We start from the raw sequence: 68,809 nt of genomic DNA on the forward strand, positions 1-68,809 counted from the left end.
AGTAAGACAAGAGCAAGCCTGGGTGGTCTCTAGTGTGCAGATCAATGCAGAAGTGCAGGAAGGTAGTTTAAAATAAAGAAGAGAAGAACACATTTTCTCCATAGGTTCTTGAGTCAAGTCTAACACGGAGTCACGAGAAGAAACACAGCGTTACATAAGGACTTTTCCAGACACAACGCTTTCTTATTGCACATTCCTTCACACTGGGACAGCCATGCTGCATTTTCAGTTGCAATCACAGGACAAAACTCATCCCTGCCATGGCACCGTGAAGTCACGGAGACCTCTCGCTCACGCCAAGGAGGACTTGTGCCCCAGCACAGTACACACTTGGTGCAAAACCACCGTGATTGCATCTTGGCTCCATCCCACGTGAACATCTAGAGACAGCCAAGCGTGTGGTCTTGGGGGGAGCTGAGGCAGGCACTTCATACATTCAGAACTGAAATGAGATAAAAGACACCCCGCCCTCAAAAATACCGTGCTTCAAAAAGCAGCTCTGTGATTCAGCAGAGCGCACCACTTCACCGCTATACATCTGCATCAGCCATACGTTACTGGGCAAAAGCAGCCTTCTCTAGTGAATCACAGCTTCCAGTTCACAGCAGTTTGGCTACTTAAAATAAAAAAATACATTATACACATATATGCTGTGGTACATTTATCAAATTTCCATCACCGCTCTTAAAAACTCAGGCCATAAGACTGTGAAACAAATTCACAGAGTTAAAAGTTAATAAATTAGAAGCAGCTTTAAAAAACCATATGGGGTAGGAAAGGGGGGCTCTTACAGGAGGAGATTTCAAATAAAACTCAGAACAGTTTAAAATACGCTTACAAATTCCAATGTTCCCTGGTAGGAGAGGTCCTCGGTTTTCATTAACTTTATACCGGTGAGGACAACCTCCTTTGTACAAAGAATAAGTAAACCTATTTACAAAATCTACTTGGCCTTGGCTCTGTGACATTTACACGCTCAGAGAACAGCGTTTTGGCTAGACAAAGAGTGGTACGTGGTTCTCTCTTTGCTTTCTTCCTTCACTTTAAAAAACAAACCCAACAAAAAAACAAAACAAAAAAATTTGTTTTTCTGCTTTGAGAAACAAGAAGCCTTGGTTTTAAAATGAGTGGTAGTACTCAAAAGCTTTGGTCCTCTATGGCAAATCGCAGCGTGCCGTGCGGCTCTGTTGCGTGCAGTCACTCCACCCTTGATGAATGGACTGAGTATTTGGTCCCCGACGCGCAGCTGCACTGGCAGATAGGATGGTGGCTCCGCTGAGCATCTTACAGTTAAAAAAATATTGTCATCATCAATAAAGTCATACGCCCATCCATCCATTTCCAATGCTTTTTGGTTTGCTAGAGCTGAAAGTCCCTGTCCAAGGTTGCACTGATTAAAAAACCCCAAGATGCCAAAGCACGCACTGAAGCTGAGCTGTTGCCGTGCCGGGGAAGATCCTGGCTCCCCCACCGCGTTTGGCTCCATGGGTCATTAAATAATGGAAAGATTGCCTCCTTCCCAAGGCACACGTAACGCAGTCCAGGTAGAGAGGGATGAGCTCATCGAGGTGGAACCCATCCTCATCGGCGGAAGGCTGAAGTCTTCCTGACAAAAATCCCCTGGGCTGCGGTACAGCAGTTGTGCTGTCTGTAATGCTGAAGCAGTCTCCTCCACAACGGGTTGCACTCCAGGAGGTACCGGTTCCCTGTTGGCACAGCGGGTTAGTGGCCAGAAGAGGCTGGGGTGATACCATCACAGACCAGTGACGGAAACTTTGGTCTAACATTGCTAGCCTAAGGGTGCTGGATAACTTGCAGGGACATTTCCTTCAGCCAGAGCTCTGTGAAATCCCAGCTCCCTTTTCAGCGCTGTCCTACCTGCGAGCAGCTTCCCTACACATCACAGCCTACGCCTGCGTGGTTAGGGGGAAAATAAGCAGCCAAATTCTGTTAGGAGAGAGCTCTGGCATGCAAGTGACAGAAACAATGTGGTCCGAACCAGAGGGTGAGAAAAACTAATTATACGTGCTGCACACGAGCCATGCACTATCTCTGCTTTGCACATATTGCCCAGATAGCCCAGTTTCAAAACCACAGACAGTCTAAAGGGCAGAAGAATCAAGCAAGACCAACGGTTGTACTAGTTTGCATCTCTACCCCTTTATCCAAGCATCCTGTTCCCCCGCAGGCCTGTGCACACTCCCAGGAGACCCACCTAAAATGCAGAGTCCTTCCTGAGCTCGCGTGATGCCGACGTTGACCTGGTTTGGGTCGGTAACAAACCCCAGGTACTTCTTCTGCCAGCTCTTCGTGGGCTTCTTATCAATCTCTGATCGGGGGCAGGAGCGTACAGTTGACAGGATCACGTATCGCCACTCACTTCCTAGAAAGTGGAATTGAACCAGATTTTTTTTTTTTTTTTTTCAGAGGGAAGCATCTGGCCACCCTTCCGCCCCACAAGACACTCATTTCTCTACAGCAAGACCCCCAAAACTACGGCCACTGTTTGGGTTTCTCCAGCTTTGGAGGCCATTGGACTCCTGGCCGTTGCTCTCCAAAGAGCATGCGTTAGGGCAGTTCTTTAACACCCCCTCCAGACACCCTCCACCTTCCCACCTTCAGCAGTCTCCCCCTGCCTGGGCGCTCCAGAGGTTTTCAAAGGATTTCTTATAATCACAAATCACCCAGAAGTCTGGCCCTGGGATGCTTCCTCCAACGGCTGAAACGACCCTGGTGTAGGATCTGCTCGAAGGCTGTCTCCGCGAGAAGTTGCCTCAGTCCTCAGGAAGGCAGGAGAGAGCAGAGCCCACCCCCCCCTCTCCCCCCAGCCTCACCTTGACTCTTCATGATGGTGCAGACGGTCACCCCGCGGATGCCCTCCTTCAGGAGGCTCTTGCCGATCTCGGAGACCTGGGCGTTGTAGGGGCTCAGGACGGCGATGCTCTCCGGATGGATGGTGCCATCTAGTGTCAGCTGCTTCGCCAGCCTCACCTGGGGACACCAGGGTCCTGCTCACCCGCAGCGGCCACCCGCCAGCACCCTGGCCCCCCACCCAGGGCAGCGACGGGCCTGGCTGTGCCGCTCCCCGCTGGGCTGGGTCCTTCCCTCTGGAGTGCTCCGGACCCGAGAGGACGCCAGGCAGATACCGCACCCCACTGATCTTTATCCTCTAGCGCTACTCATCACCCCTCATCCCTCCCCCAGAGTCCCCCCGCACAACGCCCCCCTTTTGCATCTCCAGAAATTCCCCAGGACCCTCCTCACCGCCTGCTCCGCTTCTTCTAGGTTAGCTTTGGAGTTCTCGTTTCCTTCCTCAGTAGAAATCATGAGGCTCTGCTCCTTCCCCTCCACGTGCCCAAAGATGATAGGGCAGCAGCCGTTATCCTTATGTTGGAAGACGCTGGCTTTCCGAAGAAGCTGGGGGCATGTTTTCAGCCGCATTTCATAAAACTCCCGGGATGGGAACTCGCAAATGCCTTTGTGCTGGCAGAGGAAAGGGGAGAAACTGAGGTGAGCAAAAACCAAGGAACTTCTAAACCTGCAGCATCTTTTTGGGCAGGCTTCACCTGCAATGCCACCGTGCTACAGCTGGCACCGGGCGAGCGCATCATTCATTACTCTAGGAGGGGAAAGCACTAATGGAGAATATCTGTTTCCCGGTGGCTTGAGGCAAGCCCCGACAGCAGCATTTTCTGTGACAGAGAAATGACAATCCACTTGAGGAAGGCCTCACCATGCGGTACTGCGTATCCAGCATCCACGCCTGATGCCGGTAGCGCTCGAAGAGAGACGTCTCCATGCCAAGACTCTTGCAGAAGTCATTGTTGACCACAGGCCGCAGCTGTTTGTGATCCCCGAGCAAAACAACCTGGAACAAAGCGTGGACACCTCAGCTACAAGGGTGGTGGCGCTGGTGAAGGCAATCAGCTCTTTGAAAGGCTATTTGCACACAGACATTTGTTGCTCCTTATTTATGTTATGGTTACAGCAACCTCAATCAAGGACCACATTGGGCATTATATAAAGATCCTGACCCAGATAATGTGAAGCCTAGTTCCCACCTGATAGGAGACAGACATGGCACAGCAAGTCTACTAAGATCTGCTCTGGGCTTCTTGCACGTTAATACTTTGTACCTGGGTCAGCACATTTTTTGGTGGCAGTGATACCCACACTGTAAAGAAGCACCAAAAGTAACAGCCACACGACCACCCTTCTCTTGCAGAAAGCCAAGAGCGAGTTTAGAGGAGACCGTACGGGTGTAACTGTCTGAAGACAGAGAGCTGAGCTGCTACACCCAGCAGAAAGGCTGGGTGTAGATGCAATAGTTCTCCACCACAGCTTTCAGGCCTGCAGCAGGTCTTTACGACTCTGCTTTATGTGATATCAACAGATAACACACAGCTCATGCATCTAGTGAGAATATTCATGTACTGCATGTACCTCTCTGTGCCTCAAGATTTTAATTATAGTTAGTAGAGTTATACCTCAAAGGAAACAACTCCCTGAAGGCTGAAACATTGATACACCATCATAGATATTACCAAGAACAACCTTAAAACCTGGTAAAACTTGGAAGAGCAGCATGGTAAGGGGTGGAAGACATGCAGAGGTTTGAGAGCCCTAAGCAGCCGTCCTAGAGATGCATCTTTGGAAGGGACTTACCTTCTCAGCATGTTGGTGGCTGACCAAAGGGATGAGGGTCTCGGGCTCCGTGGACATAGCACACTCATCAATGATTATCTGCTTGACATTGAGCTGCTCCAGGGAGGTGGCAGATGCAGCGGAGCACGTGCACAGGATGACATCGTGGTCTGCCAGTTCATGAGTGCGAGCAGCTGACAACTGATTTTTGTACCTGGTGGTCAACGCAGAAGAGACCAGGTTATGCATAAGGGAAACACCTCCAGGTTCCTCATACAGGAACCAGGCAGAGGCTATACTTTCCCCAATTATTATGGCTCTGTCTCCCTCCCCAGGATGAGCCGGTGTTCCCAGAAGAGGGCTTTGGATGGACACTGGAGGAAATGTACTTTGTCCCCAACTCAACAGGGCAGGGGCTTGGGACAGAGGATGCAAGTCTCACACATGCATAACATGACTTTTGGTCCAGACGGACAACAGCACCAGAGCAGAAGTGACACTGGGGCTCTGCACTGTATCACTAACCCCAAGCTAATCACTTTTTGTCATCACTCCAAACACACAGCTTATTAATCTGCCTTGATGTTTTCACCTAGTCCCTTGGCTTGCATGAGTCAGGACAAATCCGCTGACTTCCACGCGGTTCTACCAGTTTGTGTCAGCCAAGACCTAGCAAGTAGAGCCCAAACCTCTTCTTGCAGGGGGAGGAGATTGCTGCACTGTGCTCCTCCGAGCAGTGCTTCAGAGGTGGCCCACGGCCAGAGCCAGCCATCCCTCACCAGTGTCTCTTTCTACTCACTTCCTTATTTCTTCTTCTGTTATCTGCTCTCCTCTCTTCACCTGAGCGTCAAAGTTACAGATCTCCTGCCAGAAAGGGTTGGGCGGCCGCCGGATGCGATGATGCAGGATTATTTCGCTGAATAAAGAGTAAATATATAAATATTTTCCCCCAACACAGCCCCGAGTGATCTCTTCTACAGTGAAGCAGACCACACCTGTTTATGTGGAGACCCCCATTAGCCAAAGAAGTCACAGCCAGACTTTTCCAGCTTTATAGACCTAACACTTAGCTCACTATCGAGGACACAAAACACAACGACCTTTCTTCAGCAGTCGCAAGCCAGCATGAAGTCAGAGACTTTCAGAGCTGTTCAAAAGAGAGATGAAAACATCTAGGATGTTTTCAACAACCTGGGATTCCTGACTAGGTGCTACATTAGACTATACACCTTTACTTGAAAAAAAATTAAGCACAAGGCAGGTTAATAGTACTGCTCCACAGTAGCGGTGTGGAAACCGCAGTTGCTCTGGCTTGTTCAGCTTTACCAGCGCAGACGACATCGCTCCCCAGCACGCTCAGAGCCTGCGGGGCCATGCGGGCCTACCTGAGCTCACGCTTTGGTTTTGCATCCCGCAAGGCTTTGCGGTAGAGGTGCCGGTTGCTCCCCGGGTACGGGTATTCCATCGTCTCAATGGCCTCGCCATAAACCCTCAGTGGCTTCAGGTTCTTTATCTTCAGCAGCATCTCTGGGGAAGGAGAACAGGTCTGCTCAGACAGCACCAGGCACCAGTGGTGCTGAGAAAGCTCACGGCCTGCGAGGTGCCCAGTGTTCGCCTCTTCTCCCCACCCCTCACTCATCAACCCCACCTTTACTGGTCCTTTCCCTGCAGTGAGGGGTCTTCTGTAAAGACCAGCCCCACTTTATGCCCCTCCTGCCTCCTGCTCACGGCCACGTGTTCTTCCCTCCCACCGGTACAAGCCGCTTCAGGGGCTTAAAACCAATACTTACCAGCAACAACATCAACAGACTTGTTGGATGGGCCACAGTACAAGATGCACTTTCTCTTCTTGTGCTTTTCTTCAGAGGATGGTGTTTGCTCCTTCTGGATGCTCTCCTCATTCAGCTTATGGAACCAGTAGACAATGTGAGTTCCAACAACAGTTTTCCCTGTGCCTAGAAAAGCAAGGAGGTTGCTGAGAACCTTTAACCATGACACCCATGCTCTAAATCAGCATCTGGATGATCAGCCATGAAATAAAATCAAGAACTGAGGGGGCTGCATTGAACAGCTGTGGGTGATGCCAACCCACGCTACCTTCTCCTGTCTCACCGAGGGTCCTATGGGAAGGCTGCCCAGGGAGGTGGTTGAGCCTGAGCAACGCCCCAGGCTTGGGGACAAGTGGCTGGAAAGCTGCCCGGCGGAAAAGGACCTGGGGCTGTTGATCGACAGCCGGCTGAAGATGAGCCAGCAGTGTGCCCAGGTGGCCAAGAAGGCCAACGGCATCCTGGCCTGTGTCAGAAATGGTGTGGGCAGCAGGAGCAGGGAGGTGATCGTGCCCCTGTACTCGGCGCTGGTGAGGCCACACCTCGAATACTGTGTTCAGTTTTGGGCCCCTCACTCCAAGAAGGACATTGAGGTGCTGGAGCGTGTCCAGAGAAGGGTGACGGAGCTGGTGAGGGGTCTGGAGCACAAGTCTGATGGGGAGCGGCTGAGGGAGCTGGGGGTGTTCAGTCTGGAGAAGAGGAGGCTGAGGGGAGACCTCATCGCTCTCTACAACTACCTGAAAGGGGGTTGTGGTGAGGTGGGTGCTGGTCTCTTCTCCCAAGTGACAAGTGATAAAATGAGAGGAAATGGCCTCAAGTTGCGCCAGGGGAGGTTCAGGATGGACATTAGGAAAAAAAATTCTTTCCTGAGAGAGTGGTGAAGCACTGGAAGAGGCTGCCCAGGGAGGTGGTGGAGTCACCATCCCTGGAGGTGTTCAAGGAACGTGTGGACGAGGCACTGCAGGACATGGGTTAGTGGGCATGGTGGGGTTGGGGTGGTGGTTGGACTTGATGATCTGACAGGTCTTTTCCAACCTTAAGGATTCTGTGATTCAGAGTCACCATCCCTGGAGGTATTTAAAAGACGTGTAGACGTGGCACTTAGGGGCATGGTTTAGTGGTGGACTTGGTAGCGTTAGGTTAATGGTTAGACTCGATGATCTTAAGGGTCTTTTCCAAACAAAATGATTCTATGAAAGCAACAGATTAGCTCTAACCTGCCCTTCAGAACAACGTAGGCACATACTCATGCCGTGCCCCCAGCCTTACCTGGTGGGCCTTGGATGAGCGTGAAGGATTTTTTCAGAGCATTTAGAATAGCCTGGTTCTGACTCTGGTTGAGCTTCCTGTGGCTTCTAGGGAGTTCAAAGGATTTTTGCTGCAGGATTTTGGACATTGTCACTGTTATGGGAAAAGCCAAGAAAACAAGTTTAAAGAAGGTTACTGAAGAGAGCACACAAGCAATGCAACAGGAGGATGCAGCAGGCACCAAGCAACCATGGCCCATTTACAGGACCACCTAAAAGTAATCCTTGTCCCGTGCCGAGACGTTCTGCCCATGACCCTTCTCTGTGAGTCCTGCAGATTAAAGCAACACCTGTGGCACTCCCCAGCAGGGCATCTCATGTTACCTTTACTCTGCCAGGCTAGCAGCTCCTCTCCTCCCCTTGGCAGGGGAACCTCCTGGTCTCGGAGCGTAACCCCTATGGCGAGGGCCCACGGAAGCTGCCAGGGCACCTGCCTGGCCAGAAGCAAGTAGCCACAAAGTAAGAAAGGTGAATATTTGCACCTACCTTTTTTAGGAGGTTCATGGCCGAGGGCGATGCTTTTAGCAAGCTCTGAGGCATGCTTGAGCCTCCAAATTGCCTTTTCTTTCCGTCTGCCAGACAGGGAAAAATAAGAATGAATGGAATGTAGCATAAAATGGCAAAAATTGTAATACAGCTTTGTACACTGTCTTGTTTATTCTTTCTCTCTGCTTTGGTGTTGCATTAAATCCTTCCTCAAAGAACTTAAACCAAACCAACTCTTAGTCTGCTCTTTTGCGTCTGGGACTATTTCTCAACTGTCTGAAGAGCGGAGCCTGCAAAGATGTTGAGAGCAAGAAGCACAACTTCTGTCCCAACTCCATTTTATTACGGCCCACCCCATTTTATTGGATTAGCTTCCATTTTTTTCCTAAAATTCATGATACAAAAGGAAACACGTTCTGCCCTGAAAAAGCTACAGCAGTTGTGGGTGCATAGAAGTCCCTGCTGTGTACAAAGAAGGGCAAACTAGACATCAGCTCTGCTTTAATAAAAGCAGATCTTGCTTCACAGCAACAACAAAGAGGAATGGTTGGGAAATCAGGGAGCACTTCTGCTAAGCAAACCCTGATCCAGTGCTTCACACTGCGTGTTAGGACACATATTGCAGCAATCCAACAACATAAGAAATAGATGCCCAGGGAAATTTCAGCTCAGCACCTTCCCCTATCTCCCCATTCTCAAGGTCAATCAGAAGAGCAAGAAGCCATCTGGAGAATAGATCTGAGAAATGCTGCCACCCCCACCAAACATCAACAGCCCAACAGCATGGCCAGTCGGGGCTGAGTAAAGGCAGACTTGTCAGGGGATCAGCCGCACCAGCGAGCGAAGCCCGTTGGGGTGCAGGGAAGGAGTCCTGTGGGAAGCCGTTGCTCTGCGTGGACAGGTTAACCAGAGCACGACCGCTAAGCGCACTTACATGTCTGGCAGCATCTTTGGTATGAGCTCCACCGTGAACCTGGCAGAGTCCTGTGAGATTTCCACGGGGATGTTCTCCATAGACATATAGTGGATGTAAAAGTTCATAGTCTGCTGGCTAGTCCTGTCTGACTTCTCGTCGTCACTGAACTCTTCAGTGACCCCGTGAGCCACCCAGGTGTAGGTATCTGGATCAACCACAAGTTTGCTTTCTGACCTGCCCTTGTTAAGAAAAGTCAGATTCTGGAGGCCGTGGCTAAGGCATTCCTCATCGCTTTGAAGGCTCCCAAGCTTCAGCCCACATAAGCGAATGCACAAGTAACAGTGGCTGAAGTCCACTTCAATGGAGCACTCCTCCAAAAATTTTTTGTTTAGGACGAAGCTCCCTTGCAGCTGTCCTTTGCTTGTCCTTTGCTTTGCCCAAGTTATTTTGACCTCATGGAGGACAATCGAGTCGTTTTCGGCCACTGCACACGAAGCGGACTCCATGGCGCTCATCGGCATCCATACCTTTTTATACTCCGTTGTGTGCTTGTACTTGTCTTTGGATGGCAGGGTGGCGTAGGCAGAGAAGCAATCAATAGGCTTTTCCGTGTGCTGCAGGCAGACGTCGAAACCCGGTGTCACGCACCACAGCTGCACGAAGGGCACCAGGAAGCCCCGACAGACGTCCGTGGTGAGCTGGAACTGCAGCACATCGCCGGCGCTCAGCTCCAGGGAGAGCTCCATGTAGTGCGAGCACTGGCTCTTCCTTACCCAGCCCATGTGCCGCTGGTACAGGTCCTTGCTCTTCCGAAGGAGGGAGGCCGCGGTCTCAAACTCCTCTCTCCTGACGGCTGCGAGCACATTTTGCCAAGTCTGGGTGCTGAAGAGGGTGACGCTGCGGTCGCGGAGAGGTCCTTCCTGTAGGCTGTGCTCCTTCTTTGTCTCCACAGAGTACACCCTCCTCTTCCACGTCAGCCTGATGCTGCTCCGCTGCTGGATGAACACGGGCTGCTCTATCAGCTGAAGAGACCTGTAGTTAATTAAGTGGGGATCGGGAAGACTCTCTTTGTTCAGTGGAAACAGGGCTTTAAAATACTTGTTCATCCCTTCGATATCCACTACAAAGGCGACCTTCTGCAGGACTTGGCCCTTCAGCTGGGTGGCCATCTGCAGGCAGCGGGCTCTCTTCTCATACATCGCCACCTGGGAATTCTTCCTGTTGAAGTCATGACAGAGAAACTCAATGTCATCCGAAGAATAGACAACGGGCTTCTTGCGTAGCACAGAATGAAGGTGTCGCTGGACCACGACATCCATGTACCGGCGGATGGGAGAGGAAGCCCACGTGTACGAGTCAACACGCAGGGAGTAATGGCCCACTTTCGGCTGGACACTGGAGTTGGAGCGACTGAAATAGGAGCGGCTGAGCAGTCTCCTGAACTCCAGGGCCACGGGGGCCAGCTTCGGGTGGATGTCATCAGTAACGATAAGGTCTAGCATCTTGTGGAAGTCACAGACATTAGCAGCTGACTGCAGCTGCTCCCAGATGGGGGCCAGGAGGCTGAACTCCGCATTTTTAGAGGAGTGGTCAGGAGGCACCTCTCCCAGGTGGTGTGAGAGATGGATGGACAAAGGAAGGATGTGGCTGTACTTATTTTTCATGACTGATAACTGTTGAGGGCTTGGCTCGCACTGGCACCGGAGAGGAGTGACATTTCTGGTGTCCTCCTGGTTGGTGAGGAACTTGGCCACAGAACTGTTGAACATGATCATTAACTCCTCTATCATCTGATGGGACCCCCTGTTACCTGGGGAGCTTTCCTCATCCAGCTGGTCATAGAAACAGTCCTCCTGCAGCCGAAACTTCCGATGGATCCTGGAAAAGTGATAAGCCACAGCTATGCAGTCCTCCAGGGTATCGAAACGAAGGGCCCCTGCCCCTCTCCTGTAGCGGTCCTTAATGCAGAGCTCTGCCTCTTCGTAGGACAGCTGCCTGTCCGAGTGGATCACAGAGATGGTGAAGACTCGCTTTAACATCTCATCAGTCTCCTTTTCTACAGTGACAAACAAGGAGATCACCCGACGGTCTTTCTGTGGCAGAAGGCTGCAGACGTCTTGGCTAATGTGGGGTGGGAACATGCACAGCGGCTCCTGGTTGGGAGCATAGTAGGTGACACCCCGCTTCTTTGCTTCCACGTCCAAGGCACTGCCTTTGGGAATTATGCCAGCCACATCTGCAATGTGGATCCCAATCTCATAGTGACGCCCAAGATCCCTAATGCTGACAGCGTCGTCCAAATCCCTGGCACCTTGGGGGTCGACAGTGAAGGTCGGGTAACTGCGACAGTCCTTCAGATTTTCCTTGGTGAGGTTTAGTTTGCTGCTGGAGGTGTATTTGGCTGACTCCTTAGTGACAGCAGCTGGGTATTTCTTCTCCAAACCGTACTCCAAGTCAAGGATCTTTAAGCCTTCTTCCAAAGTCAATGCCGCACGCAGAATCTCCGTTATTATCCCCAAAGGGTAGTAGAATCCTTCCCGCCAGGAGATAACCCGGACGCAGAAGAACTGGCATCTCCTCGTCTCCTGGCTAATCTTCTCGCAGCTCACCACTCTGTACTTCCCATTGACAAGCCTGCGGATAGGAATGACATTGGGTTTCTCCTTCAGCCCTGGGACGAATATTTTGGTGACAGTGGGATCAATGGGTATCATCACCCGGGGATCAAATTCATCCATCATGCAGATGAAGGTCCGTTCTCTCTCCGCGCGCTTTAATATGCCCACCACCTTCCCCTGAGCGCGGTGGTTGCCGCTGTCAGCTGTGCCGCTCTGCAGGATTTGCACGAGCACCTCGTCCCCAGTGAAGGCCGTCCCACAGTGAACTCTGCCTTTGATCTGAATGGTCATCACAGGGGAGTCGTCGAGGGTGAAGGCAGAAGCTCTGTCGAACCCTTCTTTGACCAGCTCGCACCTCTTGTACATTTTGGGGTTCATATGCAGATACTCCTGCATCATCTGAGAAGAGAAGCTGATGTATTCCTGCCTGTCTTCCCACAGGTTTGAAGACTCGGACTTCACGTTCAGCAGCCCTTCTTCGGACACCGTCACCAGTACGTTCTTGCTCTCATCTAAGAGCTCCTGGAGTATGGGATCATCCGGATTCATGCTCTCAGCCTCAGAGCTCCAGGAATCCGTGTCGCTGTCCTCCTCGTCCCCCTCCGGGCTCCTCCTGTTCCAGCTCTCCTTGTCGCATGCAGCCTGTTTGATCTGGGCCATTGTCAGGTTCTCCGGGAAGATGCTCCCCTTCTCGATGCACTGCTGGATGAAGCGCTTCCAAACCTTGCTGCACTGGCCATGGGAGCACAAGGCCACGGCATCCCCCACCGCAATAACCAGCGACTGAGCCCGGGTCATGATGGTGTTGAGCACTCTGGCTTCGTTGAAGAACTCAAGGTGGTAGGAGGCCGAGACGCGCAGGCTCTCACTGGTGTGGACCGTGCTGATGACGATGACCCGGAACTCCCGCCCTGCACCGGAGGGGACAAGGGAGAAGTCACTCACAGGAACCCCACGGGGAAGACCCTGTCTGGCTGCTGCCCGGCGCTCTGCCCATCTACGCTGTGTTACATGGCCATGGGCTGATGTAACCTTGCTTGGCTGAGTCACAGGAGTCGCCTGACGCGAATAAAGCAGCTCTTGGGGATCGCGAGGGCCTCCAGGCATGAACCAGGATGGACAGACACTACGAGGCCACCACCACCCATGCACCAGGGAGCGAAAAGCAGCGTGGAGATGGGAGAAAGGCAGGGCACCGGACCAGTGCAGCCATGAGCGCCCGTGGAGCAGCCCTGCGTGCTCAGTGCCACCGGCAGCCCCGCCAGCCACTCCTCACAAACATGGATAGTTTCCTGTGAATCCCAAATTCCTCAGGGAACCGAGGGTCTTGCAGGAACAAGAGTAATGACCATTTGCAAGAATCCCTCTCCCTTCGAGGACAGCTCTGCTGGCTGATCGCATGACAAATAACAAACGGCAAGAGGCACCCTGGTGATTTCAGAGCTGGGAAGAGACTGTAAAGAAAGGGTGTGGAGATCAGAAACACACCCCAGGGGTCAGTTATTCTCACCACGAGGAGTCCCAGCTGCACAATAAAAAAAAAATAATGATAAAAACATGGATGAGTCATAAATTAAGTCCTTAAGGACAAAACCAGCCCTATCCCTCTCTTGTCATCCAGAGCAGCAGAATCCTCCTTTAGTGAGCTGTTCTGTGATTTTTTTGCTGTGACTGGTACCCACAGGCCGTCCTGGTTTCAATTCCCTTCTATTACCAGCCTCCTCCGCTGGTACTTGGGGCTTTCACATGATTCACACATGCTCAAGTCCCTGGGATTGCACTTACAGTGTTTTCACCCTCCTACAAAGCAACATCCATGTATTTGAAACGAGTTGACAGTTGGGTGCAGATTTAAGTCAGTGTGAAATCTTATTCACTAAGGAAAGGACAAAAATCAAAGAATTACCAGCCAGAAGGGGATGGAAATCAGCCAAAGGATTTCCAGGCACTCCCTCCTAATCAGCGCTACGTGGGCTGTGGCCGCTCACTGCAGTGGTGGCAGAGCCACGGGGAGGGGCAGGGGAGCTCTGCCAAACAGCACCGCATGCACCCTCCCAGAGAGGTATTTTGCCACGAGATCAGCTGGTGGTTTGCATTTTAGCAAGGAGGACAACGTCAAGATGCTGGAAAGACCTCTGCTAATGACCCAGTGTCTCTTCCCCCTGCCCATTACACAGTGGCTGTAGCTGCTATAGAGTCTCCTGTCCACCAACGTGACTGCAAAAGTTCTCCCTAGCACACAGAAGACCTCAAAACGCAGCCAGGCGTGACCAACTATTGCACAAGACACAAACCTGGCAAGTTTTCATAGTTTTCTACTACCACATCTTGTAGCTGCTTTTTCCTCAGCTCTTGTCTTATTGCAGAAACCTGGTAAGAAAGAAAGAGGCACAACTGAATACAGTTCCAGCTCAGAAACGCCCCTACAGCCCCAAGGTCCCTCACCCTTCTCAGCTGAAGGTTCCCCAAGAAAGTTACTCGACAGCAGCCACACGTCCTGGGCCAACTTCAGCCAGTGCTCCCAGTCTACCCTATAGTTAACCTGCCCAGAAGATGCTGAAAGAACTCTTCAACTAAGCCATCCCACCAGGAGGCATTTCTGCTCCGACCACCCATGACTTACTACCCAAAGGAGAGCGCCTCGAAAAAACACTGATGGCAGACCCCAGATTCCCTTTTTACTAGCACAAGAGACAGGTTTATCATAAATAGAGTCCAGCATTTATTAGGGAGTGTTTAGAGAGCGGTCAGCAGTGCATACACAGCCTCTTCAGGTGGGGAACGTGTGGCTCTCCTACATACCTGCATCCCATGGGACACCACACAGATCCTCTTCAGATCTTGGGCACCCCACTCATCTGGCCACCTCTGATAGATCTCCGTCACTTTCTCAATCACTTGTATTATCTCGGAGGCGTTGTGCCAAGAAATCACGGACATATCCCTTTCAGCCACGCCAGACACGTGGCAGAACATGAGTGGGTAGATTTCCGGATGGGGTGGGATGTTCCCACTGGCTTGGATAGCATTGCCTTTGCCAACGTAGAAGTGCTTGGAGACAAACTCAATTATGCCTGCAGTGGAACGATAATTCTCATTGAAGATGATCCTGCTCTTCATGGCCACTTCATGCCTCTCTTTCTGGTAAAACTGAAAGAGTCGGTTTAACAGGGTGTGATCAGCAGATTGTCCATCCCCAACACAGAACAGCTTTGGGGTTATCTGCATGTGGTCCCCAGCGAGGACAATCCGGGTCTCAAAAGTGGCGTAGGAGAGTGGAACCAAAGCTTCACACTCCAGCATCTGAGCAGCCTCGTCGATCATGATGTGGGTGAAGTAGCCTGGGGCAACCTTCAAGTTCTTGGACAACATGGAGGTGGTAATAATGATGCGGTGCCTGTTGATCTCCGCCTGTGTGGGGTGCCGGAAGGAGCGCTGGTCTGGCGAGAGGCAGCAGTAATTCTGAGTGATGGGGTCCGTCATGTTGATGGGACGGTCAGTGGATATAATCCTCAAGGGAACAGCCCACGGATGCCCGTTGGTCACGTAGTTATGGAAATACTCCCGGATGTAGATGTCAGCAGCACTGGAGGGGGAAAAAGGGGAAATTATCAAGGAATTGTAAGTGCTGTTCCCAATGCTGTGACATCATCCCAGTGTGCTATCTGATCATTCACCAGCATGCACCCAAAACCTCCCCCAGCTTCGGCTGACAATGCACTTGTCACAGGAGATCTTCACATATGCACAAAGAAGCCGGTGTTTACTCAGCCACCAGTTCCAAGCCTATTTTGAGAGTTTGGTTTAAAATAGGAGATGATACTCAAGACTAGGGCATCCCTCGATGCTCGTATGGAAAAACGTAACGTGTCCAACAAACTCTGAGTCCCTGCTTCTCCAGGGCCAAGTCACACAGACCTCTCCTCTGACAGCTAATCATCCCCAGCCCGGGCAGGTGATACAAGATCTGCAGAAGAAGCTTCCGTGCAACCAGACAGCCTGAAACAGGCTAAGATTAGCAGTCACCCATCTATTATACATTAACAACTAAGGCAGTAACAGCCTGCAGGATCGGATGTGGACACTCTTTTCAGCGTAACTGCTCTAATTTTAACAATCTTGGCCTGGTTTCTCTGAAGGCAGATTCAACGGCAGTCAGACCAGATCTGCATTTCCTCTTCCCTGGGAAAAGTCAAAAAATTGGCATGCGCACAGAGCACAATAGTCTTCAAGGGCAAGTAGAGCATGATATTATCCCAACAAGATCAGGCAACGGCTTTCTACTTCTTCCGGTAAGCAGTAAAGGCTAGGAAGAAATAACCATCTCTCCAACCCCATCCCCATTTTATAACGAGGCAGGAATATTCTGCCTCTCCCACAAAGACTTCCACCCATGCCAGGCTTCTTCCTAGCTGGAAGTGCTAGAGTAGTTTAAGACATATTAAATAAAAACTGATTTATTTAAACAAGTAATTGAAATGCATGCTAAGAAGAGGCCAGCTCAGCTCTGTTTCATACACCCTGGCTCCCGCTCATCCCATCAGGCAAGCGATGGACCAGCCCATGACTCTGGTTGCCTCTTCCCTCACCCCCTGCTAACCTGTTAGTGTGAGTGCAGATCAGCACCCGCGCAGTGGGCTGCCTGAGGATCTCTATGGTGGCCATGGCCAAGGTGAATGTCTTCCCTGTGCCGAACGGCCCGTAGATGAGAAGAGGGGGGACCTGCCGGCTGCTGGTTGCCTGGCCTGTGATGAAGGAGATGGCTGATTTCTGCTTGATATTCCCTTTCTGTGGTGACCCAAGAGAGTAGGGGACAGAGCAACTGGCGACATCTGGTAGGACCAGCTTCTCATCCAAGAGGCGGTCCACAGCCTGGTGCCACTGCCGGAACAGCAGCTGGTCGATTTGGAACTGGATCTCCACCTTGTGGGAGGTGTTTGGCTTGAAGTTCAGCTCTGAGCAGCATCTCTTTGGTATCTGTAGCCAGATGGTCTTCTCCGTGGTGGCTTTATGCTCCACAATAACCTCGTAAACTCGATTGTCTACAGGTGGGTCAAGTGCCAGGAAAGCAGTGGGCACAGACCTGCTCAGCAGATACCCCTCGTCTGTGTCCGACGAGAGGTTGTAAGGGGTAGGCACTTCAGCAAACAGCTCACCAGAGAGGGCAAACTTCATCCCCATGGAGAGGCTTTGCAGCATGGGGGTCAGCAAGATGAGGACCCGCAGGTTGAGTCTGAAAGGAGGAAACACCCCAGTGAACAGCAGAGAACTGGCCGGTCGGTTCATCAGCAACCGCCCTCCCCGCTGCAGAGGGGGGATTGGTACCTACACCCAGAGAGGGTCTGCCAGCCCCCAGAGCACACAGAGGCAGAAGCCGTGCTTCTAGCTAATCCAGGGCCGCAGGACAAGCCCAGCCCTTCCCCTCCTATCACCACCCAGCAAGCCATCTTTCTGGGCAGGTTTCCATTTTTCTGGGAAGGCGCTTCAGGACCCAACCCAGAAGAGACGGAGACTTCAATAGCGGCGTGGCCCCAAGGGCAGGGTTAGCAATGGGCCCACGGTCCATAGTGAGCAGGAACCCTCTGGGTCCACGCCTGGCACTTACTTGGCAATCAGAGCCTGTTCAGCTTCTTCCTCGCGGAAGAGGAAGCTGTGCATCCTCTCACGATAGTTGAGACGGGTGATGGGAACGGTCGCACCACCCTCGCGCTGGTAGTCCAGCGCGAGAGCAGGAGGTTTGTACTTGGCCAGCAGATCCACGTCTTCACTAGTCCTTGGCACACTGGGAATGATGATCCGGTTACCTCTATCCCATCGCACAAAGTTGACGGGGCGGCTGCTGTCCCTGCTGCCGGGGACGTGCTGGGGAGTCTCGCGCCGGCCCACCTTCACCTTGATCTTCTGCATGAGGACGGGGCGTCTGCCGAAGTCGAACACCACCCACTGCTCGAAGATGCCCAGCGTGCAGCACTCCATGCAGACCTCCACCAGCGCGGTGGGTGGGGAAGAAGGCAGGGTGGCCACGTGCTCCCCCCGAATGTAGTGGAGGCCCCGGGAAAGCCCATTCCCTGAGAGGTAGAAGTTGACTCCAGGTTCCCGCTTCAGTAGCGCCACGTGCTGCAGAGGCATCTGCCGGTTGAGGAGAAGAGAGGGACATGCTGAGGCAGCCCGCGGGAAGAGTCCAGTGGCTGATGACGTCCTCCCAGCAGCGTTTCGTACCAAAAGCTGCTGCAGGAACCGAACGCCATGCCGGACCTACGGTGCTCTTGAAGTTCTCCTGAAAGGAGCTTATTCCTTGTGCAACCCCACAGCAATTATTTTAAGGTCTTAAAGAACCTCAGGTTTCAGTTTTACAGCAATTGAGCCAGTCTGCTGTAAACGGGAAATCTCCTACTTGGAGAGGAGAATTAGACCCAGGCTCTCGTCCCCAACACCCACAAAATCCTGGGCAGGAAAGTGGCTGAATGTTGTTATTTGTGATGATACGTGGGAGGTGCTGAGAGCAGCCGGGCCCGCCCCAGCCCCATCACACCAGACGAGACAGGAGACACGGTGGCTGCACCCTCCACGCATGGCCCCAGGTCAGGCACCGCCTGAGCCTGAGCTGCTCCCAAATACCTGACATATGTCCTCATTCAGACATCCCAAAATCCCTATCCTTCTGCCCCTTGCAGAAATAATAGCTAGAAAACCAAACAAAAAACCCCAAAGGACAAGGACTGTGCACAGCGGCAGGCGCTGCCAGCGGCTCGCAGGCTCCTGCTGCGCAGAGCTGGGCTTACCTGGGAGTGGACCCTGAACTTCCACTGGTATTTCATCCTCCTGTCCTCTGACTGCACGTCCAGGGGCTGCTCACACACAACTCTGACGCCCTCGACGTGCTCAGCCATCTGTGGAGGAGGCACGAGAGGAACAGGATTGAGGGCAACATCCCAGGGACACACTGCAGAGCCCTCGGTGGGGCCATCTTCATCCTTTGCCTTTATGCTACGTCCTCCTGAGAGGAGACCGACAGTAAATCCTCACGCTCAGTCCTCACCCACACCACTGCTCAGTGTCCCCACGCAGCAGCCTTGGGGAACGAAAGGACCCATGGCAGAGCAGCGCACTCGGATACCCCGAGCAGGCTCTTGGGTTGCCATCTCAAAAGGGGTGAGGGAACGGAGATGCAACATCCCTTTCTGCATCACTGTTAGAAAAGGTGAGCGGTGGCCTCCATTCCCAAGCTCTTACACAAGAGGCTTCTCGTGATGCACCGGGCTCCGGCAGACAAGCACGCTCCCACCCCACCGCCCATGACTCACAATCAACACCTCGTTGGAGCACGTCCGATACTCAGCGATGAGCCGGTCCTGGTAGGATAAAAGCCCTTCCTTCAGTGCTTGCTTCTTTTTCTTCACAGCAACCTTCACCCTCTGGATCCACTCCTGCAGCTCCTCGGCGGAATGAGCCTTGGTGCAGCTGTTCCCCATTTCGCACACCTCCGCTCTGTCGGGAGAGAGGTGTCCCAGGTGGCACAGGGCTCCGTGGGGAGCGGGCAGCTGCCTGCTGCCCCTGCCCTCTTCCCCGCGGCACCGGGTGGATGCCTTACCTGCTGCACAGCGAGAACTTGGTCAGCCCGAGCGGCGGCGCGCGGTGGACCCACTGGACAGAGGTGTCGGCCGAAAGCATCTGCTTGTGCTCAACGGAGGAGCAGTGGCTCTCGAAGCTCTCCTGCGAGCTGAAGGTCACCAGGCAGACCCGGCAGTAGAAGTGCACCGGCGCAGGTGCCGCCAGCTCGCCGTTGGTGCTGCAGGTCCCCGCGGCCGGCAGCAGGTCGGAGCGAACCAAGCCGTGGTGCCTCTCGGCGTCCCAGACGGCCATCTCCACGTCGCTGTGCGCGTACTGGCAGCGCTGCGCGCTATGCTTGCAGGGCTGGCCCCTGGAGACGAACCTGCAGTAGTTGAGGATTGGCACGCTCTTGGGGCAGGGCCGGATGGCGGTGTACTGCTGCTTCCTCCGGCTGTCCGACACCACGTGCACCAGGAGGGGGTCCCAGGTCCGGTGGGACTCACAGAACCACCCCTGGCCGCCCACCGAGATGCGCTGGGGGCAGCCGAAGAAGCAAGGCTTGCAGATCTCCTGGAACTGTCCCCCGAACTCGCTGGCGATCTCGCTGGCGGCACTGGCCGTGGGGTGGGGGGCAGCAGCGGGGCGAACCCCCAGCTGCGCCTGCAGCACCGCCTCCTTCAGCCGGCGCCGGTCCAGCTGCTGCTCCCTCTCAAAGTTCCAGACTATGGCCTCCTCCTGGCTCCAGGCGAAGGTGCACTGGCTCTTGTGCTTGCTGCAGCCCAGCCCCATGACATAGTACCTGCAGACGGCGTAGCGGGCCGGGTTGGGGAAGCCCGGCCGCCTCGACACCTTCCTCCAGGCTGTGCTCCGGCGGCTGCGGCAGCGGGCCAGGAGGATCTCGTACATGCACTTGTGCTCCACCTCTCGCAGCTGGTAGGTGATCTCGTTCTCCTTCACGCTGCACTTGGAGCAGACCAGGCGCAGCTCCAGCTGCTGCTGGAGGCAGCCCAGCGGCACCGCCGGCCTGTTTGCCGTCGGCATCCTCGGCGGTGGCTTGAGTGGAGCAAAATTAACGTCGGGAAGTTCCTACAAGGCGATGCCAGGGAGAGGAGGCGCCATGGAGCGGCCGTGTCCTAGCTCACTACGTACCTGCCAGCCATTGGTGCAAGTTCACAAAGCCTGACAAAGAAACGAGGAACAAGCGACTTAGCAGGAAACATCAGCTGGTCCCTGGCTGGGCACACGCCGAGGCACCGGCACAGCCTGGCTCCACTCACCAGCAAGTGGCCAGGAACCTCACCCAGCGCCCAAACCCACCAGACACCCTCGCCCTTGGCACCCGAGCGCCTGGGGTCTGCCCCCACCCGCTCACCCAGCTCCGTTCACCCGCCAGCCAGGTCCCAGGAGACCACGTCCAGCAGGAACCAGGCTGCCGAGCGGCGAGGGCTCGCGGCAGGGCTCAGCTCGGTCCCCGGCGTGCCACAGCCTGCAGACCGTCGGCATTTACCGCCCAACACAGGAGAGCTGGCTGCAGCGGAGGCTAACCCGGCGGGCCCGGCACAGTCCCCACAGTGGCCACCGATGTCCTCCCAGACTGCGGCCGGACTATCTGACTTCCTCTTCCCGCTGCTGGCGCCTCCCCCGCCTCGGTTCGCTCCTGCCAACTTTCTCTTTCTTTTTCCTGCTCTCTCCCCTGCGTCCGTCACCCCATGACAAGCGGGAGAAACCCAGGTCCAACCCCCCAGCCCATCTCCCCCCGTGGCACAAAAGATTAATTGGGACTAATTAACAAAGCAACCACCCTCTTTGCTCCTCAGATGCAGCACCCGAGGCCGAGAGACGGACATGCTGGAACAGGGACCTGCCGGCATCTCCTCTGGCCAACAGCTCGGTAAACATCCGGCTGGGAGAGCTCCGGCTCCGCGGTGAGGAAGGTGACTCACGGCTCCATGCCCTCCCCGGCCACCGGCCCCGGCATTTGCCAGCAGTTTCCTGGGTAACCAGAGGCCGGGAGCATCCCTGGGAATGATGCTGCAGGGTTTTGGGGAGGCACGACGGCTGGCTGGGCCACGCGCTCGGGGCGAAGGGAGCTCGCCAGGGCGGATCCGCGGGCAGCATGTGCTGCCAAGCAAGGCCGCCAGCCTCATGCCAAGCATCCGCCTCGGGCTCCTGACCCGCAGCCACGAAGGACCGGCTCTCTAGCAATACAGGGGAAACACGGTATTTACGGCTGCGGTCCAGCAGACAACGGAGCAGGGGGGCAAACTTGGCGCTGCTTCTGCAGAAATACTTTTCACTCCTAATTAAGATTCCTTTCCCCGCCTCTGGGATAAACGGGGTGCTTGGTGCTGGGGGAGGTGGGCAGGGGGGTGCTGAAGCTGCTGCTCCGGTTGAAGCTCCAGGCAGCAAACACCGGGCTGGGACCGCAGGGGGGAAGCGGCCGGAGCATCACCCCCCCTCCCAGCTCACCGTTAGCGAGCTCCTCGCATCCCATCCCAGTGCCACAGCACCCACCCGCTGCCCAGCTAGGAAGAAATCACCTAATCCTACTTCTCTGCCGTGCATCAGGTTGGACACGCGCTCGGTGGATAAACACCAGCCCTGTTTATCTCTCAAGGTCTGGCAGCGAGCCTGGCGCTGGGCAGAACTGATACTTTCTGTTTCGATAAGCTGCGAGACTCCGCAGCGGAGTCCCACGGCAGCGCTGGCTCTTCCTCCGCCACGATTCGGGTCACTGTGCCATGCCATCGGCTCTCCACACCAAGAGCTAGATCACCCCGACTCACCTCTGCGCTTCCCTTTCCAAACCTTTACTTGCAGCCCTCCCGTGCAGGCTGGCAGCCCTTACTTAAAGCATGAATTACAGCCGCCTGGGCAGCGTGGCCCTGCCACGGCTCTGCCTGGCCTCTTTATCTCTAAATTGTCCTGCGGGCACCCAAGCCAGAGCTGCTGGACCTGAACGCAGCACAAGTGCTAAGGAAGAGCATCCCCAACCCAGAGCGGGGCTGGGGCCAGCGGAGAGCCAGGGTACCCCCATACTCTTGACTGTAAGAAGGCCACAGTCATTGGAAGAAAACCTTTTCTGCGGCTCAGCTGCTGCACAGTGTTCAAGAGCTCTTTCTTTGCTCTGGTTCTACCACAAAAAAAAATAGGGGCCACAGCAGAGGTTTTGATGCTACCTGACTGCTGACTGATGCAGAGAAAATGCTTTGCACTGAAACGAAATAACCTGGGAAACAATCAAAATACAGGAGAGCACCCACAAACGATTAAAAGGCAGGAGGGGGAGTGGGATGCTGCGGCTCCTGCCCAAGGGCACCAAGGGATGCTCCGCTGATCGCCAGCGAGACAACGAAGGCAACGCAGCGCTGGCATGGGGCTGCAGACCCTGCGCCCGGGGGCTGCTCCCGCCGAACCCCCACAGGGTCATTAACACCTGCAAAACCCCCGGCCGCTGGGAACCGAGGCAGCGGTTTGGGGAGACACGCTCTGCCCCGAGCACGGCTCCGTGGGACCCCGTGCCGGGCTGCAGGAGGGGAAACCCCTGCACCTTTTCGGGGGGCAAATACCCCTCCTGTGTCAGCCTGGGGAGACTGTTTGTCCTCGTCCAAAGCATGATGCTAAGAGGGAGCGTTCCCACTTGGCTTTCCCCGGGAGGTCAGGAATCGGCTGGAGCTAAGCCAGACCCCAGGGCAGAGGCACGGACCCCCGCTGCCGCGGTAACTCTGCACAGGGCCCGGCAAGGCAGGGGCTGGCAGGGCAGGAGGGAGGGCAGGGGGAGGCGCGGCAGCGAGGGGCCGGTGAGGCCAGGCTGCTGCCGGACCGCAGCCCAGGGAGGGACCCGAGGTGACGCTCGGCCTCCAAGAGCCTTTCAGCATCTTCGAAGCTGGCGGGGGTGAGCAGCACGCTCCCGGCGGAACCGGGGCTTATTTTGGGGCTAACATCTGCGGCTTTGGGAACGCTTCAGTTTCCCTCCGATAGCAGCTTCACCTTCCTTCCTCTGGAATTCTCCTCCTCAGGATGAGTCCTCCTGGGAAAGGCACTCATGTTCAGGATTTGTGCAACATCTGTGCAACACTGTCACCGGTGAAAACTCCAGAATATCTCAGTAACACACACGGGAGAGGATGAAATCTGATCGCTGGCACTCAGCTCCATGGAGCGGGAGCCGAGCTTCCCGGTCCCGGCACATCCACAGCCACAGACCCCAGAGGAGACGCGGTCCTGCAGCAGCGACGACACCGAGCTGCTCGGTTAAATGCTTTAAGAACCACCCATAAAGACCGCACAGGACAAGCGGGCTGTTATGGTATTCACGCCTAGGCAGGACATCCCAGTTGGAAAAAGCTAAGAGGGAATATTCCACCTTTAAAGGGTCAATTCCCTTGCTGTTTATTTTTTTTAAGAAAGCGTTTGATTTTGAGCAAGCTGCCAGAACACGCTCTGGGTCTGGAGGTGGGAGGGAAGAGGAAGGGGAAGTGCAAACCCCTCTTAAAGTCTCCCTGCAGCACCAGCGCTGAAGCCAAATTAAAGCCTTTTCTCTCTACAACCATCTTGTACCAGAAAAGAAAGTAAAAAAAGGAGAAAGCCATGGGAGCTTTTGGAATCCAAGGCCGGGCGGAGGAAAGATGCGGGGCTCGAGGAAGCCTAGAGAGGTGCACCATAAGACAGCCATCCTACCGATAATAAAACGCTGGTGTCAACAGGGCAAAATCCGAGTGCCCCGAGGAAGGTAGGAGCTGATCGACAGCAATATTTACAAGCAAGCCACAGACTGTGATTTGCAAGCTGAATTTTGTACATTTTAAGAAAAACAACCGTCTTTATGCTGGTCCTGAAAAGCCCAGCCTGGCGTTGAAAGCCACTTGCATCCCACTGATGGGTGAACCGAGTCACTCTGGCAGACGGAGAGGCTGGTTTATTGTATGCCCAGCTCCGCACCCGCTCACGGAGGCTCACGGCCCCATCGGGACGAGTAGCTGCCTCTCACCCAATTGCACGTACCCTCCCCATGCACTGACACGGACACGCGCCTGCGCTGCCCAGCACCGGTCCCACCTCGCCGCAAACCAAACCAAACCAAACCACGCCACCGCCTCACTAACGGCATTTCCTCTATGCTCGGGAAGACGCTTTGGGTCAGGGCCGGCCACACTATGTCCGAGCATTGTCCCCTGGCAGGCGCCTCGCAGCGCTGCGCTGACGCCAGGGATAATCACATTTCCCTGGAAATGGCGAGCCGAAGCACGGCTGCGGCAGAGAAACGCTCATCGTGCCTCCACGGCCGAGTCCTGCCGCTCTGCACCCCTCTGCCATGCCAGCCCACCATGAGGAAGGTGGCCTTTTTGTCAGGTCTCACCTCGATTAATTATTGACAGGAGATTAGGCAATACCCTACGCTGGAGTGAGCCAAGTGGCCCTCGATCAGAGCCCATGACGTAGGTCAGAGTGCCGGGACAGCCCTCCGCAGGGATGGGGACAGGCCAACAGCACACCCAGGGGACGGCACACCCAGGGGACTGTGCACCTCAGGGGACCATGGCCCTGCACCCCGGTTATCGGTCCCAGCCAAGCACCGGAACCTGGGCACCCAGGGAGTTTTCCCTCTCGGCTGCGAGCACTCGGAGCAGTGGTGCGAGACCAGGGCGGCATCCCTCAGCATCCCGCAAGCGACTGGTGCCGCCGGCGTGGCCGGAGGGGTTTGGCACCGGTGGGAGAGGAGCTGCCCCAGAGATGCTGCCCTGGGGATGCTGCCCGTCGCCGCAGCCCCTCCGGTATTCCCCTCCTGGGCAAAACCAACCCCAGAAGCTCCCAGGGCCCCTCCTTTCCCCAACCTTTTTCAACAAGCCGGTTCACCCCACGTCCCACCCAGAGAGCCAGCGCGGTCCTACCAGCTGCGAAGTGACAGCCGTGACACCGCTGCCCGAAGTCGGGGGGCCAGCGCAGCCTCCCCGGTTCGGGCACAGCCCCCCCGGTCCGGGCACAGCCCCCCCCGGTCCGGGCACAGCCCCCCCGGTCCGGGCACAGCCCCCGCTGCCGCCTTTGCTTGTCCCGCTGCAGAAAGTTCCCCGGGCGCTCCCCCGCAGCTCGGGCGCGGCAGCGGGGAGGGCAGAGCTGTCGGGGCTTGCTCGGCACCGCGCACCCCTGCCAGCCCGGGGCTTTGCACCCCAAAACCTGCACCCTGAGCGTGACACCCCCCCCTCCCGAAGGGGGTCCCGAGCGGGAGGGGATGCTGCGAGCTGGGGCGGGAGCAGACGGGGGCTGAGCACCCCACGCCGTGCAGCACCCCAAAGCACGCTGCAGGGCTACCGGGAGCACCCTGAGCCCTGCAGCACCCCAGGGCGCTCCGCAGCCCCCCCCACCCGCGCAGCCCCCCGCGCCTCTCTCACCGCTGCCGCGGCCGGGGGGGACCTGGGGACTCGCCGCCGCCGCCGGTTTCGTTTCTGGGGCCTCCCCGCATTCAAACCGGGGCCGGACTTCGCGGAAATTGCATCACGGCGGCCCCGCCCCGCCCCGCCCCGCCCGCCGGCACCGGGGGGAGCCGGCACCGGCACCGGCACCGGGGCGGGGGGAGCCGGCAGCGGGGCCCGCCCCGCAGCGACCAGGACGGGGGCACCAGTTTCCCACCCCGGTCCCATCGTCCCCGTCCCCCCCCGGCATCGAGGGCCGAGTTCCCCCCCGCAGGGGATGCTCCCGGGGCCGCCGCTCACCCGCGGAGGGTCGGGGCTCTCCCGCTCCGGTCCGGCGCCCGGGAGCGGCGGTACCGGCTCCGGGGAACGACAAAGCGAGTATTAAGGGCCCGGCCCCCCCCGCCAGCCGAGGAGCCGACGGCTGCTGCTTAAAAAGGGGGTGCGGGAGGGGCAAAGCGCCGGTTTCCTTTCTGTTCATCAGCATCGCTTTCGTTTTCCATTCCCTTCTCTGCCTGAGGAGATGCACCCAGCTCCAGAGTTCAAACTCCAACCCCAAAACCATCAAAACAGACCCCAACTCCACCCCCAGCAGCAGCGACTGCGCTCCGAGGGGAGCAGGGACTCGTTTGCACCCGGCTGTGTGCGGCAGCACCCACATCCTGGGTGGCAAGAGCCCGCGCCCTGGTTTGCAGGGGCATGCCACCCCACGAGGGCCGTCGCCTGACGCTTGGCAGCCGGGGCCTGGGGGGGTCCTCGGCCCCCCAGCGCTGCCCCTTCCCAGCTCGCCAAGCCAAACCCACAGCAGCTCGGCGCAGCCCCAGCGCGGCACAAGGCAGCACCCTTCCCCTGTGTGGGTTGGTGCTGCCGTGCATTTGAGGGTGGCACACACAGAAGACTGGTGAGAGTAGACTCTGCTAACAGTGCAGCCCAAGAACCCCCCCACAAACCACACACATACAAGCAAAAGGCCAAAGGGCCCCCCCGAGGTTCCTCTAACGCCCCCGGCCCCCCAGGACCACACCACAGCAGGGAGGCTGTGCCAGCGCATCGTCCCACCAGCCCGGACACGAGGCTTCAGAAAGCACCGACCTGCAGAGCGGATGCTGTGCTCGACGCAGCGGTGCGGCCGGGCCCCAGCCTTCCCCCCTAATAAAATTATCTTCATGCCAACGGCCAGCTGCAAGCCCTGGAAAGCAACCAGGCAAAACCACCACGCCTCCAACTACGAGCGACTGTAAAAGATGGCAGGCACCGGAGGCAAATTTTCCTGGCCGATAGCAACGTTGTTCAATCCCTCTCTCGAGGGATGAGCACATCGTGCTTGGTGACACTGCGCAGGGGCCCCGACACAAAGCCAACGTCAGCGAGGGAAAGAAAAGCTCACCCTTGAAACAAGCAGGAGGAGGAAACGCCGAGGAGCCGAGAGACAGCCCGTGGGGCACGCCGGCGGCAGGAGCCGGGGAAGAAAGGGGCAGGGACCAGTTTCTGGCATGTTTGTCAACACTGAAGGAAGGAGGAAGGCGAACGATGTTTTTACCTTCCTGCTTTGCACGGCAGCACCCATCGGGTGCCTCGGAGGGAGCCCAACCCCGCTCCCACCCCGCAGCACCCCAGGGTGCCCCAGGGGAAAGGGGCTTTCACACCGGGGAGAGGTGCAGTGCTGCACAGGCCTGCGGGCACTGGATGGACCCCACGGGAGCGGCGGGTGGCCGTGCAAACCAGCCCTCCCTGGGCAGCAGACCCGCCTGGGCCACGCACCAGGACCCCACCACCGGCAGACGCATGGCCGTGATGGCTGCCTGCGGCAGGGCCACGGCTGCAGGGCCGCACTCTGCCCCGCTCAGCGTTCTGTCAGCCAGGAGCAAGCAGGCGGCTGACCCCGCCGAGTCCCCGCGCTCAGCTTTCCTGCCCAGGAAGGAGCCTCCCGGCCTTTTCCTCGCAGCTGCCATGAAAACCGTTATCGGTCGGGGCAGCACAGAGGCCCCATCCCTGCCCAGGAAAGGAGCGGTCCCTTCCCCTGCGAAGACGCAGCCCCAGAGCCGAGCGAGGCCGAAGAACTCAGGAAGGCGTCAGCTCCGGCCCCCAGCCCCGGCACGGAGCGAGTGCAGGCACCGGGACGCGTAACAACGATGGAGCCCGTCCCTGGTTTGTGTTGCCTGCGGGCAGAAACCCTCCTGCCCGCAGCACTCAGACATCACTGACTCTAAACCACAGCAAACGTCTCTGTAAAGGCTCAGGCATCACCAGACAGCAGCGAAAAACCAAAAGAAAATACCCTCGAAGAACCCCCCGCGCGAGGCCAGAGCCAGGACGGACGGTGCCAGGCTCACCCAGGCAGAGCAGCCTTGGCACTCAGGCTTCGCTCCGATTTTCAAGGTGGGATGGATTTTACAGGTGGGATATTTTCCCTAGAGCTCCAGCAGAAAACAGCTTTCACTACCTTATATAAATCTTCTAGCCCTGCTTGGCATGCATAAAAAGGTGACAGAAACAGAGAAGAAACCCAGGGGAGAAGCCGGGCTCTGCTGTTACTTAATCTCCGGCCGGGAGAGGAGGAAGCCTCTTCCCCGGGCCGGGAGCTGCAGCCAGAGCAGGGAGGAGGCAAAGCTGCGTCACCGCATCAACAGCGTCAGGGCGGGGGAGAGCCAAAACCCAGGATCTGCTGCTTTTAGACAAACACACACCCAGCTGAAAGCCCTGAGTTTCGGTTTCCATTCCTGCGCCGACCGGACTGACAGCCACGGAGGGGTTTCCCCACAAAGCTGTTGCTGCTGCCCCGGGGGGGCTCAGCCACAGCCCCCCCAGCCCAGGGCACGCTGCCTTCTGTGTGCTGCACAACCGTCCGAGGACAAGCCGGGACCCGGCCGGGCCTTGCCACGAAGATGCTGGAGCATCTTCTGCCCCGGTAACAGCCCTAAGCAGCCCAGGGAAACCCAGCGACGGAGGAACTGGCCATTTCTCGCAGGCTCCCGCTCCCTGGCAGCCCGCACGCAGCTCCACGGCACGGCTCCGCTTGCAATGCTGCCGCTTGGATGCCCGGGCAGTCGGAGCCTCTGTGGGTCTTTCCCAAATGCTGCAGGCTGCTCCCGCGGATGCCTGGAGGAGAAAACGCAAGCAGCCGTGCCTCCATCACCGCACAACCTGGAGAAAAACAGGGTTTTGGCATGAGTCATCCGCAGCCCTGATGTAATTTGTGTCTGGACACGAGTCCTCCGTGCACGGCTGCGAGCAGAGCAGCCCCAGGATCCCCGCGGGATGCTGCTCCGTGCTGGGGAGGAAAGGGGAGCAGGACTGAGCACCCTGGGAAGGCAGCTGCCGGCAGCACCGGGCTGGCAGAGCGGGCACCGGCGGGCACAGGGGAGCCCCAGCCCTGCTGCGGGGACCCCAGGCTCACACGGCAGGTTGACCCACTGGGATTCACCCCGATGCCCCTGTTGTGGGGTGCGTGACACCCGCTGCATCCCCAGGAGCCCACCCCGGCTCTGCGGCAGCACTCGGCCCGTGAGCACAGACACTGGGGAGGGCAGGGCTGGGGGTCCCCTCCCGCAGAGCCCCAGATCTCGGTGCTGCCATCAGCACCGTGGGGGTGACGTGCTCCCCACGAGCGATGCTTTACCCCACTGCTGAAACCAGGGCTGAGGAACCAGGAGACAGACCACCCCCACGGGACCTTGCCCCCAGCCAGGGCATCTTGCCCAAGCCCCAGTGGCCACATCCTTGCCGCATCCAGCCCAGGATGGATGGAGTTATCCACACGCTAACGGATAATTGCTATTTACAGCTTGCTGTAGACCACTTCCCCTTGGCTTTTCCTTCCCAAGCCTCAGCCCCAGCCCTACCACGCGTTACCGACAGCCCTGCAAGCACCCAGCCACCCTCCGCAGAGTGAGGAAGCACCGGGTGCTCTCGGGAGTGGCACAGTCACCCCGGGAGCAGTGCACACTGCCAGGAAATCCATCCCACCCATCTCTCCAGGGATACAGGGTGGCACCTCCCTGCCCAGTCACCCCAGAAGCTGCTGCAAAGGGAGGGGAGGATTGCACCAGCCAAAATCTGCCTGTGGAGCTTTTATTGCTTGGAGAGCTGCTTACATCCCTACGGAGCCTTTTCCTCGCAGGGCGAAGCGCACCCACACTGGGAACGCTTTGCCGGCAAAGCGACCTAGAGTCTCCAGGGCAGGTGAAGGTGCACGGAGCTGGGGAAGCGCTGCTGCCTCCTGCCCGCTCCCAGCTCTGCCCCAGCCCTCGCTGCCGCGTCCCCAGCACCACCCACACCAACACGGAGACGCCACAAACTCTGTCCCACCCCATGTTCAGATGCCACCTCTCGGACACCCTTGAAGAGGAGCCAGGAGGTCCCTCCAGCTGTCCCCTTTCACCGTGGCCGTCCCCTCTCAAGCCGCAGCCCCCAGACAACCTGGATGGGTTTGTCCAAAGCAGAGGCGGCTGGTGCAGGGCACTCAGCCCGCAGCTCTCGAGGGCTGGGCAAATGCACCAACACTTTCCAGCCCCTGGCTCTGCTAGGGGAAGGTGACCCTGTGGCCACGGAGAGACCTTCACTCACCGTCCCAGCGTGGGAGCAGAGGGCTTTGGGCTAGAAACGCAGCCCCGGGTCCGGCTCAGCACCGCTGCTCACGCTGGAGAGGCAAGAGGCTGACGGCGATCACAACCCTTTATATTTCCCTGGTCTGCCATACGTACGCTGTCCCAAGTACAAAGATAGCAAGGAAGAAGTGACTGCGATACCCTAACAGCCTGCAGCGCGGGAGGGAAAAACCTCTATGTAGGCAGGACTCCTCCTCATCAGCTGTGGCCCCGGGTTCAGGCTTGACCAAAATGAAACAAAATCAAATGCCTTAGAGGAATTAATATTTTTTCCTCCTGATTGTGCATGTCATAACTCCTCAAAAGGCAGCTCGAGGAGCTGGTGGTTATCAGCGCTGGGTGCAGCCGGGTCCGCCCCAGCCGTGCCACGCACGACCAGACTTTGGAGCCACGTTTCTGGCTCGCCAGCCCCGCACACACCCGGCCCATGCCGGGGACACCCTGGCCCTGTACACACCCCAAAAAGTGCTCAGCTCAGCTTCATAACCGCCGGGTGCTTTTCTAAGTTAAAACCGGTACTTTGCAGGCAGGATGTTATGGGCAGCACGGCAGCGGGTGCCTGGTGCCGAGTTTGCTGCCTGTATCGGAGATGGAGACGGCATCGAGTGCCACGAGCAAAGCCCAGGCGCTCGGGGACAGCCCCGACACCCTGCCTGCACTATTTCAGGATGTGGTTTTTGGCGTAGGCACAGCTGCAGGGAGGTTTTCCCAGGATCCCATCCAATCCCAGGCGAGGAGTGGAGAAACAAAACAACACAGAAAGGGATCCGAGCATCCCTGAACGAGAGCAGATGTGCGGAGTCCATAAAAATCCACTTTTTTAAAGACACCTAAACTACCTCCAGAAAGACGCCGCTGCCCACGGCATCCCCTGCCACCTGGGGATACGCAGACCATTTGAGGGACCCACCGGTGGGCACACAGGCGGGACAGACCTCCCGCTCCTCCTTCGCCCACCTCACCCCAGCATCCTTTCAAGCTCAATAAGCCTTTTGAGGTAACTCTGCCTCCCCTCGCCTGCCGGTTTCAAAGCAAAGCGCTCCCTTCACAACACCCCCCTCCTGATAGCCGTGTCCGTCTCACCAGGGCTGGGTTTGAAAATAAAACTCATTAAAATTGCTGAATATCCCTGAAAATAACAAATTGCTGAAGCTACGGCAGCTCCGGCCCTCAAGAGGATGCGGGAACCTGCCCCCGACCACAGAAGCATGGAGAGGACCCCCCTTGCAACCTCCCCCCTGGGGACCTCGGTGCCCACGGCAGGGCCGGGGGCCGCTGGAGCACCCAGCACCGCTGAGCCGTGCCCTCGCCCACCCACCCCAGTGACCGCGGCTGAACCAGCCGCAGAGCGGACACCGTGCCGGAGCAACCCCCCCAGCCCCACACACCTCACCTCCGGGCCAGCCTGGCCGTGCCATCCCCCTCCCCGGGGCGAGGAAGGAGTTAACATTTATTTACCCGGAGGAAGCAAGCCGTAGTCAGAAGAGGCAGAATAAGCCAATACTGGGTTGATTTAATGGTTCCGCTGGGGCTGTGACACACAGAACTAGAGGCTGCCGAACAACGACCCTGCGGCTAACGAAGAAGGACTCTGAGAAATGGGCTCTGCCTCCACACAGACACACGGCATCCATCCGTCTGCTGCCACCGCAAAGAGCCAAGTGTCCACTTTAAGCGCAGCTGCAGCGCAGCCACCCCTGGGCTTCGTCTCTGGGCTCTTTCCCCGGAGCAGCGCACACACACGAGCTCTCCACTCCATCCCCTGCTCCCGCGGTGCCGCCCCGGAGCGCCGGGACACGCTGGCACAGCCACGGCTCCCAACTCAGCCGGGGCAGCCCCATCCCACAGCTGGGATGGAAGATCTTCTGCGTGACTGCTGCTCTCATCCAGCCTGGTCTCTACCAGGCTTGTGGGGTGGCACCAACCTTTCCAGTTCCTGAAATTAAAAGCATCACCTGCAAAGAAAAGAAAATAAATCCTCTTATAGCATGAAGATGTTTGGGATAAAGCTGCTCCCACTCACTGCGGTAGCACCGGAATCGCTCAAACTCACACGTCTGGCAGGGTCCGCACCAGCGCCGAGAGGTCTCTTCCTCCCTCCAACGGGAGGACCGCCCTCTCCTACTGCAAAACTCGGTTCTTGTCTTCCTTTAACAAAACCTAAGGGTTTTTCCTCAAGTTGTGTTCCTCCCAGTGTTTTACCAGACCAGCACCCCCAAACACAGCTAGCAGATTCAGACAAAGAAAACACCCTCTTGTCTTCCCTGGGGTTAATAAACCCCCCAAAACGCAGCGGCGCATCCCAACCCAGACACTCCTTCAACACCCAGGATACAGTCAGAGCATCACAACGTGCCCGCCACCCTCAAGGGTTTGGAGCACCTTTGCACAGGTGCAGACAGCAGCACGCATACAGCACACGTGCGTGCATTTACGTTTATTTAAAGTGAAAAGCACCTTCCTGCCCTGATCTAGCCCCGCTTTGCAACCCTGGCTGTCGCAACCAGACGCAGAAAAGCAATAAACCAGCAGCGCTCTTGCAAAAAAAAAGTATTTATTAGCTCATTAAAGTGACCTGTCGTCGCTGCTGCTGCCAGATCATTTGTAGAAACCCCAACACTTCAAGCACCCGACTCCTCCCAGCCGGAGACAGTGTGAACATCGCTGCAGCCGCTCGGCGCACGTGTGCCCTGAAACAGGACCAGGTGAAACTCGCAGCGAGTTGAACGGTCGAAGGAGTACTGGGGGGTCAGTTACAGAACGGCTGCTCAAACCCAGCGGGGAGGGAACAGCAGTGCCCAGCGCCCGCGGGACGAGGCGCCCGGCGCGATGCTGGGGACCAGGGAGCAGCCTGATCCTGCACCAGGGATCCTGCACCAGGGTCACACCTCGTTAATAAGTGCAAGCTCCTCAGAGCGCTGCCGTTCAGCTCTTCTCTCTGCACGTTCAACAGCACGTCTCTGCCTTATGGCATGATCTTCACAACCAAAGGGCTTTGCTTAAATATCGCCGTTTGCGTAAAAAAAAATCCCAAAGAATGGATTTTTTTTTTTTTGAGAAAACTAGAAAGAGACCCTAAATCCTCAGAAGCTATAGCTCTTCCCGGCCACCTGGGTTTCTCTCCCTCCTCCTTTCCCCAGCAGACCTGGGCAACCCGCCGTGACCAGCGCCACGAGAGCTCCCGCTCGTTTCCACCACCCAAAGCCAGCATCACACGCAGAAGCCAACCTCCCAGGGCTTGCGCCCGCGCTGCCGTACGGAGCCTCTTCCTGGTTTCGATGACCACACGCATCCCATGGACAACCTGCTGTCAGCATCCCCTCTCCCTCCCCAGAGCCCCCCAGGGACGGGGGGGGGGCATCCGGCTCCCTGACACCTCCCATCAGTTCACGCCAGACCCCTCGGCAGCCGGATCGGTGCCTGCTCAGCGCTTCGCCTGCTTTGGCTTTCGCTACCGCCTTTGCCTCCCTGCCCTGTGCCCTGGCTCCTGCCCGCTCCTCTAATGGATGCTGCTCCAGCTACGCCTGCAGATGAGGCAGGGCTGACGAGCTAGAGCGGAATAACTATTCCAAGAGAACGAGGGAGGAAAGCTTTATAAAAAATTAAGCTTTTTTTTTTTTCCTCTCCTCCAAAGAGGGCAGAGCATTTTTGCCTTTCCGTTCTCCAGGCATCTCTCCTCCCTCTCCTTCCCTCTGACCTGAACCTCCTTGTTACCGACGTGAGCCGCTCTGAGTCTCGTTAACCCGTGCCCCTCGTTACACCGCTCCTCATCCCGCAGCGCAGCCAGAGAAAAGGCAGTTCCACCCAGAGCGGCACGGCCAGCGTCCCTCCAGGCAAGTCGCCCTTTCACTTCTGCTCTGCCTCGTCGGCCACTGCGGTCACCTCGATGGCGGCGTGCTCGTCGCTGGCAGCCTCGGTGGCACCGGACGGGACGGTCACGACCGTGCTCCCGCTGGGAGCCATTTGTGTCACGTTCTGGATGGTCGTGCCGAGTCCCGGCAGCGTCAGCAGCTGGAAGGGGCTCACCACCTTCACGACCGTGCTGCCGTCCTGGACCGCGGCCGTGCTCAGCACCGTCAGGTTGGAAGCGTCCGGGTGGATCTCCACCGTACCAGGGAAGGTGGAGCCGGCGGAGGCCAGTACCGTGTACCCTCCCAGCAGCGGGGAGGCCGGGGAGCTGGCGGCGGGAGGCTGGGACGGGCTCTTCCCCAGCACCGAGGGCGGGAGGGCTGAGACCACTTTGCCGAGAGGGAGGTTGGCAAGCTGGGAGACGGGCACGCCGGGCGTGACGGCGAGCTGCGCCGGCTGGGACAGGACTTGGGAGGTGATGGCAGCTGGTCCGGAGGTGGCCCTGGTCAGCCTGGGACGTTTTAAAGGCGTGGGGACAGAGACGGGCGTGAGGGTCATCAGGACGTTGTTGAGGTGCTGCGATTTGTGCTTCAGCTCCTTGGCTCGCTTGCGGTGCTCGTCACACTGCTGCTCCAGAGCTGGAGAGAGAGGAGGATCAGCTCAGCCCCGGGACAAGCTTCCCAGGGACCGCGGCAATGCCCGGAGTGGCAGCAGCCCATCCCACCGCGGCTGGTTTAGCACACGCCAACTTTAACACAAGTCCCACTTTCTTAGGCAGACAGAAAACGAGCTGGCAGCGAGGGCCAGCGCCAGAGCACCGGCGTGTGCCGGGGGCATACCTGCCAAATCCCGCGCGTACTGCTCCCTCGAGCGATCCATCTGACACTTGTGGCTGGCCAGGACCTTCTTGACCAGATCCAACATACCGAAGTTCTGGACTACGTTGTTAAGTAAAACAGCATCTTAAAAACAAGACACAGATCTTTAATGAACACGAAATTCCCCACGCAAACTATTTATGACTTGGTAAAAAGCCATACGATGGCGAACGCATTCAGCTGAGTCGGCCCAAATATGTGGGAGGGTAACGCAAGAGGCTGGGGAAGAGGAGGAGACAGGAGAAGTCATGAGAAAGTGCAAGGGGTCACTAGCATATAGAGACTCCTCTCCTGCCTAGCAGGGGTGATAAGAAATCTGCTGGCACAGTAGCTGCAGCGTTATTCCAATGGCCTCAATTCCACCTCAGTTCCCAAGCCAAGAGTTTGTCCAGACCCAGAGCCAGTGGACAGGAAGCCCCAGGCACAGGGAACTGGAGAACTGAGGCCACCTGAAGTGTCCCCGAGCACGGCCGAGAGCCTGTCTGGGGAGCAGCCAGGAATGGGATTGAGTTATGACAAACTATGTCCCTATAGTGCCATCCAGATATCCCTAAGGAGAAAAAAAAATCCGCATGCCCCTCTCCTGAGATGCCTCTGAGCGCCCATGCCAGGTCCTTACCACCGAGCTGCAGCGGGGGATCCTGGGCTCGCTGCTGCAAGCCCTTCATGGTCTCCACCAGCTCCTGGTGGAACTCATGGATTACTTCTTCCAGGAGACCCGTGTCCTTCAGGCCTCGCCAGAAAGCAAAGGTGTCATCTGGAGAAAGAGAAAGCAAGGGAGAACCTCAAAATCCTCGGACCGGGTTCTACCGGTGATCCGCTCTGGGTTCCCCTCTTTGTCCCTACAAGGGTGAAGTCTCCCAGGCGGCAGGTACAGGGCGCTGGGGCAAAGCCCCGTCGGAGCGTGTACCCAAAGGAGGGGCAGCTGGAAAAGGACATGCCTCCCCCATCCTCTGTTGCACACAAACAGGACACCAATGCTACAAGAGAAGCCCGTTGCTCAGAGCTCACCGGAGGAGCACGAATGATTTTAGGACCCCTCTGATTTTTTTTTTTTTCCTAGAGCCACACCGACCATTTGGGCTACGCTTTGACATCTTGGTGCTTAGAAACAACTTCATCCCAAAACGATGCTGCCGTCAGACCGCACACAGGCAGGATATAACGCAGCACTATGTGCCAGTAAGCGGCAAACAAATAATCCCAGCGGAGGCTCAAGCAGGGCTGCTCCGGCAGGAAGGGTCCTGCTCCTCATCCCTGCTGTTTCCCTCTTTCCCTACATCCCCTCCATCCTCTGCCCCGGATACGCAGAGCCCGGCGGGATCCCAAGCCGTACCTCCGATGCTGGTGCTCCAATCGCTGGCATCCTCACATGTTTCTATGGTAATCGTAGCCGGGGATCCGTTCACTGCAACCAACCGCAAAAAAGAAAAGAAAAAACCCCAAGTCCTGATTTTTCTCTGTATTTTTCACGGGCTGTTTCTGAGGGAAGCGCTCCCTTGCTGCATTTCTGCGACTTCTCCTTTTTATTGCATAGGACCACTTTTATTTGAACGTAGCTCTCAAAGCCGAACGGAGAGACGCCCGAGCGGCTGGCGAAGCCGCAGGCAGTTGCTGTGCCAGCAGTACTTATTTTTCCGCACTGGAGTGCAATACCCCAGGGATTACTTCTGCAACCCTTGCACAAGAACACATGCCCGAGAGCAGCGTTTCCCTCCCGTTCCCCCCTGCATACACACTAGCACTGCTGAGGGCAAAAGTCAAAGCGATTTAGAGTTGGACTTTTTTTGGCAATCCTTTTTTGCCCAGCTTACAGTTTGCAGGACTGGGACGTCTGGAGGGTTTCTAAAGCCTCGAAGGGGAGAGCATCCCCCCGCTGCGCAGGGACGCAGAGGAGCTCCCGCCCTCCCTCCAGCTCTGCTGAATCTCAGCGGTTTTGTTACCATAGAGCCAGGGGAACCGGCGTCATTCGAGCCGTGCGCAGGAGCGGGATGAATGGGAACGCGGCCAGAGACCCGCGGTGCTGCGTGGAGCGTTTGTAATGCTCAGCCGCTGCCATTAAATCCGATTACTCTGCTCCTTTACTCTGCAGCCTTCAGGGCTATTCCAGCGGCGTGGGAAGCGTCTCCCCGTTAGCGAGCTGATCCCCACGTTTAACGGGAGGGCTCGGGACAGGCTGCGGCTCTGGAGCCCGGGGAGGCCGCACCGTGCATCGGCATCGGCTTCCCCACCGCACCGTGCATTGGCATCGGCTTCCCCACTGCCCCGCGGTGCCGAAGGCGCTCTGCAGAGCTGGCCAAGGGGCTCGCCCTGCCCTTGCTCTGCTCCCACAGACACCATCAGGAGCTCGGGGTGTGGGGCTCTTTGGGAGCTGTTCTTAACACGCAGAGGCAAAAGGAGTTAGGAAATATAGAAGCACTTAGAAATGAGAAAGCTTTCCAGTAAAATAGTTGCCTGTAATTATAGGTCAAATTGAGTTTAGGGCTACAGCTACGTAGCCACAACACCATTTAAATCCAGTTTTATGAACTACATACACGAGCACAGATAGAAAAAAAATCTGTTGTATCCCCTAGTTGTCTTTAATCTTTCATCAGACAAACCCAATAATAATTCAGCCAGGGAGCCTTAAATGAAAACCCCATGATTATTCTGGAAGGAGTCAGGTTAGAGCTGGGAGGAGGAGGGACTCCCACCCCGGCACCCGCGCAGCAGGAGAAGCCGAGCCGATCCCTGCCTCCCGGGACGAGCCCTACGGACACAGTGCCCGACCGGCAGCGAGGACAGAAGGGAACTTCATCGAGCAATGACTACTGTTTTCTTACAGATTAATTGCAGTCTTCTGCTTCAGCTACACAGTTTGGGGTAAGGCAGGAGGCCAGAAGGGCGGCTCTTCGGGTCATGCAGTGTTACAGAGCAACTAGGTGAGTTATTGCATCTCTGCTGAGATGCTCTAACAACGACTCTGCCTAGCTCTGCTATGGGGGATCCTGCAACAGAGCAGGGAGAGAAAGCAGAGGATAAAACAACCCGCAAAGCCAAAAAGAAAGGCAACCGTAAGGGGCATTGGTTATGTGGCATTTGTTATGCTTTAATGCTTCAAAGCCCCTGTTCAGGGTGCGAGGAATGGCTGGACGTACCATCCGCAGAGGCGGGAGTGAGAGGGATGTACTCCGTCGACGTCTGGCTGGTCAAGGACACCCTGGCTCCGGTCAGGTCGATTTTGGTGCTCCGGCAGGTGTTGGAACAGACCTTCGTGTGCTGGTAGAAATCCAGCTCTCCCGAGTCCATGATCTTCCTGCAAGACAGGGAGCAAGCACGGGGAGACGCAGGTCACAAGGAGCCGAGACGCAGCTCCTGGCAGCCTTCACCCCCAAACTTCTCAAAGTCCCAGATGAAAAGCAAAAGCCAGATCAGGCAGAGGCAACGGTCTGAATTTCCCTTCACAAGCCCCCCTGTGCCCTGACCTGAGAAGTGGCATTAACTAAGAGTTAATTAAACCAGCACCCGCACGCTGCTCTGTACCGGCCACACGCACAGATCCAACCACCACGCAATACTCCAGTGGTGGTAAAGCGTTTTGGGAGGCTGGGATGGGGGGAAAAAGTCCATCGAGCACGTTGTGCTGTAGCTGTGGTAAAGAAATGGAACTGATTTGGTTTCTGACCACTTCCCTGCTACATCCCACATCCTCCTGCGGGATCAAACGGTCAAAGAGTGCGGGGGAGCGCTCGCTTCCCCCACTCAAACCGGGCTCCGGAGCTGGCGGGAGCCACGAACCCACCGACCTCTCTGAGAGGGCTCTCCGGCATGGGGGGGCTGTAATTTTAACTAGGAGCCCTCACTGGGACTGATGAACTCCTGGTTCGTGTACGGAGGGGGGAGGAAGGGGAAGAGAAGGTCCCAATCTGGTCCCACCAGCACCTTCCCCCCACACATGCCCGCAGCTTCTAGAAGGGTTGGCTGAAGTCTCAGTCCAGGGCTGAGACAGTAAGAAGTCTCTTCCTTCCCTTTTTGACTCTACACCTCAAAAAGAGATGGGGCATAACCCTATTTATAAACTAAAATAGGGTCTCTCAGCTTAAGCAAAGGAGGTTGCAACATTGGCACACGTGATCTTCCCAGCTGAGGCAAGGTGTCTCCGAGGCATCCCCGGGCTTTGCTGGCCAAGACCAACCTCAGCTTCCTGCGGTTTGCTCCCACGGGCTGCGGGGCTTGCCTTCACACACGCTGTGTGAAGTTTGGGTTTTTTTCCTTGAAAAACCTGCCTTGCCAAAGTATAAGCCTATTATGCAAAATCTACGTGGAGCAAAAGCTGCTTAGAAGGAATATGGAGACGCCTGCATTGAAGCAGAAGGATACAGGCAAAGGCAATGTCACCCTGTGAAAAGAGCATAAAACCACTGACAATTCCTGGCAAAAGAGGTGATGCATTTTTATCCTGCCTACAGGCAGAGGCAGACTTTAATTAAATCGCAGTTTCAGGCTGGTGTTCAGGAAGACCATAGAAGAATTCAATTGCTGCAGTTAAGACTGGAGAAGAGGAATGCTTGCATAAATAAGCTTTAAATAAGTCCTTGGGGAAAAAAAAAAAAAGTGATATAAAGCAGATATACTGCAATGGGAGCGTTACGTTCATGACCAGGCTTCCATCTGGTAGGTCACACTGAGGACCCGTAGACAGCACGGCCCGACCACCACTGGCCATTCAAATTTCCAATCACCTTATGCCAGCTGGGAACGTGGCGTGCTTCAAGTCCTAAAAGACCGGGAAAGCATTTGTTGCCCCAAATTATTCCCTAGGCACCAGGATAAAGCAAAGCCATTGGACAGACCACATGTGGGGCCAGGCTGTCATTAAGACAAACGTTCGGTGGCGCATTCATTCTCCCAGCAGCAGAACCACCGTGCCAAGGGCTCCATCCCACCCCACCGTTATCCCCCAGAAAGAAGATGTCTCCGCTGTTGCTCTGCGGATACAAATGAAGAGACTAACCGGAGCATGATCCCGTTCATCCGGATCGCCCGCTTCCAATCCTTCAGGGTCGACTTGCCTGCCAAGTGGACAAACTCCTTGGGACTAATTAGGTGATTGTCAAACTGCAAGAGGCAGAAGTGCAACATCAGTGTGACAGGCCATAATGCAATGGAAGCGTGCCCCACGAGCACGATTCAGCAGCGAAGCCTGGCTGCTGGTGCCCAGCAGCGGAGCTGCATCACAGCCTCAACGTGCTGTTTAAACAATAGCACCAAAACAGATTGCTCCCCACCTTAGAGAACATTGACCGAGGTAAAAAAAATCAAAGCCAAACATTGCTTTTCATGGACAGTTAGTCAACAGCTGCTCAAAGCCAAGGGTTTGGGGGGGTGCAGCACAGAGGAGTTTGCTAAATGCCCAGCCCAGGCAGGACAGCGGGGAAAACCACCCACAGCTTATGCAAAGTATCATTAACAGCAGTGAGATGCACACGCTCCCACTAACGTGCAGACTCACAATGAAAGTCGGGCTGCTGCCGGTGACGTTTGGGTCCGGGGGCACGCTACGCCCCGCGCGAGCGAGGGAAGGAGAAGCCCATTTGGTCTTTGACCTCGTGCTACCAAGCCCAACCGTCGATATCAGTGAAACCTCTGGCCTCCCTCACAGCACACACCCACTTCCACCGAAAACCAGCTTTAGGGAGTTGGCACACACCATATCGGCAGCCAGCTCTCCCCCTTGCTTTTATTGCCCTACACACCCAGCTGTGCCTGAGCCCATGAGCTGACCTAAAAGCAACCTGCAGAATCAGTCCTCTGAAGAGCTGCTTTGCGGCCCATCTCAGAAAGGATTTCCCTAGTCCAGGCTTCCTCTTTTCAATGCTCGTGTTGACCAACATAGAGCTCGCTCACCGCTACCGCATGAGAAACTGCTTCTCTGAACAAGTGCATGGGCTTCAGTGCAAAGAGAAGACGGATTTTAGGCAGCAGCATTATCTGCAGCAGTACCCATCCTCTGCCTCGGGGATGGAAAAGACCATCCATCCTACGAAGGGCGAGGACCGTCCCTTGGAAAGCCCTCTTGCAACAGAGCCCAAGGGAGACGCTCCCTCAGCACGGCAGTGTTGAGTCTGTGTATAAATAGCAGCATCGTCCACGGTATGGTCCTGGAAATGAAAGTTTGGCCCTGCTCCCCAAATTCATGCAAATTTTTACCATTCAACCTATTCAATAGCTCCCTTACCAACAATCTTCTCAACTTCTCAGCTTTCTCTTACACTGAGCAGACAATGGAAGCGCCCAAATTTCTCAAACCCTCCAATAATGCAGTTAAATTGAGGCAGCATCTCTCCCCCCAGGACTGCTCAACTTGGCCAAGATGACAAATATCAGGCACCACAGTACCAAGAAAGTTACCTCCTCTCCCACCACGATGTGGTTCTGATGCAAAGCAGCTTACCAAAGCTCAGCAAAACCAGGACAAGCCAGGCGAGCCTGCAACGCGGGCACGGGAAGGCATGAGTCCAGCGTCAAGGCCCTTCCTTCTCACCTGCACACACTTCACGTTGATCCCAGGGCACACAAACTTTCTCCAGATGAGGTTGGCTTTGCTGTCGCCGCAGGTGATGGGGTAGACAATCTCTGCCTCCAAACTGTCCTCATCTTCAGCCATCTTCACTTCTCACAGGGAACAGAGGAAGGGACAGATCAAAAAGAAACGTGAGTCGCAGCCCCCGATTCACCACCCCGACGCACACGTACAGCGACAAGGCAGTTTTGAAGCTCAGGATTAAAAAAGAACTGTAGATGATGCGTGGTGGGCTGTGTTGGGGTTTGTGGCCACCACTCACTTGCACTTTGCTACTAAAGCATCCAACGACTCAAATTCCACAGGCAAAACAGCGCAGGCAGATTTATACCGATCCGGCTGCAGCTGAGTGCGTGAAATCTGAGAAGTCAGCAGCCAGAGCTTAAAAAATTCAATTCTGGATAAAAACGAAAGGAATGGTGGTGTTCAGGTAATTGTCCATTCACCTTTAGTTTTAGAGCGCAACTGTTTCAAAGGCAGCTCCAGCCCGGCTGCTCACCGTCTTTGCTCGCTAAATTCGCTTTTGCTTGTAATCAAAGCCAGCGAGTTTGCTGCAAATCTGACATCCCCATCGCAAGCCCGAAGGGCAGGAGCCAGCGGTGGCCAGAGCCAGGGTCTCATCCTGCACCAGGAGAGGGCAGCAGCAGCCCAGCCAGCAGCCGCCAGCTCCCTCCCCGTCACCCAGCCCCTGCAGCTCCCCGGGCTCCCCTGGGTGCTGGGGAGAGCATCCCCGGTACCCCCGGGAGAGCATCCCTGGGAGAGCATCCCCGGGCCCGCCGCCAGCTCTGCACAGCAGTGGCCAGACCCTCTCGGCCGGCACCAGCGCAGGGTTGTGCCACATCGGGGTGGCGGAGCTGGCACGGCTCAAGCGAGGGGCTGCGGCGCGGGCTGAACCTACCTAGGACCGCTTCCTTCAGATGCGTGGAGGCTGTAAAGGCGGCAGCAGCCGCAGCAGCTGCATTTTCGGTCTCCAGCGTGTCTTCGTTTATGTCACCGCTGGTAAGAGAGTCAGAGAGGCAGAGTTAAGCCACGCAGATGTGCCACCCCCACACCCGATAGAGCCATTGCTTCAAGAGTCTCTCAGACCACATTTTCCCACAAGAGCTAAAAGTCAGCTCTGGTTTTGAGAGGCTCAGCTCCATTTTTCCATGAAGAGCCTCGCAGCAGGCAGGACTGCTGCCAGCAGCCCGGCCGGCTCTGCCTCGTCTCCCTTTTAACCCAGCCCCATGGAGCTGCCTCCAGCACAGCCCATGCAGGGGAGCTGGCGTGGAAGGATGCTGTCAGCACGGCCCCTTGCTCAGAAGTCACTGCCAGCCTCTGGCAGCTTCGCCTGAGAAGATTTCCCCAAGAAAAACATGTGCGGAACAGGCTGCCGCTGTCTGGGCGATGGACTGGCTGAATCCCCTGGTACACGGGATGCTCCCAGGAGCAGGACCTCAAGGAGCCACAAACACACTATAAAGGAGTTCGACAAATCCTAACAGCGAATCTGTGAGCAGAGATAACATAACGTGAGCTACAGACCCTTGCGATCCCATCTCTGAGCCTCTTACAACTTGGTGTACCCATGATATTAACTAATAGCTGGCTATCCAACTGCTTTCATCCTCCCCGCCCCGGAGATCTGCGGCTTCTCTTGGCGCTTTGCCGATGGAGCCACACAGCTGGTCCCGCACCGCATCCTCGCTGCTCGCCCATTCCAGCTCTCGCCGCGGCGTGCAGAGCCCCAAACCCCTCCAACAAGCTTCGGTGCACGCCCAGACAGGACAGGCATTTCGGGCTGTGATCTGGGACACGCTCCTCACCCCCTCGGCCGGGAGGGTCCCGCGCGAGGGAGGAAGCCCGCGCTGGCACCCTTACGGATCCGACCTGCGCGTCACAGCCAGCTCTCAGCATGGACCATTCCTAATGGGTTTTAAAATGTGCGTTTGGTTTTGTTATTGAAGATCTCTAATCACTGTGGCAAGCTTGCCGGACCTCTTCAGGGTCCTGCAGGAGGGGAGAAACAACAGTTAACTTGTCACATGCTTCAGCATATAAACTTCCTAAGGAAGACTGTAAGGAGAAAAAAAGGTTTAAACCAGAAAACTACCCCATTTTGGTACCACGGATGAATTAAAAAAGGGTTCCAGTGACTCATCGGAAACCGCATTTCTCACCCGCGATGCCACGGGGACAAGCAAATTCAAGAGCGACTGGTTTTTCCATCCTGGCCTCCTAACACACAGCTCCAGGGTGGAACTGCAGCTTCAAAGCAGCCCTCCCCTTGCCAGCTGCAGGGCAGGGACCCCGTGGGGAGCAGCACCGAGATAAGGGAGCCGGTGTGGGCGGCAGCTCAGCCTCGCCGGGTGAGTAACTCCGGAGATGCTGCTTCAGCGAAGCGAGAGCTGAAGGCAGCCCCACGTTTCAGAAGAAAGGCACCGCGGGATGTCACGCTGCCTCTGCGGCTCACGGCCACCAACAAGCCAGACCCCTGGGAGGGAAAGGGGATGGGTAACGCAGGGCTCAGAAAGGTAAACTCGGGGCTAACGCCTTTGTACGCAGGTGAACATTACCGAAGCAGCGGTCTGACACAAGAACAATGGAAAGATTGTAACCTGGTTTTTCTTCAGCAGTTTGCTGCTTGGTTCTCGCATTTCTCCACGGAGAAATTCGGAGCGAAGCCAGCAACACCACTTCAGCAGGGCGCCAGGGCTGCGAGAGGCCGCAGCCACCTCCGACGTGCAAAGCCCAGCACCCCACAGCCCCGACTCTGATCTGCCTCCGGATCAAAAACCTCCACCGACTTATCTAGAAGAACCACCCCAGCAGAAAGCCAGCACCCGAAACAGAGCCTCCTCCCAGACTCCATCCCATTCGCACCGCTCCAAAAAATGACTGAAAGGCAGTACTGGGTTGAGAGAAATCACAGAATCACTAAGGTTGGAAAAGACCTGTCAGATCATCGAGTCCAACCACCACCCCAACCCCACCATGCCCACTAACCCATGTCCTGCAGTGCCTCGTCCACACGTTCCTTGAACAGCTCCAGGGATGGTGACTCCACCACTTCCCTGGGCAGCCTCTGCCAGTGCTTCACCGCTCTCTCAGGAAAGAGATTTTTCCTAATATCCAGCCTGAACCTCCCCTGGTGCAACTTGAGGCCATTTCCTCTTGTCCTGTCGCTTGTCACTTGGGAGAAGAGACCAACACCCACCTCCCCACAACCCCTTTTCAGGCAGTTGTAGAGAGCGATGAGGTCTCCCCTCAGCCTCCTCTTCTCCAGACTGAACACCCCCAGCTCCCTCAGCCACTCCCCATCAGACTTGTGCTCCAGACCCCTCACCAGCTCCGTCGCCCTTCTCTGGACACGCTCCAGCACCTCAATGTCCTTCTTGTAGTGAGGGGCCCAAAACTGAACATAGCATTCGAGGTGCGGCCTCACCAGCACCGAGTAAATAACCCAGCCCACATCTTAAACCCTGTCCTCCAGAGAAAAAGAAACAAACCAACTTCAACAGCTTGTATGAAAAATTCAAGCGACTGAAGTGTGTGTCTGCCACGGAGACGTAACTGGGGGGAAAGCAAAACCACAAAAAAAGGGGAGTTCCTCCGCACTGTTTCCCCCATCCCATTCCAGAGGAACAGAGTGAGGCAGACGCAGGAGAGAACTCAAACACCTTCAAGCCCCAGCGGTGCATCCCACCAAGCCGGTCCTGCCTTCGCCGGTTGCCATGATGAAGCCGGGGGAGGAAGGCTCTCCTCTTCCTCCCCGGGAGGATCCATAAACCAGATGGGAGGAAGAGAAGCAAGCGTGTGCTGATAAAGCAGCGGGCTTGCGCCTCCTTTCTCCTCCGCTCCTGCCTCGCCTGGAAACTTGAGAGAGAAAAAAGTCTCCCCCAGAAACCCGCACTGGGGACGCTGGTCGGAAATACAGGCACCTCACCAGAGCATCAAGCGCTGACCCCTTCCGATCGCCGATGGAAGAGAAAAGCTTCTTGCTGATTATTACTGCTTTCCCATTTCCCTCTGCCTTTTCCAGTCAATCTTCAAAACACATGAACCGATTAAGCTCTTAACCATTGCTTGTATCATTTTTTTTTAATAGCAAAACCATACCCAAAGGGGCACTAGAAAAAGGCGTCGACCCCCAGGCTGAGTTCGGTTTCCAAGTGCCACATAAGGCAAGTTGAAAGCCCGCTTCCCGCGTGAGCGGTGACCGAGCCGAAGCCGAGGAATCCCAGCCCGTGCTTGCAACCGCTTTCCTTACGCCAGCTGGGGCTGCAAAGGGAAAACAGAGGGAGAGGGAGCCAGCGCCGCTACGGCATCTCCCCGGGAGGAGTGGAGCCCAGCGGAGGCAACCGTCCAAGGCTACGGAGAGACCGTGGGTGGCTCGTGCTGCCACCCACCACCAGCCCCACAGCCCTGCTCGGCGAGGGGAATCCCAGCAGCCGGTGCAGCGGGAGTCGGGCGGGCTTTGCTCCGCGAGCCCGAGATCCACGTCCTTCCCATCGACCTGCTGCCATCCCGGAGCAGGAGGGAGCGAGGAGCCTGCCCACCGGTCCTTCTCCAGAGAGCCGCATGGAAAACCCTCAGGGAATCCTTAACGCCTGCTAAGATATGCTCCGCTTGTAGCCTGAGTAAATAAAAATCATCTTCTCTCTGCTGCGTAGAGCTGTCCTGTTCCTGACCATCCAGAGGACACTGGGAGGATAAGAAAAGGTTTCCAAAGACAAATAAGAGGGGAAATAAGAGCAAAAGGAAACCAAACCGCTTGAGCCAGCTTCTGCCGTGATCCGTGTTCCCAGACAACACTGCGCTGCTGCACGTGGGTCTGCAGGGGCTCGGAGCCACACTAAGCCCAGAAACCCTTCCGCATCCAAGAAGAGACACATCTCAAATTTCACGTCTGGCTGCCTCGCCACCGAGGGAGCTCAGGAAGTCACCGTGGGCCAGAAAGCAAGAGCAGAGCCTTTCTTCCCCACCACCACCCGCTCTTTCGGGAGTGGAAAAGGCTCTCGGAAGCGCTCGCAGACTCGGGGTGCAGTGGAGGAGCGGGGCAGCTCCTGCCCGTGGCGTCCCCGCTGCCCGCCCCAGCGCTGGCAGCTCTTGCCACTGCCTGTGCCCTACCAGAAGTTCATCTGTTACCGAGTTTTATCCCGGTTACAGCAGAATGAGGGGAGCGGTGCCCGCACTGTAACGTAAAAGCCATGCCCTGCCCTGAGCCACAGGGAACCGACACAGAAACAGCGAGGTGTAAGTGAGGAAGGGAGACAAATGTCTCTTTTTTTTGTAGAGAGCAATAAACAGCCACTCGCTATCCACTTATTTCAAGTGCAGGGACTTCTGGATCAGACAAACCTGCCCGGATCCAGCTCCAGGTGCGACCTTGGATTTTCTGCCCACCGAAAGAGCAAAGCACTAAAACGTCTCTGGGCACCGTCCCGTGAAAGACAAGAGAGAGAAAGCGAAGAGCCCGTCGCTACATGGGCCTTCAAGGTACCAGCCAGGTGCTTTGGCCATGGAAGCAAAGACTTGAGCCACCTGCAGCTGAAGAGACCAGACCTGAGCGAACAGTGGCCCCAGATCCGAAACGCCAACAAGGCAGGCAGAAATGGGGCAAAGCAGCAGCGCATTAAAGATCAGGCGTATTCACCCTGGTTTTTTGAGCAGTGCCTCTCCACGCAACACCGTGCGGTTTCAAGGCCACCTCTCTCGCTCCTGTTGCCGGCAGCAGAGGTTCCTGCGGGGCTCTGCCGAAAAATGCGGCCCCCAAGTACCCCCCCTTGGGAAGGGGAGCCCTGCTGCACCGCGCTCGCCACGCTGCGGACGGAGACTCATCTGGGAGGCACGCACAGCAAAGCCATCGTGAAATAAATAGCAGAAAACCATTGATTTAGCTACCGGCGTCCTGTTCCAACAGGGTTTGTGTCCATTCCAGCACCCACATCCACTCAGAAAAGATAGTTTGGTTTGGGTTTTTTTTTTTCCCCCTCTGGTTTGGATGTTTTGGAGAAAACAAAAGTCTTGCATTGCTTTTTACCCCAGGTAACACCAGCTTAAACCCCTCAGTGGTAACCCAGCTTTAACAGAAAGAGTGGAGCCTGCTCTGCTCTGTAAGCTCGGGGCTGCGGAGCCCAGAGCCCTGGCTGTGGTCCCGGGGCGTCAGTGAGCACCTAAGGAGGAACCGGAGATTGCCCGGGCATCGCTGCGGTCCCCGCTGTGAGAAGCGATGCAGGAGCAAGACGTGGATGATTAAAAGCACCCAGCCCAGCTGACCACGGCCACGGGTGGGAGGTTTTCCAGCACCTCACCTCGGCGTACGCCAACCCCGTCTCTTACCCGTGCTGGGACAGGTTGGTGGTGACCAGCACCGTCTTCACCTCCTCCACGCCGCCTCCATCCACCGTGCCGTCGGGCGTCGTCACCACCACCACCTCCTCCATGTGAACGCTGACGTCCGGAGTGGCCATCGCCAGGCAGGAGCGGGCAGCGACGGGCGAGCCCTCGGTCACCGGCTGCCTGCGGAGAACGGAGGAGAAGCCCCGCGTCAAAAGGTCTCCCCGCTAAAAATCGGCCGTGGAAAGACCGTCGTCGGCGCGGCAGAACAAGGGGGCTGCAGGGAATCCCCGCTCCGAAGGAGGAGGGGATTGGCAAATCCCCAACCGCCCCATCCCAAGAGGAGGGATGAGGGGAGCTCGTAACCCAGCAGGCGCTCCGCAGGCTGGGCGAGGGCGATGGGCGGTGGCGAGGGGCAGAGTGGGAGCAGACGGCGCGCGAAAAACGGTCCTGGCGTTCACCAAAAACTCCAGAAGTTCACTGACAGTTTGAAGGTGCGTTTCCAAATGCATTTCGAACTGCCTCAGAAGGAATTCAGGCTGCCGGAGGAGCTCACCACCGTCTCCTCCACGGTGAGAACAAGGGCTCTCCCTCCTCCAAAGTCACAGGCGCACAAAAAAGTCAAATCACAAAAAGGACATCAAGCCTGCAGAAACAAAGCGACGCCTGAAAACCATTTCAAAGTGCGCGTTTCTAATCAATGGGCAACAGATTTAAAACAGCACTGAAAACCAACTTCAGCGCCCAGCCCTGCAACGCCGGCGTTCCGTACGCGAGAAGAAACCGGGGGGAAAAAAGCAAACCCTCGATAACTCGAGGCACGAGGAGCCGTGCGTCTTTTCTGCTCTCACGGCTGCACTCCATCCCCGGCTGCTCCAGCCTCCGTGCCCGGAGCACAACGTAAAGCCCCGGTCCCCTGGGACACCGTCGCCCACCTCTCCTGCCAGCTCTCACCCTACGCCTGCTTTCCCGGGGATTTTCGGTAACCGGAGAATTAGAAGCAGTTTTATGGCATTTAAGCAATAGGAGAGGAGAGGTCAGAGAGGGAAATAAATACCCTTTACCGACACAGGCGTATACGTGCATAAACACCCTCCAAACACCCCGTTATCCTTAACGTTACAAGGACAGCGTGATAAAATTAGCATACGCTATTTAGAGCAGTAAAATCAGCTTCTGACGAGATCTTCAGCCCTGTCCCAGGAGCGACCCGCGCCTCCCCCCGAGAGCTGAGCAGCACCCACGGGTACGCTCACGCCCGGGCGCGGGGAAGCGGGCGGCTGCGGAGCATCTCCGATAGCTCCTATAGCACCGGCGCAGTCTACGCCGAGCCAGGCAAGGGCACCGTTCTGCGAGTGCTCCCCTTGCCAAGGTCCGGCCGTCCAAGCTCCCGCTCCCATGCCGTCCTTCGGAGCGGCGGCACAGGGCGCAGTGGAGAAGCCGCTCGGCTCCCGCCACCTTCCCCGGCCACAGCCGGAGCCGCGCGCTGAGCCGACGCGTCTCACCTGACTTCGCAACGCGACTCACGCCCCGCAGGAACGCCCGCCTGACCCGCGCGGAGCCCACGAGGTGATCTTCGCCCTCCGATGGAGTTCATCCGAGCCGAAAAGGCGGACCGGCCCCTCTGAGGCAGCGCGGCACGAAGCCACCCATGGAAGCGCTTTTTGGTTTCGCAGCGGCACGGAGCAGAGCGAGAGCGGGCGGCCGGAGCGAGGGCGAGGCGAGAGAAACCAGAGGGTTGGCTACAAAGCAGCGTTTTGGCCATGGCGGAACCGGGCTGGGTCGCAGCGCTCCAGCCGCACGCCCGCTCCCCGTTCCCCTCGCTCCCGCGCCGGGACGGCAGCTCCCTGCCCTTTATCGGGATAAAAGCCCGCTGGGCGCCGCACAGTGCCGGACGGAGATGCGGTGCAGACGCTCAGCTGCCTTCGGTTTAACGCCCGCACCTTTTTTTGTCGCTCTACCCCTACACCCCTCATCTTTTGTTTCGGGGTAACACCCTTCTTGCAGCGTTAGTGTCACCCGCGACGGCCGCCGCGACCCTGCCCAGTTTCGGGACGCTGCGGACATCCCACCCGGCACCCTGACGGAGGGCTGGCGGCACGCGGGAAGGCGTGAATGCCACGAGCACACGTCGCTCCGACGCCTTCGGGCGGGACGGAGGCAAAACCGGGCGGAAAACACAGCGGGGTGCAGCGGGGCGGCTGGGGGGCACCCCGGCTCTGCCCGGCCTCGGCGCAGCCGTACGCGTCCCCCCGGAGCACCGCAGCCGGCGCTGAGCGAGTGTCAGGGGCTGCGGGAAGATTTGGGGTGAGACAGAATAAAAAAGGGGGGAAAGAAAAAAAATAGCATTGCAGCAGGCGGAGGGGAGGGGGAGAGTTTTGGGGTGCGCTGTCGGTGGAGGAGGGCATGGGGGGGCTCTGCTGGGGGACAGGGCTGCGCAGGGGGAGCGCGGTGGGTGCAGCAAATGGGGGGTGAAGGCGCACACGCAGGGAGGGTGCGGGGGGGTGAAGCACGGGGGTGCATGGAGAGGGAGGGGGTGTATGGGGAGTGCACGGGAGTGCGGGGGGGGTGCGCGGGGAGGGGGCTTCCCCGGGGGGGGGTGCACAGTGGGTGGGGGTTGCACAGGGCGCGGGGTCCGGGGGGGCGCGGGGGGGGTTGCACAGGGGTGCGGAGAGAGGCGACTTCACCCCGGGGGGGGGAACGGAGCGCAGCGCGGGGGGGGCGGGAGGAGGGTGGCGGGGAGAGGGGGCGCACGGGGGGGCTGTGGCTGCATAGAGGGGGTGCACGGGGCGGGGGGGTGCACGGGGGTGTCGCCGCGCGCAGGACCCCCCGGGTGCCGCGGGGAAGGGGGGGGGGGGGCGGCGCTCCGCGTGGCGCCGCGCGGGAGGGCGGGCGGGGGGTGCCCCCCCGCGGCGGGGCGGCGCGCGCGCTCCCGCCGGCGGCGCCGGGCGCGAGGCCGGCGGGAGGGGGGGAAGGGGGAAGGGGGGGGGCGCGTGGGCGCGCTCACGCTGGCAGCGCCGGGCGCGCGGGAGGGAGGAGGAGGAGGAGGAGGAGGAGGAGGAGGAGGGGGGGGGGGCGCGGGGCGGGCGGGCGGCCGGGCGCTGCCGCCGTCTCCTGCCGCTGCCGTAACGTCCTGACGCTCCGCAGGGACCCGCCGGCCGGACGGCGCGTGCGGAGGCCCCGCGGCGGGCGAGGCCGGGCCCGGCGCTTACCTCAGGCCGGGGTCCCGCTGCCCCGCTCCGGCTCCGGCTCCGGGCGCTCCGGCTGGGCGGCGGGCGGTGGGTGCGGGGAGGGAAGGGAGGCAGGGTGGGGGGGAGCGGGGCTCCGCCGCGCGCGGCTCTCGGCCCCGGCGCAGGCGCACGGCCGGGCCCGGCTCCCGGGACTTATTTCGCGGGGGCGCCGCGGCCCGAGCTGCCTGTGAAATAGGTGCCGGGCCGGCGCAGCGCGCCTGCGCGCTGGGCGGCGGGCGGGGGGACGGGGGTACGGCGCGCGCCGCCCGGGTCTGCCCGCGCGTGGGGTCCGCTGCTGCGCCGGCGGGCGCCTCCGTGGGGGATCCCGCGCGTCCCGCGTGCCCCCGCCGGGCCCTGCATGCCCCCCGTGTCCTCAGTGCCCCCCGTGTCTCCTGCGTGTGCCCCCCCGTGTCCTCAATGCCCCCCGTGTCTCCTGCGTGTGTCCCCCCGGGTCCTGCGTGTGTCCCGTGTCTCCTGCGTGTGCCCCCCCGGGTCCTGCGTGTGTCCCGTGTCTCCTGCGTGTGCCCCCCCCGGGTCCTCAATGCCCCCCGTGTCTCCTGCGTGTGTCCCCCCGGGTCCTCAATGCCCCCCGTGTCTCCTGCGTGTGCCCCCCCGGGTCCTCAATGCCCCCCGTGTCTCCTGCGTGTGCCCCCCCCCGGGTCCTCAATGCCCCCCGTGTCTCCTGTGTGTACCCCCCCGGGTCCTGCATGCCCCCCGTGTCTCCTGCGTGTACCCCCCCGGGTCCTCAATGCCCCCCGTGTCTCCTGCGTGTGCCCCCCCGGGTCCTCAATGCCCCCCGTGTCTCCTGCGTGTGCCCCCCCGGGTCCTGCATGACCCCCGTGTCTCCTGCGTGTGCCCCCCCGGGTCCTCAATGCCCCCCGTGTCTCCTGCGTGTGCCCCCCCGGGTCCTCAGTGCCCCCCGTGTCTCCTGTGTGTGTGCCCCCCCGGGTCCTCAGTGCCCCCCGTGTCTCCTGTGTGTGTGCCCCCCCGGGTCCTCAGTGCCCCCCGGGGGTCCCGCGTGCCTCCCCACTTGCATTCCCGCCTTCGTGCATGGCCTCAGTCACGCGTGACCCTCCGGGACCTGTGCACGATGCCCCCCCCTTGCACGCACCCGGTGTGTGCTTGCTCCCTGGGCCCCCAAACGTGCCCGGGGCTCCTGCGTGCCCCCCGCCCCGGGGCATGGCTGCTCGAGGGACGTGCCTGCCCCCCCCTGCCCCCCGAGCTGTGTGTGCCCCTCAGGCCAAGCGCAGTGGGGGTGCTGGGCATATATTTCTCCCCCCCGCCCCGTGGGTGCCCGTGCGCAGGTGGGAGGTGGGTGCCTGCTCTTTGGGGGTGCAGAGCAGCGCGTGGGCACCTCTCTGATAGTGGGCTGGGGAACTTTCGGTGCCCGCCTTCGCCATCGGGGCACGGCGCAGCCCAGTCCCTGCAGCGTTTTGGGGGGTCCCGCACACAGCCCGGGGGGGTCTGGGCTCAGTGGCGGGCACATGCGTGCTCCTCTTTGCCCAGGCTCCCCGCCTGGGCCCGGGCGAGCGGGCAGGGCTGGAGGCTGCCAGCTTTCGGAGGAGGCACCCAGGTGTCACGGGTGACCTTCCAGCCTCTCCCTCCGGCACTGGGGCTGGCCCGGGGCAGAGCTCCAGGCGTCTGCTTTCCAATACGCCTTTCACTCGTCTTTACAGTACACGCAGCCCTGCGAGAGCTCCGCCGCGCTGCTCTGCCTCCGATTCAAAAGGCCTGATAAAAACTAAAGAGATAAAGAAGTTCTCGGAAGACTCTTTTACTGTCCTTATCAGCAATGAATTATAAAAGGGGAGATAGAAAAGTGTGGTTTGCACCTGGAGGAGAAAGCAGCTGTGTCTGTGGAGGCATTTAGACTCAGCGGCAGTTCTTCCTGCAGCTCAGGAGCGCTCTGCGCAGGTTTGCTCCGTTACGGTGGACACCCCCCTCCCACCCGAGCTCCCTGCGAGCCGCCCCTGAGCTTTGCACGCTCTTCGCTGGGTGGCCCGTGCAAAGGCCATTCAGCGACCGAGGAGTGCCGTGGTCCCTGGAAGGAGCGGGGCTCCCTGCGGCACCCGGGGGGTGCGATGGGCTGGGGCACTGTGCGACGCTGCGGTGCTGCTGTTTGATCCCGGGTCAGTGATTTCCCGCCCGGTGCAGAGCCCAGGAGCCGTCCCCGAGCTGCTGCACCCAAGACGTGCCGCTGCCTATCAGCGCTAAATATCGTGCTGCAACTCTGCTCTCCGCCGTTTCCCTCGGCCACCTCGAGCTCTTGCGGGTTTTGGTGTCGTTTCTGCCGTTCCCGGGCTTACCCTGCAAGCTGTGCCTGTGGGGTCCGGGGTTTGAAAGGCGTGCAGTGATTTTTCAGGGAGGACTTTTCGCGCGATCTTGCCACATCGCACTTTTTCTGCAAGCGGGTGGTTAACACCTTCTGAAAAAGGAAGAGCCAGACCAGGGGCCCTGAAAGCTGTGAATCCCTTTTCGAAACACTCGCTGTGTTTTAGCTCTGTCGGCTCTTCGCAGCTACTTGGCGAGTGGCTTTTTCTGCGTTGCGTTTGGGTGGCGTGGCTGGCCCGTCGCGTGTGTGCTTGGGCTGGTTAGCAGTATTTTTACACGAATTTCTAATGAACCTGTCTGATAGATTTGTAGTGGTTTATTTAATGCTTATTTTTCCCAAGGCTCTTCCTTTTCTTTTTACATCCTCCCCATCCAGACCTGCCAGCTCTACTTCCCTCGTGTTCCTTTTCGCTCCCCAGTTTACCCAAGCTAATAGTGATTAAAGTGATAGTTCACAAGGAATTGCATTTCTTTTCCTTCTCCAAGATAACCAACGGTAACCAGCAATGTTAATTCACCCGCTAGAAATGGTGATGCCCTTTTCCGTGGAAGCCTGCCTGCATTTCCAGCAGCGCCGCTGTCAGCGGCTCCCCGGGGACCTGCCCTGGCAGCTGTGTCCTCGGGACCTACGTGGGGCTGGACAGGGCAGATAAAAGGTCCCTCTGCCACCGTAACCACCTCCCTACAGCGCCCGACGGCAGAGGCGTTATAAAGGTGGTAAGAAGGCGGCAAACCCACGGCGCCGCTGCCCGGCTGCGGTTTTCCCGGCAGCTGGTGGCCTCTTGGCAAGCAAAACCTTGCTTTTGCTGGCAGACCCCAGGCACCCACGGCCGGGAGGAATTTGCCTCCTGGCACCTTTCCTGCTCGCTGCTCCCCGGGCGGGTGGCAGGCTGCTCGCAGCCTTAGTGCCCGGGAGGTTGCTGAGAAAGGCTGGGCTGTTATTTTTCAAACCTTTAGCACATTACTCTGCAAAATCTCTTTTTTTTTTTTGCCTGCCCAGGCATACTTCTGCATTTACCTTGCCAGAGTCGCTGTTCTCTTCCCCTTGCTCAGACATGCCTTGAGCACTTTGTAGGGATCCTTCCAAGAGTTACTTACGATATTTTGCTGTGGTGGCTTGGTTTTGGTCTTGGAAGAAGCATTTTGGTGGGTGCTACAACCTGGTCCAAGGCTTCAGCATCGGGTCTTTAAGCCCTCTTGGTGCTGCCTGCAAGCGCTGGGCCCCGCAGGGCTGCGCACGTGGGCAGAGGCTGGAGGGCGGTGGGTGCAATGCCTGCCGCTCCTCCCGGCCCCCCTCTCCCCACCGCACCCCGTTCCTCTGCAGTTTTCTCCTTCAGGTCACAAGAGGAGGAAGGATCTGACTTGAATTAGCTACTTAGAGGGTGACCACGCTTGGTCTTTCTCATATATCTTGAATTTTGTGGCCCCGAGGCACTGCGCCTATTTTCCGAAGACAAACGCAGAGGCTTACTTCACTACATCCACTTTTTTAGGAGCCTGGGTTAGTGGTCTGCAGCGAACCCTGGCAGAAAAGTGAGCAACGCTGCCTTTGCCGCTAGGTCGTTGTCTCTAAAATCAGGAAGGTCACGCTGCAAAAATAGAATTCCTGTTTGTGCGGGCGGTAGCGTCCCGCGGACGCGCAGGAAGAGCGTCGGGCGCAGGTGGCTCAGCCGCCGCCGATGCGGTGCCGGCCCCAGCGCTGCCCTCCCCGCTCTTCCAGAAGAGCCGCCCTGGGAATGAGTTTACCCCCTTCTGCCTTCCCCTCGCTTTAGCTCCTCGCACGCCGAGGTGGGGGATCCTCTCCGCGGCGGCCGGGGCAGCGGCCAGCGCCTTCCCCTCGCGTCTCCCCGTGGAGTACAAACCTCCCCGTTTTCCGTTGCAGCTTTTTGGGCGGTTTCGTGCGCCGGGCCCCGGGGATGTGATGTGGAGCGTTGGGCGGGTGAGGCCTCCCGGGGTAGGGTGCCCTCTCCTTGGGAACCGCAGCCCCGCTCCCCTCGCCCTGTCCAGCCCGGGGGGAAGGCCGGATCCTTTCTCAGGAAAAGCGCCTTAAGCAGACACTGGATTTCTTTTTAAAAAGAAGCCCCCGTGTTTTCCAGAACTGGATTTATTCTATTTGTAATTGTCTTATGTTTTTTCGACCTTCCTCTGTAAAGGCTGTACACACCCTCACCGTTCCCGCCGCAGCGCCCTCACGCAAGCGTTCTGTTATTTGAAATTTGTTATTGATATTATTTTGTTATTTGAGAATGGCGATAAACTATAGATCTCCGCATCTTTTATGCTGGGAGCAAAGCACTCATTTAGCATACAGATGCTTAAAGTCTATTTTGTTTAATCTTTAAGTCAATTTTCCGTTTAATGCATTTTATTAGTATTCTCACAATACAAAGAGAAGCCTCAGAACTAAACCAATCCATTTACGGAGAGAGACAGACACATATGGTTTCATACCAAGTTTATTTCTTTTTTTTTCTTTTTTTTTTTTTCCATAATCACTTCTTTTGCACAACAACAACCTCAAGTTGACAATGAAATGCACGCGGGAGACCGAAGGGAACCGGACAAGGCTCTGTTAGTGATGGAAAGTCCTTCCACGACACCGCGCCAGCTCCCCACCCGGCTGCCCACCCGGCACGAGCGAAGGCGGCCCAGGCTGCGGCAGGAGGAGCGAATCCTGCCCGGGAGGCGGCCGGGGCGCTGAGCCCTGGGGTTAGGGCTCAGCCCCGCGGCCACGCAGTCATCTTCCAAACCTCTGCCTGCAGCCCTGGGCCGGTTTATTCCTCCCGGGGTGGATGGTTTTGGGCCACGACTCGGTGCTTCGGTACTTTCCATTTTCAGAGCACTTTAGAGACGTGGATGCGTTGGCTCTCCCGCGGTCCCCGTGGGGTGCGTCAGTGTCCCCTTGTCACGGGAGCGGGGGAAACCGAGGCAGGGGGGATGCCAGGGCTGGGATGCCCGGCTGCCCCCCGCGCTCGGGTCCCACCACCCCGGCGACGGGTGGGGGTGGCTGCCTCCCCGCACCCCGGGGACCACGGAGCACCCAAACGTAGGCATCAGCCGGTGCCCCTCTTCTGCTTTACTCAAAGACAACTGACTACGAAGGTGGAGTTTATTGGTCTTACTATGTCATCTCATCCCTAGCATGGATAGTAAGAAATCTCTAGCACCGTAAACAGCCATTCCCTGACTCATTTCAAGTGGTGTAAGAGTGTTTGTGCATATATCGTTTCCACGTATGCATTTCTGTGCGCGAGTGCACAGCCAAGTGCACAGCCACCGCGAGGGAGGAAAGTAATGCAGCGGGACGGGATGAAATGAACCCCATGAGACAGGCTTTGCAGAGCCAGGGCCAGAGCGTCCCACCGGGCTAAGCAAAAGCAAGCAAGCTGAAGTTTACATTTTAAAAGGAGTAGCAATACCGACCTACCCCCGAGGTAGGATGCATGCAATCGTGAACTGCCGCCATCCCTGGAAGGTCAACTCAAAGGTAACCCCACGTCTGGGGTACAGCAAGATATTTAATGACTCAAAAATAATAAGACAAGGAATAGACTCAGTCCAGAAGCAGTCTGAGGGGCCAGCATCCTTGAAAGCACCAATTTCCAGACAGAGCTGAGCACTTTGCTGTAAAGGATAACGTGAGCGCAGAGCTTTAATTTGGGACGCGAGGCCAGTTGTCCCAGCGCTTTGCTCATCGCCCAGCTGTCGGTGCCAGCTGGGAACTCATTTAGCTTCAGCTTCTCTGTCTTGCTTGAATCGGAGGCCCTTCTCCAGGATAGCTCTTTGAAAGGTGTATGCATGCACGTAATAAATTGTCACCATCTCGTCTTTCCTCCCTTGCACAACTGCAAACGCTCCGTCCGTTGGTGGTCTGGGCAGGGATGCTGCCGGCCGCCTCGAGGATGCTCTCCCTACCAGGCACAAAGTCTCGTGTTCATGCGCTGCTGCAAAAATGCGGCCGCTAACTGTCCTTACACAGCTTGATTCAGAAACATCTACGGGGATCGATGAAGAACCTCAAGTCCTGCCATAAGGAAGGTGGCCCCCGGAACTGGGGGGTTGCATGCCATGTCCGCGACTGCGGTATGTGGGAACGGCCCGGGAATGAGGGAGGCTGGGAGGGTAAGGATGTTAATGAGGATCTGTAATTACTTTCAACTGAGGCATGACGTATGCTGCTGCACACAACCCTGGGAGATGGAAAGGCATGGAATAACCGTGATCCCGGACCGTGCTGCATGCTGCCGGTCGGGCACGGCACCGCGTTAGCTGCTGGCGCCGGCAGCACCGTCCCCGTGGGTTTGGAGCGGTGCATTGGGGGGGTGGACACCCCTTGTCCAGCCGAAACCGCAGGAGTTGGGGCACACAGCCAAAGCAATCACACATTTCCCTGATAGCGTCCGGTGGCACCGGACAAACGTCAAGCTCCCCAGCATCCATCCCTACTACATTCATCCGCACCGGGCAAACATGGCTCTGCTACACCTAAAGCATTGGGCCCCACGGATGAGATTGTTTCCTTGGCGCGAGGCGTCTCGGCAGCAGTAACAGAGCCGGTCCCCTGACGTTACCGATGCAAAACTCTCCCTGCACATCCCTGCTCCTCTGACGCAGGAGCTGACCCTGCAGAAACACGTTTTCCAGCCACATCCACTGCCCCTCACAGCACCGACCCGACGGAAGTGAGAAAAACGAGTTTCTCACTGCTCACACCTGCATGAGCACCGTGTGCCAGGCCGCTCTCCTGTGCGTTTCCCGTGGGATTTTTCGCCAGGCAAAGCTATTGCAAGAAGAAGTCCCCACCTGAGATCCAGGCTGGCCTCCAGGGGTGGGGAGGAGAGCGGGCGCAGGGCAGCACAAAGGATCGGGATGGAGGAGTCAGGCAGGAACCGAGTCCAGAGGCTCAGTAGCTGTTTGGGGAGGACGGCTCTAACCAGGGCAGCCTGCCACCAACCGCTTCTCCTCCAGCACACGGCAAACCTCGCAGCTCCTCCGGCTTCCCCCGGGGCTGCCTGGACCCCCTCACACGAGGAGGTTTGGGTTAACACTAAATTATATGTACCAGAATTGAAGCACCACCTCTATCCCACCTCTCAGCCCTTCCTTCTCCTCCCAGCACGAGGAGCAGCCCGACCCCGCTCTCACCGCCCTGCCCGCAGGACTCGGCTGCCTCCAGCTCCCGAATCCATGATTTTCTAGCTGCTCTCTGATCTGGCATCCCACCCCACGGCACCCTGCCTTCACCCGGCCCAGCCTCCCGCTCCTCCTGAGCCCCAAGGAGGGAGCGAAAAACGGTCATTTCTCTTGATTTAAACTCCTGCTCATGAGTACATTTCTGATAATAATAATCATCATAATCATAATAATCATAGTACTAAAACCAGTATTTACAACAAGCTCCAGGTCAGAATTACACACCAAGCAAACACTCAGCACCACAGAGAGTAGGACAGGGTTAATATCTCGCAGATACCTTCTCAGATCCCACCAACGCGGGACACAGACATCTGACAGTTTCAACCATTTCTTACACACAAACATTTCGTTTAAATTACTTTTAAATTATTTTTTTTTAAACTTTTTAAAATTTGTCACTATATGAATGAGGTGATGCTGGCGGTGATGCCGCGCTCTACACAGATGCTCATCTAAGACAGCTGCTACTATAAACTGATCATTAGCTACTGTTAAGAAATTCAACCCTCAGTTTCCTTCCTCTTTGCCCCAAATCTTATTTTTTTCGAAAGCGCTGGGGCTTTCCAACAGTCCTGTCCTCCCCCCAGCCCGAGCGGAGGGGTTTGGGAGGAAGGCAGCCTTTCCTTCTGGGAGCAGAGTGTCCCCTAACATCAAACCGTGGCCATCGAGGGATCTCTCCCGAATCCAGCTGGGACTTCTGGGGAGATGAGCAAAGGGCCCCGGGACCTGATCTCCAGCAGCTGCTGCTCTTTGGCTTTCCGTGGGGTTTCTGTGACCGCCTGATGCTCGCCCCAGGCCATAATCAATTCTTTACCTAATCAAAGCACAGGGTAGGCAGAAAACTTCAGCTTCTGACAAGACTCAGCGACCATTTCTTTTCCAGAGGGGAGGAGAGGCAAGGGGATCGTTACTCCCCGGGCAAAGCCCTCGTCTGCTCTAGCTCCTCGTCACTGCCTGGCACCGCCGTGCAGAGCACGGTCCCTGGGGAGCCCCGGGCTGGGCTGTGCCCGTGCCCCGCTGCCGGGCTGCCCCTGCCCACGTCTGCACCCCCTGTGCGCTGAAATTATTCCCCAAGGATCCTGCAAAGCCCACCGCGGGAGTCCCTCAGCCCACCCACAGGACGGCTCTTTGGAGGCACAGCGTGCAGAGGACACCAATTACTAATAACGAAGCGTCTTGGTGCCTTGGATGCCCCTTTGGTTTACTCTGGGGGTCTGAGAGGGCAGCCAGGATGGAGGGGCCATCGCGAGGCGGAGGGGAGCAGTGCCCTGGTGTAAATACCCTCCAGGCACCCTGCGCCGTGTCCCCGAAACACGGCACCGGTCTGTTAAAAAAGTACCAACCTGGTAATCTCTAAGCACTGGACAGAGGGGAATTCTCATTACCTTCTGCCTCAAATGAAAGCAGCTTCCACCGAGTGCTCTGCCAAACCTTGCCGCAGGACCGTGCTCCCGCTCGCCCGACGGTGGCCCTTCCCTGCTCTCCAGATGCAACGTTTCCGCTGAGTTTTCCAAGGCAGAAGCAGAGCTGGGGCAAGGCGAGCAGGTCTGTGGATCTCAGCGGGAGGGCGGCAGCTGCTCGCAGGGCACGGCGCCTGCCTGGACCGTGGCTATTTCCATAAGCCATGACTCCAGGAGAGGAGGAAGTCCCTGGGCTTTGACAGTCACCTGCTTAGATCAGACATTACTGCCATGCTTGCACCTTCTCTGCTCATCCCTACCTCCATCAAGAGACATTTTTTTCTTATAAACAGGCCTTGAGAAGCCAAAGATAGACAAGGAATGCGCATGGGGACATCTCTTCACCCTTACTTTGCAGAATTGTTCCCCTCTTAGCTCCCACTCATCCAAAGCCACCGGTCTGGAGGTAGCAGGCAGGCAGCCGGCGTGCCCTGCCTCCCGGGGTGCTGCCTACGAGCCAGAGCTCCGGGGCTCCTCTGGCCGTCTCCGGTCTCGGTGTCTGCCCTGTGATGGCACCGAAGAGTCACATCCATCTTTGGGAAGAGGGAAGGATGATTATTCTGTTCACTAAAAGGCTATTTCACAACCATGCACTGCCTCTATTTGATTTGCCTTCTTACTGGAGTGAAACCTCACGCTTTGGGAATGCTGGAGAGCCCGCAGACCGAGCGCCCTCTCCCAGGGCTCCCGCAGAGCCGGGGATGCAATCACTGTCTGTGGTTCTCCCGGGCTGCTCAGCCAAGACCTCTCGGTCCCCGCTCTGCTGAGGAGAGGGCAGCTCAGTCTACGGGCTCCTCCAGCCCGGGGCCAACCAGGGCATCAGGCGGTGCCTGCCGTGACGGGGACTTGCCGTGACGTGGCACCCGGCACTGAGCTCTGGGTGGAGACCCTCACCTACTTCCACACGGGCTACCAAAGAATCACCCACAGATGAGGCCTTTGGGTCACTGCCTGCCTGGGCTGGCTCCAGGTACAGCCACGGGATGGGGGGTCTGCACGGCACGAGTCCTGAGCCATCCTGTCCCTCTCTCATTCCTCTCTCCTGCTGCTGGCAGACATGGGGCTGTTCCCTATTCCACTTCACACACAGAAATTATCACTTACTTCCCATTGTTCTGAAACTGATACCTGGCTCAGAGCAAACACCAAGAGGAGTAAAAGCCCTGGATAAGAAATCCGTATCTCCGTGACACTGCTGGTTGAATTTATTAATATCTTAATTTTTTTTTACATCAGTTTAAGAAATATTTTTTTAAAAAAGGACAAAACCCTCCAAAGAAGCTGTTTGATTGACTGATCGATTCTCTATTTCATGTGAACTAGTTGCTATTCTGCTTAGAGGTCCCTACGAGCTGTGAATCCCCACAAGTACTGACGATTAAGGATGCAGAGATAGAGAAGCGTGTAGCTGGGGGACGAACACCAGGGGAGGGGGGGATGGAGAACCGAATGTCGCATCTAGACAAACAAAATAAAATGTGTTGGTTGGTCGATTGGTTGATTTGTTAACAGGAATCAGGTGCTAGATGTGTAGAAAAGCCCTTTATCCAGAGATCTCCTCCCGCTGTTCCTTGTTCCTGCGAACTTCAGCTGCGTGCAGTTCCTGCAAAGACGGGAGAGATGACACCCGGCTAACACTGTCTGCTCTTGCAGTCCCTGTGTTCCTTCTCTCCTGCACACAGGGTTTGCACCAGACAAAAAAAAAAGGGACCAGTTTCCCGGCCGACACACCCCAAGGACAGTGGGTGACACCTGGGAGGAGCGAAGCATCTCATCTGCGGGAGACTGGAGGTGATGCAAACAGCTCCCCTCTTCTGCAAAGCCCTTTGGCCACGCAGCCCCTGGACACGGAGTGGGCCTGATCCTGTGCCTTTGAGCTTGCACTTACTAAGATCAGTCAGACGGTATTTTCTCTACTGACCTTGAAGGACATGTCCCCCCTTCTCGTGCTGCTCCGGAGCGGAGCTGCTCCGCAGCCCGATTTCCACCAGCAACGAAACGCCCGCTCCCCTGTGCCCATCACTCTGGGATGACCCTGCAGGGACCAGACCCCCAACCCCACCATGGGCACCAGCACCCCGCCCTCTCCCGGGGCATCGCACTCGCCTTCTCGCGGAGCCGCTCCCTCAAGGCGGCGAGATGTGCTTCGCGGATCTCCCTGCTCAGCTCCATCTTGTAGTTGAGCTTCTCCTCGGCCAGGCGGCTGAAGTTGTTGTTCTCCTCCAGCGCCTTGTGCAGCACCTCCCGCTCGTGTTCCCGCTTCTCTGCCAGCTGCTTCAGCACCTGCGCCTCCTGGGTCTGCCGAGGCAAGGCATCGGGAGAGGCGTGAGGCAACCGAAGAGGATCTTCTAGCCTTCAGCTCCCCAGAGAGGCTTTCTGACCATCTCCTCTGCTCAAGAGCCCTCTGCCACCCCCCTCCATCCCATAACGCTCTTGCTTGGAAGACGCTTTGACTCCTTTACCTGCTCTGGGGCAATGTCTGCTGGGTCCAGTGCTCCAGGCAGGCCAGCAATGCAACGCTGTGCCCACTGGCTCAGCAAAACCGAGGTGACATGCGTCAGGGTGCAGAGCCCCCTCTCCAAGTGTCACCTCATTCTTTCAATTATTTCAGCTTGCTCTCCCCGTACCCACCAACATTCGTAACTTTTACACTTTGCCTTACTCTGCCGGTTTTCTCCTTTTCAATAGCTTTCACCAGAAGACGTTTTACACAGCACGCACTTACAACGAAATGCGGCACAGCCCGCTGTTAGAAACGCAAGGCTGTCTTTAGGTTTGACGTTTAAGCCGGATGCGTGGCCAACTGCTACACCTCCTGCGGCATTAGCTGGCAAGAAGTGCTGCCAGCCAGGTCACAGGCACAAGGTCCAAGAGGATCCCGTACTGGGTGGCTTCAAGAACAGGAGGGTGATGATGATGATGATCAAATCCAATTCCCTGCCTAAACCAGGCTGCAGAACCTCAGGCCGCGACTCCCATGTCTCACCTGACGATTTATAGTGGAATATAAGAAGTCTAAGAACACTATTTCCAGCCGGTTTAGATTGCCCCTGCTAGGCCACTTTCAGGGTTTGGTGCAACTAGTACCCGTCACAGAAAAGTCACTGCTTCTACAGGACATCTCGTTACCTTCCTCCTCTCTTCTGCAGCCTCCAGCCTCCTCTGCAGCTCCTCCAGGGACAGGTCCTTCTTCTTGGGGGGGGAGGAAAGGATTGGGCTCTCGGGAGATAAATCTGAAGGGGACTTCAGGATCACTTCGAAGCTCTGGCCCGACGCCCTCTTATCCAGCTGCTTCACCTCCATATCTTTAGGGGGGAAAAAACAAATCAGGAGCTCTGTGGACCTGTGACACTCATTCACCTGAGGGCACCGAGCTCTTCACATAGGAATTAGGGTGTTCCCATGTCCTGTCCCAGCTGATTTTGTTCTACCTCCAAAATTTCCCGATTAGCGATCAGCCTCATCCCCCCCAAGTCAATGCAATTAACTTAAATTCACAGCATAATTACAGAAAGGCTGTACTGCTGTTAATATAGCGTATGTCACCCCAGTACGAAGCAGACAGCCACTGCAAGCTGTGTCTTGCTGGGAAAATGTGGGTTGCATTAATAAAATAAACTGTAAAAGGAGACTAAACAGAGAGACCCCGGGCTGAGGCACAGATTGCTGCTCTGGGATGGGACAGCCCAGCGCGCTGATGAGCTCCCACACTGCCTGCAGGAGTGTCATGCAAATGATGCTGTGGCTTCCGCGGGAGCTGGTCACCTACCTCCATACTGGTAGATGGTGTTAGGATGCGGCTGGGTGTGGAAACAAGAGCAGATGAGGGAGAGCAGAGACAGCTCCTTCATTTTCTCCTTGTAGGCTGAAAAAGAAGAAATCACAATGAGAAGAGAACCTAACAGCAACGGCAGCTCTTTTTCCTGGAGAAAAGAAGCAAGTAGACACAAGGAAACCCATTTGTAGCTACCAGACTCTACGGAGGCTTTTCCAGGCTGCCATAGCTTGCCAAAAGGTTCCCAAGGAGTGTCTGTTCTAGAGCAGACTAACTTAGCTGCCAGTGTGGCAAATGTCACGGGAAGGCACACAGCAGGAATTTACCACGTCTAGGGGTATAAGTTTCTGTGGAGGATTTTCCCTCCAAAGGAGCTGAACGCTGCCCAGACCCTTTCTCCATTCCGCTTCCAGACTCAGAGGTAAAATGACGCCCATCAACACCTGGAAACATCACCCAACCCCCGGCAAGTTCCTGCTATTTCACAAATCAGCATTTCTGACATCAGGGTGAAGAGGCAAGATGCAGTCAGCAATGTGGAGAACAAACGGACATCTGAGTGAAGAAATGGTTCAGGGGTGCTGCTCACGGGGGGAAGGGCTGTAACCTGACTTCCCGAGGTACCTCCTTCCCTGCAGCAGCAGGTAAGGGAGGGCGTAAGTGGATTCTGTCACCACCTTGGCCCACGGAAGCAGAGGTTGATACCGCTCTGCAATCACAGTAAATGCTGTCCCCTGCAAAGGACAGGGAAATACACAATCCCTCCGAGCTCCGCTGCTGCGAGCTGTCCAGTTTGCTCAACATTTCCTGTGACCAGAGGACGCACCACGGCATCCTCAGTGATCAGGAGTGCACAAGGCGCTGCCCTAATGGCAGCAGCACCCACAGCTTGCAGTGGGTCTGCTTCTGGGGCAATCTTCACCTGTGTTTTTGGAGTTCAGCACATTCAGGACAGCGAACTGTTAGCACACACTTGACAAAGAACCTCAGAATAGAAGGAAGACTTGAAAACAGAGAGGCGCTCTGTCAGGCTGTCAGGTTCTTTATCACATCAGTGTAACCCTCACAGCATCACTGCTATGTCGCAGGTCAGCAGCTGAGGCTCGGTGGTGGGTGCTGCTGTCTGACGGATGCTGTGAGGCTCTGCCCCAGACTGGCTGCTCAGGGGACAGCCAGGCACGTGGGGACAGAGGCTTCATGGGTGCGTGTCCTGCCAGACCTGCCCTCAGCCTCCTCGTGCTGCCCTTCCTCCTGCCCCCACCACAGGGCACAGGCATTCTGGTGTCCAGCCTTGGCTCTGCCTCTGGATTTCCCACATGTCCCTGTGCTTCTGGTCTTGGTCTGTCCCTTCCGTACTGAGGTCCTGTTCTGAGCTCAGGCCCGAGGTGAATCTGCAGCCTGGCTGCCAATGCCGCCTTCATAGCAAGACCCTCCACCAGGCCAGGAAAGGGAAATCCCCAAAACTTTGTGATAGGAAAAGGCATGAAAGGCAGAACAGTTTTGAAAAAAACTATCCTCTGTACCATATGCCCTCAGGAACACCTTTCAGATCTTCTCCTCTGCCTTCCCGCACCTACTCAGGTGTAAAAACAGTGGTTTCATATGCCCACTTCATACTTGCACTTATTTTCCCTCCTAGGTACAGAACTTTGTCCTAATTAACACCCTCCTTTTGCTAACCAGCAGTCCCTGAAGCTCAGATCTTTCTTGAACATTCTCCAGTTTGCTCCACATTCTGATTTTAATACCCTGCCCAGTCTTGCTGTTAAATGTAAACCGGATAGGAACAGTTTACATCAGCAGTGCCAGCCACAGAGCAGGACATCTTTGATTTTGTTCTTAATGAAAAAAGTCTTTGGAAAGCCTCTGAGAGTGCTGGATCGTGCTACAAGTCGTGGCATGCAGCAGTAACCTAATGTATCTCATAATGTGCTGCCGGGAGCCCAGAGGAGGGTCCCCTGGACTCAATGAGAGACATTATCGTTTAATAGAAACGAGCCATGCACGGAGGTCGTTGCTCTACCATTATGTCTGGTCCTGGGTGAAACCAAGACATTAAGCAGATGTGCCACATCCCTGACCCATTCGTTTAATTGTCTCCTAGCACTTGTTACAGAGCACAGTGCTTTGTATTTCATTACTTGAACCTCAGCAGGTCTCCCCAGTACTGGTTTCACGGTCCTCTCTGCAGATGAGTGTGTGCTGCAGTCCCTGCCTGTCAGGAGGTCTGTTGGAGTGATTTCACAGCTGCCTCCATTCCGTCGGGATCTTCCCTGTCCCGCTTTCCCGTCTGTAGAGCAAACTGACCGTCCCTCTCCGTCAATTAAAATGAAAAGGAGCGAGAGGACAAAAGGACACCGCTTCACTGAGCTGCGGCAGTGCTTTAATGAGCTATGGCGGTGCTGCGCGTCCTTCTCCCGGCGCTGGAGCCTGCAGCTGCACCCCGGCGCCAGCCATCAGATGCAATTAGCAGCATGCGGGCACACGGGGCGGGGGAGCGGGACTGGGAGCTGCCGGGCCCCGGAGACCGGCGGGGGAGGAGCCCGAAGAGCCCCGAGCGGCCGGGCAGCCCTCACCGCCGGGCAAACCCGCTCCAGCCTCCCCGCTGCCGGCGGGGACGGGGAAAGCGGCGGCACCGGCGGCAGCGGCCCGAGTCCCCCCTGGCCCGGTACCGGGGAGGGTCCGCTCGGCCCCGGGACCCCGGCCCGGGAGCTGTCCGTTCAGCACCACCGGCCCAGGAGCTGTCCGTTCAGCACCGCCGCCCCCCGGCCCCCCAGCCCGGGAACTGTCCGTTCAGCACCACCGCGGGGGACCCCCCAGCCAAGGCCAGGGACTTCCACATGAAAAGGGGGAAGGACCGACCCTTGAAGAATTCACCCCGATCCACGCCCTGAGAAATAAATGGGCCCCTCACCCCGCCCCCGCGGCTGCTCCGGAGCCAGCGGTTACAGCCGTGGGAGACAGAAGCATCCACAGCGATGCCCTCGTCCTCACACGCTTTTTATTTGACACGTTCAGTGACAAACAATAGGCGGTACGTGTGTCCAGCACACTGTAATAGGCTAAAATAAGAAAAGGCATCCTTTGAGGAGAGGTAGATCCTCTGATTCAATAAATAAAAGTAAGAAACATAACCTCTGGGTCACTATTTAGGAGACTGTGTCAATGAAGAGCAAACCCAAGATCTCCTGAAGCAAGACTATGTTGCAATCACAGCTGCATCAGAAAGGGCATGCTTAAAACTCTCGGGGGTAAAAGATCAGCATTGCAAACCTCAGCGTTAAAATTGACTTCAGAAGTATCTGCACTCACATTTGCTAATAGATATAAGCTATTAGATATAGAGATATTTACTATCTAGATAGATACATAGATATTTATGCCAGTGGACAAAATCCTTGAACCAAGATAAGATAGCTGGCTGGCCAGAATATGACATGGCCAACAAGTCCCTTCCAGGAAAGACTGTGTGTCTTCCAGTGTGCAAATGTACATATTTTAAGAACAATTAGACAGGAAATACTGAACTTTTTATTTAAGCATCTGTTTGCATTTTTTACTTCTGCTGAGTTAGTAGAAATAAATTCAGCTTACACCGAGCAAATATTGTGTATGTGTATAAATTAGTAAGGCTATCTGACTCAGTTCCTGGCGCACTTCATACCAAAGTATCACTTTGGTCTCAGAGGTGCCACAAGAGCTCTGTCTCACTGGCAGATGCAGGATTAGGACAGGCCACTCACTCAGGTATGAATTACTGATATTTTCCATTTGTTTTTAGGCAAACAACTGCAGCAGAAGGATCACTAGCAAGTTCTTTCTGGTATGGTCTTCATCGCTAAGTCATAACGCTTCACTGCTTTCGTATTAGAATTGGGGTGAAACATTGCAAATAAATGAGTTGCGTAAATTAATAAGTGAATGAACTGTAGAAGTTATAGAAAATATATCAGAGTCGCATCCTGTAAAGTGGGGTAAACTTGCATTTTGTTGGCTTTGTAGGACCCTGAGTAGCGATTAAGCTACAACCCTATCTAAAAAGGTGCAGTCAGTTCCTCAACATTTCTGAATATTTATGCCCTGCAATCAGCAGTCTGATCCTGCTCTGTTTATATTCCATTGCACACCCCGTGCAACAATTAATCTTTATTAAAATTTTTCATCTAACTTCTCTCTGCACTGTATATATTGCATGGGCAAAATGACTTTTTTCCTGTTGCAAGGAGAAGAAGGGAGATAACCCGGGTCTTCACCAGCCCACCAAGAGGGTCAGGGTGCTCCCAGCTTGCTTTCTCTCTAGCGATTCATTGCCTGTGCTCCCTCTAGCGCTGTACAGCACATACTGCATTTCCATATCCCTGCAGCTTCGCATGAGCGCTATATACAGCATTGATCCATCTAAAGTGTTTAGCTCCAAGTTAATCCCCCGAGACACTATCCAGCTGCTCGCCAAGCAGCTGTGGTGCAGGAGATGGAGGAACGGCTGGGGACGGGTGCGGTGCATGAGCAACAGGAACCTTCTTCCCGTTCCTGATGTGCTGGGACAGCGGGACTCACCATCTATTATTCATTTAGAAGTTTTGTTCTCTGCTTCCTAACCAGGTAACATTAAAGTGTAGACTGTCTGAGCAGCCTATCTTTTTGTTTGGTATTTAATGATGTCCAGCGAAACAGAGTGAGGCCGTTTAGGCACAACACCGATACAGAGTCATTCATAATGAACCAGAGGCACAGCAAGACTAATTTATGTGAATTCAGGCAATTTAAATGGATGAGACTGGACGTGCTATGTCTGATAGCAAGGTCAAAGGAAGGTTATTACCAGAAAATAATTTCGTTTGCAAA

At 56.7% G+C, this 68,809-nt stretch overlaps 3 protein-coding genes across 3 annotated transcripts; all 3 read right to left on the reverse strand.

Moving 5' to 3' along the window:
• Positions 1-651: 651 nt before the first annotated feature.
• On the reverse strand, positions 652-19,675 carry HELZ2 (helicase with zinc finger 2). Its single transcript, XM_059827343.1, has 19 exons — positions 19,389-19,675; positions 19,102-19,285; positions 18,580-18,687; positions 17,403-17,926; positions 16,398-17,030; positions 14,600-15,383; positions 14,092-14,167; positions 9,198-12,708; positions 8,264-8,349; positions 7,740-7,871; positions 6,435-6,599; positions 6,030-6,171; positions 5,444-5,560; positions 4,666-4,858; positions 3,734-3,868; positions 3,265-3,483; positions 2,835-2,991; positions 2,216-2,383; positions 652-1,706 (listed from the first exon to the last, which is right to left on the reverse strand). Exons 1-19 carry the CDS (start codon positions 19,658-19,660, stop codon positions 1,582-1,584), a joined length of 7,731 nt encoding a protein of 2,576 aa, XP_059683326.1. The 5' UTR covers positions 19,661-19,675; the 3' UTR covers positions 652-1,581.
• Positions 19,676-34,208: 14,533 nt separating this feature from the next.
• GMEB2 (glucocorticoid modulatory element binding protein 2) lies at positions 34,209-48,106 on the reverse strand. The gene is made up of 9 exons (XM_059827291.1): positions 47,976-48,106; positions 42,553-42,650; positions 41,616-41,743; positions 40,086-40,189; positions 38,230-38,387; positions 36,426-36,497; positions 35,709-35,846; positions 35,051-35,173; positions 34,209-34,849 (listed from the first exon to the last, which is right to left on the reverse strand). Exons 1-9 carry the CDS (start codon positions 48,104-48,106, stop codon positions 34,209-34,211), a joined length of 1,593 nt encoding a protein of 530 aa, XP_059683274.1.
• Positions 48,107-61,732: 13,626 nt separating this feature from the next.
• STMN3 (stathmin 3) lies at positions 61,733-64,067 on the reverse strand. The gene is made up of 4 exons (XM_009812355.2): positions 63,959-64,067; positions 63,319-63,494; positions 62,296-62,487; positions 61,733-61,792 (listed from the first exon to the last, which is right to left on the reverse strand). The coding sequence occupies exons 1-4, from the start codon at positions 64,038-64,040 to the stop codon at positions 61,733-61,735; spliced, it is 510 nt and encodes a 169-aa protein (XP_009810657.1). The 5' UTR covers positions 64,041-64,067.
• Between the last annotated feature and the right edge of the window lie 4,742 nt (positions 64,068-68,809).

This window comes from Gavia stellata, chromosome 20 (genome assembly GCF_030936135.1).
Source record: "Gavia stellata isolate bGavSte3 chromosome 20, bGavSte3.hap2, whole genome shotgun sequence".
Taxonomy (NCBI): domain Eukaryota; kingdom Metazoa; phylum Chordata; class Aves; order Gaviiformes; family Gaviidae; genus Gavia; species Gavia stellata.

What these genes read in the sequence shown, in the direction of transcription:
- STMN3 (XM_009812355.2), bottom strand. Translation starts at nt 64,040, where the DNA reads ATGAAGGAGCTGTCTCTGCTCTCCCTCATCTGCTCTTGTTTCCACACC. An exon ending in CACCATCTACCAGTATGGAG is followed by an intron (nt 63,495 to 63,958) that starts GTAGGTGACCAG and finishes TCCCCCCTAAAG; the next exon opens with ATATGGAGGTGAAGCAGCTG. An exon ending in GGGAGCGGCTCCGCGAGAAG is followed by an intron (nt 61,793 to 62,295) that starts GCGAGTGCGATG and finishes CCGTCTTTGCAG; the next exon opens with GAACTGCACGCAGCTGAAGT.
- GMEB2 (XM_059827291.1), bottom strand. Translation starts at nt 48,106, where the DNA reads ATGGCCACTCCGGACGTCAGCGTTCACATGGAGGAGGTGGTGGTGGTG. An exon ending in TCTGAAGGAAGCGGTCCTAG is followed by an intron (nt 41,744 to 42,552) that starts GTAGGTTCAGCC and finishes CCCTGTGAGAAG; the next exon opens with TGAAGATGGCTGAAGATGAG. An exon ending in TCCCCCGCTGCAGCTCGGTG is followed by an intron (nt 35,174 to 35,708) that starts GTAAGGACCTGG and finishes CTTGTTTTTAAG; the next exon opens with ATGCTGTTTTACTTAACAAC.
- HELZ2 (XM_059827343.1), bottom strand. Translation starts at nt 19,660, where the DNA reads ATGGCCGTCTGGGACGCCGAGAGGCACCACGGCTTGGTTCGCTCCGAC. An exon ending in TGGTGTCCCATGGGATGCAG is followed by an intron (nt 14,168 to 14,599) that starts GTATGTAGGAGA and finishes CTTTCTTACCAG; the next exon opens with GTTTCTGCAATAAGACAAGA. An exon ending in CACCATCATGAAGAGTCAAG is followed by an intron (nt 2,384 to 2,834) that starts GTGAGGCTGGGG and finishes TCCACTTTCTAG; the next exon opens with GAAGTGAGTGGCGATACGTG.